The 72,089-nt window shown below is 29.8% G+C and overlaps 5 protein-coding genes across 13 annotated transcripts; 4 read left to right on the forward strand and 1 right to left on the reverse strand.

Moving 5' to 3' along the window:
• Nucleotides 1-11,174: 11,174 nt before the first annotated feature.
• LOC111675136 (hypoxia up-regulated protein 1) lies at nt 11,175-15,638 on the forward strand. Its single transcript, XM_023435871.2, has 3 exons — nt 11,175-11,340; nt 11,513-11,888; nt 12,797-15,638. Exons 2-3 carry the CDS (start codon nt 11,542-11,544, stop codon nt 15,291-15,293), a joined length of 2,844 nt encoding a protein of 947 aa, XP_023291639.2. The 5' UTR covers nt 11,175-11,340; nt 11,513-11,541; the 3' UTR covers nt 15,294-15,638.
• A 1,449-nt stretch (nt 15,639-17,087) lies between these two features.
• Nucleotides 17,088-38,099, forward strand: LOC111675159 (ubiquitin-conjugating enzyme E2 Q2). Of its 8 annotated transcripts, none has more exons than XM_046946042.1 (9): nt 17,088-17,160; nt 19,254-20,356; nt 35,388-35,504; nt 35,752-36,012; nt 36,076-36,150; nt 36,328-36,619; nt 36,681-36,829; nt 36,934-37,012; nt 37,080-38,099. In XM_046946042.1, exons 2-9 carry the CDS (start codon nt 20,195-20,197, stop codon nt 37,109-37,111), a joined length of 1,167 nt encoding a protein of 388 aa, XP_046801998.1. In that variant the 5' UTR covers nt 17,088-17,160; nt 19,254-20,194; the 3' UTR covers nt 37,112-38,099. The 8 variants fall into 8 exon arrangements, with proteins under 8 accessions (XP_046801998.1, XP_046802002.1, XP_046801997.1 ...); XM_046946046.1 differs by having other exon boundaries at nt 17,117-17,160; nt 20,140-20,356; XM_046946041.1 differs by lacking the exon at nt 17,088-17,160 and adding an exon at nt 18,641-18,914.
• Nucleotides 38,100-41,431: 3,332 nt separating this feature from the next.
• LOC111675150 (U3 small nucleolar RNA-associated protein 15 homolog) lies at nt 41,432-43,443 on the reverse strand. The gene is made up of 2 exons (XM_023435893.2): nt 43,115-43,443; nt 41,432-43,042 (listed from the first exon to the last, which is right to left on the reverse strand). Exons 1-2 carry the CDS (start codon nt 43,202-43,204, stop codon nt 41,552-41,554), a joined length of 1,581 nt encoding a protein of 526 aa, XP_023291661.2. The 5' UTR covers nt 43,205-43,443; the 3' UTR covers nt 41,432-41,551.
• A 203-nt stretch (nt 43,444-43,646) lies between these two features.
• LOC111675151 (protein kish) lies at nt 43,647-44,728 on the forward strand. Of its 2 annotated transcripts, XR_006940268.1 has the most exons (4): nt 43,647-43,797; nt 43,857-43,966; nt 44,028-44,224; nt 44,285-44,728. XR_006940268.1 is itself a non-coding variant. In XM_023435894.2 (3 exons), exons 1-3 carry the CDS (start codon nt 43,795-43,797, stop codon nt 44,131-44,133), a joined length of 219 nt encoding a protein of 72 aa, XP_023291662.1. In that variant the 5' UTR covers nt 43,648-43,794; the 3' UTR covers nt 44,134-44,268. The 2 variants fall into 2 exon arrangements, 1 of the variants encoding a protein (XP_023291662.1); XM_023435894.2 differs by lacking the exon at nt 44,285-44,728 and having other exon boundaries at nt 43,648-43,797; nt 44,028-44,268.
• A 4,429-nt stretch (nt 44,729-49,157) lies between these two features.
• Nucleotides 49,158-50,857, forward strand: LOC111675158 (Meckel syndrome type 1 protein homolog). The gene has a single exon (XM_023435902.2). It carries the CDS (start codon nt 49,192-49,194, stop codon nt 50,656-50,658), a length of 1,467 nt encoding a protein of 488 aa, XP_023291670.2. The 5' UTR covers nt 49,158-49,191; the 3' UTR covers nt 50,659-50,857.
• The last annotated feature ends 21,232 nt before the right edge of the window (nt 50,858-72,089 follow it).

Here is a 72,089-nt window from a genome sequence, read left to right on the forward strand (position 1 = left end):
TTTCTTTAAATTAAAATTCTTTAAGTTTTTGTTTTTAAATTTTTTTTATTAAAAAAAAATAATTTTTACAAAAAAATATAAAAAATAAAACAAAAAAAATTATTATAATTCTTAAAATTAGTAGCAAGTTTATATATAAACATAAAAAATACAAAAAAAATTACACACACTAATACCAACTTACCATTACAAACAAATGTACATACATACAAAAAAATATGTATAAATATTATATATAATTACTTATACATATTAATAATTGTAGTACTATTTTTGTTTTATTATTATTATTATTAATTTTTATAACAATTTAAATTTTTTTCATAATTATAATTATTATGTTTTATTTTTTTTACTTGTATATACATTTACATATGTATGTATATATAATACGCATTAAATAAATTTTAGTTTTTAGTGTAAAACAAAACAAACAAACTGCATAATGTTTAATTAATTTTTATCATAATTATTATACAAAATATAAAAAACAAACAAAAAAACAAAAATAAAATAATATTTACAATACAAGAAAAATTCTGCATAAAAATTAAAAAAAAAAAACAACAAAAAAATAAATAAAAGTATTAAAAATTATTGCAAAAAACGTTCGTCTTTTTCTTTATTTGATTGGATTTTGTTCTGATTTTATATAATGTAAAAAAAGGTTAGGTTAAGAAGGGTTATACACCGTAGAAACGATATATGTCCACTCGGAGAACATAAAGTCCACAGTGATTCCCTTTAATAAAGTGAAGATTCAGAAAACAGAAAATCAAATACAATATCACAACCAAAGAATGAAAATACAGATAATTACATATATATATTATATGTAATTATCTGTATTTATAAATAACTAGCATACCCTGGGTGCTTCGCTACCCTAACTATGTTCAATATCGTAAAAATATCAAAAAGTACCATCGGAAAAAACGAAAAAGTACATAGATCTCTTCCAATAAATTCTCATTTAATAAGGATAGAAAAGTACCAAATAGTTCCCACATCCAGAATATTATTCAGTCAAGAACATGTAGGTTAAAATTAATATTCCTAGGTTGAATATTTTAGAAAATTAAAAAAGTACAATTTATGAGATAAAAAGTACTAAAAAGTTGTCTCTTAAAGGATCTTATTCACTGAGGACCGTGTATGTTTAATAATCATGTGTTTTCAGTTCATATTAAAGAACATACATAGAGTATCATTTGAAGGAAGATAAAGTACCAAAAGTGGAATAAAGTTTACCTAAGTGGAAAGTACTAATAAAAATAGTACTATGTTTCCCCTTTTCGCTTAGAAGTATACTTTTTCGAGAATTAAGTTTACAAAATGTTCCGTATTTATCATAGATAAAACTCAAACGATTCAAATCTGCATTCATTTATTCCAGAAAAATTGTGCTTTAAAAAAGGTACCAAACAATTTACTCGAATTTGGTCCTATGTAGGCCTTAGTACTCTAATTCCAAAATAATATACCAAAAGCTTATTTTGTGTGAGTAAATAAACTACTTTTTGAAATTTTATAAAAGTTGGCTCAATGAGTTTGAATAAAATTAAATTTCCCGTTTTTCCCCTTTTTGGTACTTTTTTTCCCCAGTGAAATTTCAAAAATTATATTACAATAAATATTACAGAGTTAGTCCGTAATTTAATAGGAATAATTCAATAAACCGAAAAAGTGCTAAAAAAAACACCATATATAAAGTTTTGTCCCTTTTACACCCAAAAAGGACTAAACTTTAAAAAAGTACGAAACAGGTGTCTCATAATTTTGAGAAATGTATCCAAAATATTTAGAAAAATTTGTTAATTAGTTTAAAAGTTATATAGGGCTGAAAAAGGTACCAAAATCACCTTTGTTACACATTTTACCCCTTAAAAGTACGAATTTCAAAAAAGTACCAGACACCCATCTGCTCATTTTAAGAGTATATACAGGTGCATTTAAAATTTTTCTTGTATCAATAATATTATGTAAGATATTTAAGAAAACCTGTTTTACCCGTTTTTCCCCCTTTTTACCCGTAAATGTGCAAATTTCCAAAAATCCCTCCTTAGTGGATCTACATAACCAAAAACACATCTACTGTCAAAATTTCATGATTCTAGGTTCAGCCGTTTGAACTGTGCGATGATAAATCAGTCAGTCAGTAACGCTACTCTTTTATATATATAGAAGATAAAGGAAATCCATATTCCCCTATAAAACCCAGTAAAAGAAGTTACTAATATCCTTGACAAAACCTAGTAGACTGCGAGGGTTAATTCCCGCAATTTCCCCCAGTTTGCCATGGAATCTATCCCTAGCCATTTCAGAGTGAAGTTCTGTACCCTAGGACATTGGCAAATTAATGCTCGATCGTCTCTACTTCCTCCTCTTCTTCGCATAACATGCAATAGTCCGGTACACTACTGTCCCACTTACTGACAAAGGTTCTATATGAGCCCTTAGATTGCGTCTGTCCAGTCTTACAAGTATTTTGGTAGCACCCATATCAAGTTTTGGCCACAGGGCTTCTGATATTTTGCAATCCCATCTACTATTCCAAGGCTGGTTAATGATGTCGCGTATTCTTTCGAATATCAAGCTATTATTGTGGCAAATGGGTGGTTTTACCATCCTTTCCCTGTTATCTATATCAAGGTTCGAACGTTATCTAGCTAGTTCGTCCGCAATCTCATTACCAGTGCCCTGGCACCCAACACAATCTAATGACAAACAGTCTCATAATGTCCTTAAGGGCATTTCTACAATCTCCAATTAGGTGCGAGTTTAACGTGTGACAATCCAATGCTCTAAGAGCAGCTTGACTATCAACTTAAATTGTCACAACCGACCCCGGCTCGATATGATTCCTTATCAGTTTCGTCGCTTTCCAGAACGCCATGATCTCTGCTTGGAAGAGACTACATTCGTCAGGGAGTCTGTATGACTGTTTTTTAAGGATACATTGTTCGACAATCTATAATAGAATTAATTGCATGGCTGGCTTTCCTTAACAAATTATTACTTTCTCTATTGAATTGTGGCATGTGTCCAGGCGCCAATCCACACCTGCTGATTTTTTTTCCGAAAAAGGCTCTTATAAGGGATATTGGCTGAACCCCATAACTTTTGGTAGATGGATTTATTTATATTATTTTATACCCACCACCAATAAAGATGGCGGTTAATTGATGCCGTTTGTAACACATCGAAATATTCGTCATAGACCAACAAAAGTATATATAAGACGTTCTGGCCATGTTCGCTCTTCCCTTTGTCTGTATTTCAACATATATTTCCTATAGGTAAGGTTTGCTTGGTATTGAAAAAATGGCCTATATTGGTCCACGTTTTCGTAAAGCCCTTATACAAATGACCCCCGAAAATAACTTTAACAATCATTACTGTTTTATAAATACGAGTATAGCGATGAAATTCGACGCAAATAAGTTTTATATGAGCCAAATTCTCTCTACCACATTTTATGACGATCGGTCCATAATTGACTTTATCTCTCATATAAAGTCCCCTCCAAAAAATGGTTAGGAAATTTACCGAATCTTATTAGGATAGATCCATAATTTACCCTATAAGATCTTCTTCAGAAAATGACTTTAACGCTCATTACTGTTTTAGAAACAATATTGTAGTGATAAAATTCGACATAAGCAAGTTTCTTATAAGTTAAAATCTCTCTAAACAATTTTATGAGAACCATTGCACATTTGACTCTAATACCCCCTCAGAAAATAACTTGAAAATCTGAGTATAGCTCTGATATTCGCCACTGGCTTAAAAATACGAGTAGACTTATGAAATTCGACATAATTAAGTTTCTTATAAGCCGAAATCTATCGAACAAATTTTACAACAATAATTGTCCCTAAGCTATACCCCCGGGGGCATGTTACCTTGGCGAGACCTCTGCCTTGGTGTTGTTGCAATCCCGGGGGTATAAAGAGGTACTTGTGCATGGACCGGTCAAAACCAATGTAAAAAAATTGCCACCGGCGTTCTTTATTGAAGAACAAAGGGCGATGGTAGACCTCAAGTCGTTCTCAAGTCGTTCGGCGTTTGAAAAATGCAATTTTTTGTCAATTTAACTAACATAGGAAGCTTTAACTTCAGAACGGTAAATAATAGAAACAAACTGTCCCCTATTCTGCATTTCAATTTGAAGAGAAATTTACTCCGTTTGGCAACTTTGGTCGATTCGACTCCCCGCCACATAAACAACAACTTACAAAAACGTAATTACGATCGAAATGCAGAATACACAAAATCGTTAAGCATTGAAATAAAATGGAATTGCTTCTTTTTCTTACGATTCCGTTTTTTGTAGGAATGCCAATTTTCGATCGTTGCTTAACTGAATGTGGAAACGTAATCGAAATGCAGAAATCTGACCTATAACCTCCAAATTTTACGATGGGTGTATAAGATTCGGCATAGCCGAATATAACACTCTTACTTGTTTTAAATAAAATACATTTAAGGAGAGTTACATCGTGATATTAGTTTTTATGGGTGAATTGTGTATATTCAAGTCCTTTTCTAAAGTCTTGATAACGATATAATCAAATGAGTTATCAATACTCGTATGAAAACCAATATATGTGCAAACCAATGTTCGGTCAAGCGATCCAACGTTTAAAATCAATGACTTCCAATTTGAATGAAATTTGCATCAAGGTTAATACCATTGGATAGTAGGCCAGAAACAAATTTTCTGTTAAGCAATTACTCATAAAACTTTAATAAAATATGGTCTTATTGAATGTCTTGTACTAAATATGATATACTACCTTATGAATATTTGTATGTATGTACTAGAAAATCTACAGATAAAATTTTATTATTTCGGAATACGTACAATATTCGCCATGTGTTAATACACACTTTTTTTATAAATTAATTCAAGTGATATTTTAACATGAAGTTTGGTCATGACACAATTTTGCACTGTTTTAGGAATATTTTCTTTCTTACTTATTCATCTTATTTGTATGCAATGTAATTGAATTGTATAAGAATTTGACATAGAAATGTCAATAAACGAATGACAGAAAGGGTAAGTATGTAATATAGTAGTAAACATTATATTAACAAGTTTCCATGTCGAAATTACAAAATAGACACTAGGTATAATTATATATTTATTTTTGTCAAAATACATGTACATTCATACAGTATATGTATATGTATATAGGTAGTAAATATATATTTTTACTTTACTTTGTTACATTGTCAATTGTTTGTTTGTTTGTTTCAATTAAATAAATAAAATGTGTAAAATACAGTCATACTTTTTATTGTTTTTATACCCTACACCACTATAGTGGGGAGGGTATTATACGTTTGTGCTGATGTTTGTAACATACAAAAATATTGGTCCAATACCCACCTTAAAGTATACCGATCGACTCAGAATCATTTTCGGAGTCGATTAAGACATGTCCGTCTGTCCGGCTGGCTGGCTGTCCATGTAAACCTTGTGCGCAAGGTACAGGCCGCAATTTTCAAGATAATTTGATGAAATTTGGACCAAGCATGTTTTTTGGCACAGGGACGAACCCTATTGGTTGAAATCGGTCCATTATTTCACCTAGCCCCCATACAACCGTACCTCCCGATTTGAACTTTTTATGCCATAATTACGTCAAATATTCTATTATCTCTCTAAAAATTGGCATAAATAAGTTTTACATATGTATTTATGACACTGCAGATTTTCGTAAGGATCGGCCCTTATTTGACCCAAGCCCCCATACAAACCCCCCTTCAAAAAATGTCTTAAACGTCTAAAATTGACTTGTAACCATTTGTATCGTAATGAAACTCAACAAAACTAAATGATATTTAAAAATATATCCTTTTCCCAAATTTACCGAGGATCGGCCCAATTTGACCTATATAAAGCCTCATTTAGAAATTTTAGTTTTTTTATCAATAAATTGCTTAAATATTTTGGAAAAATATTCAACATAAAAATTTCTTTATAAAAAGTAAAAATTTTAAAAATATACTCATGGTGTAGGGTATTATATGGTCGGCCATGCCCGACTATACTTTCCTACTTGTTTTTTTATATTTGGTTTTTGTTATATTTACTACCATGAAACAGGTTAAAAACCTTTATTAACCCTTGAATTTTGTCTGCTACCATACGTTATTACTTCTCCCCAATTCTGAGTTGCATTAACATTTAGTCTTCCACAGTCTGACTGACTAACTAAGGGACATACATACATAATCATAAATAAAACACACTATTCTCTATAAACAAGTCTGTTTGTGCGAAAATTTTGTAATTATTTGGATTTGATAAGGTAAGTAGGAACTGTATCTCCAAAATGTGAATGTCCTGCAAAACACTCTCCAAACATATTAATACATACAAACGTACATACAATATGTTTATAAGTATCTACATGCGAGATCAATATGATAAGTCATTTGAAAACAAAACAAATTAATTTTATAGTTTTGACATTCCGTCAAAATACAATATGTTTATAAGAAATGGTTCACACTGGGAAACTTTTGTTGAGAAACTTTTGATTTTGTGAGAAAGAATTGGTTGATATTTCTTTCTCATTCTCTCACACACAAAAATCAAAAGTTTCCCAGTGTGAACCAGGTCTATGTAGTGTTCTATAGTTGAAACGAAAAGTCGACTTTTTGACTTTTGAATTTATGAAAAGTCGATTTTTCGACATTTTGCATTATATGAAAAGTCGATTTTTCGACTTTTTTTCGTTTAATTAAAAGTCGACTTTTAGAATTTTAGTATTTTATAAATTGTCGACCTTTCGGATTTTCCCGACTTTTCGACTTTTTTTCGAATTTTCGATTTTTTCCGAGTTTTTGACATTTTTTGACTATTTTCGACTTTTTCCGACTTTTCGACTATTTTCGACTTTTTCCGACTTTTCGACTATTTGCGACTTTTTCCGACTTTTTTGACTTTACGACTTTTTCCTATGTTTTTTGACTTTTTTCGGATTTTCGACTATTTTTTCACATTTTTTAACTATTTTCGATTTTTCCTACTATTTTAGAGCATTGACTTTTCTTCTCATGGGGTCAATATTTGGTGAGCTAAATCAAAGGATAAAAATGTCCTTTTTTGAGGTTTTTATGATTTTTTTCAATAACATAGAAGACTTTTTTTGACGTTTTTCGATTATTTTTGACTTTTTCCGACTTTCCGACTATTTTCGACTTTTTCCGACTTTTATCGATTTTTTTCGACTTTTCGACTTTTTCCGATTTTTTTCGACTTATCGACTTTTTCCGACTTTTATCTACAAAGTCGACTTTTCTACTTTTTTCATAGACGATAGTCGAGTTATCGACTTTTTTGGAACAAAATAGTCGACTTCGGTTGTTCGAAAGTCGATTTATTAAACCCTATTTATAAGTATCTACATGCGAGATCAATATAAGTCATTTGAAAACAAAAAAAAAAAATAAAATAAATTTAGTTTTGACATTCCGTCAAAACATAATTTTTCGAAGATGATTTATCCATGTCCATATGCATGTATGATGAAATCAGTTTTCGGAAGATTCCAGATCTGCGAGATCTGAATCTTCTAAAATCTTTGAAAAGATCGCTATTTAAGGGAAATATAAAAATTCTTGAAAAAAACTTAATAATACAAACATTTTTTCACAAGTTTTCTCTTTTGACAAGGTACATATTAACCTAATTGAAAATTATTACAATCGCTTCAAAATTACAATAGCTCCCATATACATTTACATATTCCATAAACTTCGGGTAACTGAGAAATTGTTATTTTCACTAATATAAAGTTTAAGGAAATATTTGAACATATTAGGCCGATTCTAAAAATCACAAATTTTAAAAGACTTTCCGATTGTCCTCGTACTGAAATTACTTTTAAACATGTGCGAATGTATGGGTGTACATTGGACATACATATTACGAACAAGTGTAACACAAGAGTATTTTACCTAACAACAGCTGTTGATTTTTAAATATGAATATTTTTTGCCTTTTTACAACAAACACACAAATATTGAGACATAAATTCATGTGCATTATCCACCCATTGTATTTAGTTTAAATTTTTGGTGTTTTATTATTTTTTTGTCTGGACCACAAAAAATAACACCAACAATTTAAACAATTACTTTATTCTAAAAAAAACGATATTATATAATTCTGAATTTAAAATTGATAATGAAAATTTTGAGAAATATGTCTAAAAAAGGAGAATCAGGTAATACCCCCATCGATACATCCAATTGTAATCCATGGAGCTAATAGATAGGTGACTGATCAAAGGAAGCGGCCACTTGTATGAAGACTATAAGAAAGCGTGGACCGATATTGCCCAGTTCAATACCAAACATTTCTGACTAATGTTGATTATTTTGGGAAAATATTATCTTCCTAGGTCCGTCATTCTCATCCATAGCGTCTTAGAATTTGACAAGAATCTGCAATATATGTATTAACTGTTAATGGGGTCTATGAGTGATATTTCAATTTGTTACAAACGGAATAACTAATTCAATATACTCCCCATCTGTTTTGATGTTATTACAAACATCATTTTCATTAATATTTAGCTTTGTTCCAGAACTTTTCTGGCTAAAGAGAATTAATAAATTTTCTCTTCGTACTTATAAAAAGTACGGGAACCAAAGAATAAATAAGAAGTGAAACGCTGTCAAAAAGTATTTAAGTCTACTGTCAGTCGGTACCTAACTCGAAGAATGTATTAGTAGAATTCTCAAGCCAACATAGTTGCAAAAAATCGGATTTAAAAATTTAAAAAAAAATTATTTCATTTGAATTTATATTTTAGAAGATTTCTTTAAATATTTTGCAACATAATTTATCTATAAACATATATGAACGTATCTTTGCTTTTTAATCTGCAATATTGAAATAATAATTAAGTTAGTTGAAATATTTTTTTCTTGTACCATACGAAAATTTACAACATTGTTCTTTTTTCGTTTTAATTTCAACAACAAAAATTAAATGTCAAAAATATAAAAAATATTTTTTTTCGTTTGTAAAAAATTAAATCTTGTCGGGCTATTAAATATATTTAAAGTGTGCAAAAAAATAATAAAATATAACGTTAAGTGATAAAAAATATTTTCAAGTTCTATAAGCCACGAATTTTCGCGACAAAGTTTTGAAGTTTGAAGAGAGAGTAAGTTTTTTACATATGTGTTGGAGTTACACAGAACTCGTCTGTGAGAAGAGCGTAACGTTGTTTTTGTGAAAAAATGACAGCGTTTCACTTCTTAGTGTTCATTGACGGGAACAAAAAAAACAAAACTTCTCTTTCAATAAATTTGTATTGATGTTTATTCATGTAAATTTCTATTGAAATTAAAATAAAATTGAAAAACTACAATCACACATACTTATTTATGAAAATAAATCAAAAATATCAAACATTTTTTGTTTTCAATGTATTTTTTTAAACAAATAATTTATTTGACAATTTTTTTCTATTTGTCAGGAAAAAAATTTCAGGCTAAAACCTGCAAGTTCTGGCAAAGAGAAAATAATTTTCATTGCTCAAATTTGTTCTCTTTTACAATTTCTGGTAAAAACCTGCAAACTTGACAAGTAAAGGAACAAAGCTTTTGTATAGCGCCTTAAAATATGCTTTAGTGTGTGAAAGATATAAGAAAATTCAGATATGTATGTAAATAATTTTACAAAATTATACAGCAACTAATTATCTCGGTTTAAATGAAAGGTCCCCGCATGGAAGCTCCGACCAATTCTAGACCTATGGTAAAACCATGGAAGCTCCGACCAATTCTAGACCTATGGTAAAACCATGGAAGCTCCGACCAATTCTAGACCTATGGTAAAACATTTTTACAGTTCTGTCTACAAAAGCTAGATGTATTTTTATTAAATTTTGAATCTATAGCATTTCTGTATAAATGCCTTAATTTAATAATGAGTTATATGCGTTTACCCATTTCGGTATATAGTATTCATATAGATACATGGGGTTTTTAATATGTATAGAGGGTTTTAGATCTTATCCTTTCTGATTGATAAAACTTAGTACACACATTCTTTGTAGAAATACAAAGTTAAAAGTTATCTTAAATTTTTAAATTCATTACGGTTAATTTTTATTTTTTGTTTTGAACAATCATTTTTGAGATATCTTTGACTAAAGGATATTGTTTAGTGTCATCATCCATAAGTTATTGTCAAACTACAAGACATAGGCATTATTTGGGGAAAATATACGACGTCATTTTTAATGCTTGTTGAAAAAAATCATAAAAATATGAACTTTAACCTCTATGAAATCTGAACCGTAACGAATTTAGAAGTTTTCAAGAACTTAAAATCGAAAGTCGGTATTAACCCATGTACGGTCGCTGTAACAATTTGGAAACACTTAGTTTTTAAGGCTATATTCAAAAACGGTTAACTCTGGTTTATTTATTTTAAGCATTATTGACTAGTGGAAAGTGCTCTGAATTAATATAACATCAAACAATTTTACAGTTCTAAAAAAACGGAAATCTCCTCTAATGTACAGACTATTAACATTTTTTTACGTTTCTGTTTTTTTGCATTGATGTTTCAAAATTTTTACTTGTACTTATTGGCTGTAAATGGGTTAAAAGAAGTTAAAAAGTTGGGGTTTTTATAAAACGCAAAATTTTGAAAAGTCGAACTTTCAAAGTCGATTTGAGTTCTTAATTATATTAAATGTACTTGTATCTCTACAAACAGCAGTTATACACAGTTGTCAGAAATGACAACGTTGGCAGTAAAATGTTCAGAAATTGTCTAACCATTTGAACGATTATCGCCATCAACTATATATTTTTTTTAAATATATTCCATCCCAAAGACTCTATTAAAGCCTCTTTAAAAAATTTCAACTTACGAAAGAGATAAGTTTTTAAGATACTTAGTCCGGAGCAACAAACAAATTTTGCTTACATTTCAAAACGTAATATCACATATTTTATAGCTATCAAATATATTAATGAACTGAAAAATACTTGTTAGAATGTACATTCCGTATGCTATCATTTTAATGTGAATAGTCAAACTAAATTAAAGAGAAAAAGAAGAAAACTGTAAACAAAAACGTAGTGATGTATTTTTGCACAGCTGTACGAATGTCACTAAATAACAGATAACAAAAAAAGGTACAAAGGAACACGTCAGTTGATTGAGTTGTTGGCACGGCACAATTTTCAGCTGCACAAAATTCTAGAAATATTAAACAAACACATATAAATATACAATTTTGCATTTATTTAATTAAAAACAGTTATAATTTTAATTGATCTAGTGAAATAAAGGTAAGTTTTATTGATATAACCAGTGAAATTAATTGAAAATTCCATAAAAACATATGAAAAGAGAAAGTTTTCCTGTCCGGCAAATTAACCTAAAATAGTAAAAGAAATTGATTGAAATTAATTTCCTAAATGTTAGTGACAATGTAATAAACTTATACTTTATTCTTTCCAGTCTTAAAGTTAATTAACTTTACTACGAAAATGGTGACACAAAAGACCACGTCATGGTGGTCTGTGGCCACAATAGCCTGCCTTTTCATAATGACTGCCTCTCAACTACGTGGCGTTCAGTCGGCAGCTGTTATGTCCGTAGACTTGGGCTCCGAATGGATGAAAGTTGGTATTGTTTCACCTGGGGTGCCCATGGAAATTGCCTTAAATCGCGAATCGAAACGCAAGACTCCAGTCACATTAGCATTCCGCGATGGTGCAAGAACCTTTGGTGAAGATGCTGTTACTGTGGGTATTAAAGAACCTAAAGCAGCTTACAGTTATTTATTGGATCTATTGGGTAAAACCATCGATAATCCCATTGTTGAGTTATATAGGTGAGTGTTTAATTCGTTTGTTCGTGGTGTTATTATTATAAAAGTGAATGTTTAATTGATTTTATCTATTTTGCGACGCTTACGTGTACAACAATTTGTGTTTGTATTCAGTGTGTATTGTTGTTATTCTTTTAGTTTAAGGAAAAACATGGTTAGATTTTAGTAAATTAATTTTTCAGGGATGAAAATTTTGTTTTCTCTGTTTGTGGTTTAATGTCTTTGATGTCATTTTCCAAAAGTTTGTTTCAAATTACATTGAAATATTCCTCACATTTGTACTTTTATTAATATGAGATAAGTGGGCGTTTTAGAATTTATTTGTCTATTATTTAATACGAATAATAAATATTTTTATAAAATTAATGTTTTTACATAAAAGAAATCAATATCATTGCTTTTGTTATTTTTAACTAAACTTGTGTGTTTAGTTTGGTTTTAAAACACTTGAAATTTAGAGCAATAATTGCACAATATAATATTAGATAAAATTAATTTTATATCATTTTGAAAAAAATCTTAAGAATTTGTAAAAACTTTTAAATTTTCAAATTTCTGTGAGAAAATTTTAGGCGGGAATCGTTTTAATTTGAATTTATTCCTGTAAAATAATGAAATAATTCTGTAATTCTTTTAGATAAATAAGAATAAATAAATGTCTTTTAAATATTAGCATCGAGATGAAATTTATTATTAAAAATAACTTTAAAAACTGTATTAATACATTAATGCATTTAAAATAAACATTTAATAGTGATAAGATCTAAAGTTAATAAAAATATTCATTCAGCAATGGCGGAGATAAATGAATTAAAAAGTATTTTTAATAACAAATAATACAGCAAAATATTGATAAGATTATAACCCACAAATGATTTACTAAATTTTCTATTTATTTCGATTATTTTCAGAAAACGTTTTCCCTACTATGACATCATTGGTGATCCCGAACGTAATACGGTTATTTTCAAAAAGAGTGATACCGAACAATTCACTGTCGAAGAATTGATTGCCCAAATTCTTGTCAAGGCTAAGGAATTCGCCCAAGACGCTACTAATCAAGTGATTACCGAAGCTGTCTTAACAGTTCCCGGTTACTTTGGCCAGGCGGAACGTGAAGCTATGCTAACTGCAGCACAATTGGCTAATTTAAAAGTTCTACAATTGATCAATGACTATGCTGCTGTGGCTCTCAATTATGGTGTTTTCCATCCTTCGGGTATTAATGAGACTAGCCAGTATTATATATTCTATGACATGGGTGCCAGTCACACTTCCAGTGCTTTGGTTAGCTATCAAATGGTCAAGGATAAACATACCAAAGAAACCCATCCAGTAGTGCAGGTATTAGGTGTCGGTTATGATCGTACTTTGGGCGGTTTGGAAATTCAATTAAGATTAAGAGATTATTTGGCGGCTGAATTTAATGCCATGAAAAAGACTACCACCGATGTGACCAAGTCACCAAAAGCTTTGGCTAAATTGTTTAAGGAAGCTGGTCGTTTGAAGAATGTTTTATCGGCCAACAATGATCATTTTGCACAAATTGAAAATCTTTTGGAGGATCATGATTTCAAATTGCAAGTGACACGTGAAAAGTTAGAAGAAATCTGTTCTGACTTATGGCCTAGAGTGATTAAACCTTTGGAACAGGCTTTGACTAATTCTGGTTTAACATTAGACGTTGTTTCTCAGGTGATTATGTTTGGTGGCGGCACTCGTGTTCCTAAAGTCCAAGAGACTATTAAGCAGTACATTAAACAAGATTTGGGTAAAAATATTAATGCTGATGAAGCTGCTGCTATTGGTGCTGTTTATAAGGCAGCTGATTTAGCCACAGGTTTTAAAGTCAAGAAATTCATCGTTAAAGATGCTGTGGTATTGCCCATTCAAGTCAGCTTCAACCGCGATCCTGGTGAGGGCGCCGAAGTCAGACAAGTCAAACGTGTGTTGTTTGGTTTAATGAATTCCTATCCCCAAAAGAAAGTAATAACCTTTAATAAACATACCGAAGATTTTGATTTTTATGTCCACTATGGTGACTTGAATCATTTGACACCCGAGGAACAGTCATACATTGGTGGCTTGAACATCTCCCGTGTAGAATTGCAAAACATTAAGGAGCTTTTGGAAACCACCAAAAATGAATCGGTTGATTCAAAGGGTATCAAAGCATTCTTTGCTTTAGACGATTCTGGTATATTCCGTTGCACTTCCGTGGAGTATGTATATGATAAACAAAAGATTGAAACTGAGGAAGAGGATGAGGGTACCTTAGCTAAATTGGGCAGCACAATAAGCAAACTTTTCTCCAAGGACACTGAAGAAAAGAAGGAAGAGAAACAAGAAGGCAGTGGTTCGGCCCAAGAAGGCGAAGAAGCAAAGGAAGCAGATAAAACTAAGGAATCTACAAACGATACTGAAAAGAAAGAAACTGACGGTGCCAAAGCTGAAGAACAGAAGGAAGCTGCCAAGAAGAATGAAACTATCAAAATTGTTGCTGTTAAAGAACCAGTAGATCATACTATTACTTTGCAATTCTCTCCTCCCATTTCGGGCAAATCATATGAAAACTCTATGAAAAAATTAGATGCCATCAATAAGGCCGAACATACCAGAAATCGTTTGGAATCCTCATTCAATGCCCTAGAAACCCACATCATTGATATGCAACAAAAATTGCAAGAAGATGAATACGCCAACTGCTTGACTGAAGCCGAAAAAGATAAAATATTGGCTCAGTGTTCAGAAATTTCTGAATGGCTTTACGAAGACATTGAAAATCCCACTCCTGATATTTACGAAAAGAAATTGGATGATTTGAAGAAATTAACTAATGTATTTATGTCTCGCCATTGGGAACACGAGGAGAGGCCTGAAGCTTTGAAGGCTTTAGATGGCATGATTGAAGGCGCCCAAAAATTCTTTGATACTGCCAAAAATCTAACTAAGGACACAAATCCCGAAAAGGATGTATTTACCCAAGTAGAAATTGATAGCCTTTCAAAAGTTATCTCGGACACGGTTGAATGGAAAAAAGCGGAAACGGAAGCACAAAATAAACTCAAGCGTTATGAAGAGGTAAGATTGACTGTCAAGCATATCACCGACAAAATGGGCGTACTCGATCGTGAGGTGAAATATTTGGTAAACAAGATTAAAATTTGGAAGCCAAAAACTAAGCCAGCTAAAAAAGACAAAAAGAAGAAGGAAAAGGTAGAGGAAGCCGGAGAAGAAGAAGTTAAAAACAAAGAAGAAGATGCATCAGAATCAGGTTCTGGCAGTGAAAATGTTCAAAAAGAAGAGGAACAAGTTGAAATGCCTGTAACAGAGAAAACAGTTGAAGAACAAGTGTCGGAAGAAACCCCCACACCCACAGAAGAGCACACACCACGTACAGATCTTTAAATAGAATTTACGACAAAAAAAAAAAAAAAACAAATTTAAAAAATTATAATTATTCAAAGACTGTGGTATTTAAAACTTAAACAAAACTGTGGATCATCATGTCAAATGAATAGAAGAGCGAACATACAAAACAACATAAACTACTCAAGAAAACATCGAACAGAGTGAATAAAAAGCGAAAAAAGTTTTATAAACCAACCAACCGACAAACAAACATTCTCACTAAATGGCCAACTTGTCGTATAAAAGCTTGTTTTGCTATACTAATTCTTGCTTTTCCCAGTAGTAAGAGTATCATTTTAAGCCTTTTATTAGTTGTAACCGAAAAAAAAAACACAATTTGCTGAAAATACTTACTACTGATTAAAACGTACATATAAGCAAAACTATTATAAATGTAATTTGTATGTATTTGTTTGATGTCTCTAATTTAATTGATTTAGATTTTTAATTATATTTAAATTATAATTTCTTCGTGTAACCAAAAAGACCCTAAAGAAGTCTTAAAAATAACGTTTGTGAAATAATTAACAACAACAAAACCATTCCGTCGTTTCCTTTAATTCATAATTTCAAAAACTTTTAAAGGCCTTTGCTTATCGTGTAATTAATTTATTTTAATTCTTTAAAAATCCACTAGACATTGTGGTTTTATTAAACTATTTCTCTAAAATTGTATTTTGAATTTAAATAGAAGGCCTTTAAAACAAGTTAATAAAAAATAAATATTTCATATTTTTTTCATAAAAAATGATTAATTTAAATTAGCAAGATTTCTTCTACTTATAATAAGCTTATAAAAAAATTAGTAAAACAAATAAATGAAAAACAAAACAACAAAAGATAAAACACAAATATCAATTTAACAAGAATAAAAATTCATTTAATAAAAATACATTTAAAATTAAACTGTTGTGTTTAATTTATGTTGTAGTAAAACCTTAATAAACAATTTTGTTTGGAAATAGGAAAGCTATATGATACCCTACACCAGTCAGTATGTTAAAAATGGGAATTATTAAAAAAAGCATTTGATTTGTTTTTTAACTTTATTTCGGAATATTTTTAATTACATTTTTTTTACTTACAAGAGGGCTCAAAGGGGAGTAGGGGAAAATATCTGCCTATCCTTATAAATGTTGGTAGAGGAATTCTCGTCTACTTCGAAGTTATTTACATATGTAGAATTTAAAAGTTTTATTAATGTTTATATGTGAATTTTGACCTTCAAGTTATTTTCTGAAGGGAGTTTGTATGGGGGATAGGGTCAAATTGCGACCTTACCTTGCGCACAAGGTTTACATGGACAGGATATAGCTTATTTGACTCAGAAAACAATTCTAAGCCGATTTATATACTTTAAGGTGGGTATAGGACGAATATTTTTTTATGTTGCAAACATCCCCGCTAAAGTGGTGTAGGGTTTAATTAATATTTTAACATTTAAGATATCAAATTGGATTTAACCATAATTATTCAATTGGGATTTGAATTTTATTCTAAGCATAAGATTTCCAATTCATTGAATTTATTATAATCTAAATATATAAATAATGTTTAAATAAGTTTTCCCATAATCTATTAAAAAAGTGCCAGTAAAATTTTAAAATAACGGTCATAGAATTCCTTTTGATTTTTCAATTTCAACAATACCAAACTTTGAAAGTATTCTCCAAACATTGGCAACCTTAAAGCGAACAACTCTGTTCTGAAATTAGTTCGTCTGGTGTTTTTGTTTTGCAAGTTTGTGTATTTCTAAAATAAAATTTATCTGCGCATCGGATAGAATTTCAAATCAAATTTCAACATGATTTTCTGATATTTAAAATAATTTCTAAACTTTTAAAAATATTCTCAAGTCAAAAAGGTGAATATATATAATTATGGATTAAATTTATAAAAAGAAATGTTTTCTAAGAAAAGGGTAAGAAAAATAAAACGAAGTTTGGGGCTGTCGTTTCTTGTTTTATTTATTTTCGTTGTTTTTTTTCACAATTTGAGTACTAATTAAAGGGGAAAATCGTGCTACCAGACTTTTTTGTTTAATTTTCGTATATGATTGCCAAGAAGATTTAAAAACATTATTTTAGGAAATTTTTATAAAAAGCTTAAATCTAGATAACTAAAACATCTGATTTTAATATTTTAGACTGTTTTATATTAATTATATAAAACATTATTTATATGATGTAAACTTATATGAAATAGTCTATCTTCTTAATAAATCTAGATGGAAGTAACGGGTTTCTTAAGTCACAATCGGTCATCGGATTCATCAATCGGATCATAACGAATAAATTGTCATTGAATTTTCTTTTTTTTTTTTGGTAATTTGTTTTGTACCGAACAGATTAAATGTGGACCTTATGTACAAAACTTTTATATAATAAATAAGTTACAATACTTAATTGTGGCAGTGAACGCTTTAATTAATTGCCTTATATTTGCGATTGTATTATTATTATTTTAAAGTTATTAAGAATTAAAGAGCCATCTTATAGAATGAAGATCAACTGTATAATTGTCATAAATTCTAAAGGTGACAATTTGGAACTTTTATTTTAACGCCAAACTGTGTTAAATTAATTTACTCAATTTCAATTTGTATTTTTTCAACATACCATTTTTTGAATAATTAACAACTTGTATCAGATCCGAAGAAATTAACTCGATATAAGAGCCTGTTCTGTTAAATTTCATAATTAAATATTGTAATTTCTCAATATTAATTTAGATACTTTCTAACATTTTTTGTATATATTTAACCTATTAAAATTTTTAATGATGTGGTAAAATAATCTAAAAAATACAAATAAATTTGTTTCATAAAATAGCAAAAACTTACTCCTAAAAATCTTATTAATTTTTACATTTTCATTTAATAAAAAACCTAATATCAGAGAAATGTTAAAAATATTTAAATAGGTAAACAAATGTTTAATATCAACAATTTTCCGTATAATCAATATACCGTGAAATTTAAAATATAAGAATAAATTACATTTGTATTAATTTTAATTATATTCATAACAATTTATCACACCGGAATTTTTCATACACAAAATTTGTTCAATAAACCTTTAATAAATTGTTATGAAAAAGGCTTGTTATGTTCAAATATGAATGAAATTGGACTGTTAATTTAATTTCGTTTAAAAATGAAAATTCATTAATATGTGCTATTTTCGAGATATTTCTTACTAAATACTATTTCCCAGGACTTCGAACTACACAAGTTTCAATTAATGTAATAGGCATCCCTGTGTAAATACGCCCTATTGAAAATACCAATAATATGGCATCACCATGAATTTATTTAGTACTTTTTGTATTTTTCTTTTTCACAGTATTCAACGTCTGGCGAAAGTGATTTTCTGTTTGATTTCACAGCATCGGATTTATTAAAATTATAATTATAAAAAAATAAATTGGTTACAATTAAATGGAAACCATTAAAAATATTATCTCGGGGATTCTTAAAACCGAATAAACTTAAAAAAAGTGTTAAAAGATAAAAAGAAGTAGAAAAAATAACTTAAAGTCTTGTAGGAAAAATAGATAATTTGTGCAAAACTCGTTCGACATCCAGACTGCAGATTTCTTTTTTCGGTTGGTCGATTGGTAGGTTTTTCTTCTTATTGTTGTTGTTTTTCTTGTTGGTGGAGTATCGTTGTGTCTAGTGTATTTGTGTAGTTGTTTGGTTGTTATTCGTTGAATCCATAAAGTAGTCATTCGTTGATATTTTTCTTTTGTGTTTTTACAAAGTACGTGTGTTTTTTATGTTTTTCTTTTTCCATAAAACTGTCTTAAATAGTGTTTTTTAATAATAAAATAAAAAACTTGAATAAATAATAAAAAGATAAAATTTGCATTAATAAAAATGTCCCAAAAAAAAACTTTAAACAATTTTAATAATAATAGAGAAACATATTTTTGTATTGTTCTTTAAATAAAATACAGGTAGAAAGAAGAAATAACGTGACGCAAGTAGTTTTTTAAGGAGAAAAGATCAATTGCAAAGTCAGTCAGTAGTGTCCGTCTGTTATTTGTGACAAGAACAAAAAGGAAGGCACCCATACTCCAAACCCCGCTGCTCCCCCTTCCTCATTGGAAAAGACCAAAGGTGTGTGTATGTGAGGTTTGGCCAAAGTTCTACTCACATTTTGTAGAGACCTTTTGAAAAAAAACACGAAATAACACAACGGAACTCGTTGGCAGAATGTGTGAGCGTGTATGACAAATATTGGAAACAATAATAACCAAAACAGCAACAACGACAACAAACAATAATTTTACGAAGAAGGAATCACGTCAACAACAGCAGCATCCATTACCACCGTGTGCACGTTCTCAATTTAACAGTAAATTTGTATAATTACAAGAAAAACCAACAACAAACAAATACAATAACTATTGCAAAACAACAACACAATAATAAAATAAAAGTGAAAAAATGTCAAACCAATAATAACAACAAAAACAAAGATCAAAAATAAATAGAAACGTTATCATTCGTTATTGCAGCCATCATCTCGTATTATCGACGACGACAACAACGTCAAATATTTAGCGTTGTCATTGTTTTTTGATCTTTGCCAATAATAATAATCAAATAAATACAACTACAAACCACAAAAAAGCAAAACATATTTGTTTTTGGTGCAAATTAATAAAAAAAAAAAACTCAAGAAATATAGGAACAGAAATAATTTCCAACCATTTAAAACATTTCTATAACATTAAAAACTTCCCAAATAAAGTTTAATTTAAAAAACAAAGTGTCATCATAATCCTATCTAGTGCCGAAGAATTTGAATTGATAACTATTTTTGCTTTGACCTCGCAGCATCCAAACGAATTCCTTGTAATTTGCTGGTCGTACACGATCGTTTTTGGGCACGATGGCGTGTCTCAATACTTTGAAATTGGAAATAAAAACATTGGAGAAGATATTCACTAAAAATCACGAACGTTTTCAAATTCTCAATTCAAGTGTGGACGAACTCACATGTCGTTTCATTGGAAAAAATGGCAAACGTTATGATATCCATGCTAATATCACGGTAAGTCTTTATCTTTATAAATAATCCTTTTTAAGAACTTATTTATGTAAATATGTATGTTTATATTAATACATCAACATATTAGATGTTGATAGACGATCTATCTATCCGTCCTAATACTTTTTATTTAGTTATTTTATTATTAAAACTCCCGGTCCGAACCGTTTTTATTCAAACTTTACAAATAGGTACATATTTTTAATGTTGTCATAATTGCCGCTTGATTAACATAATTATGAGAAATTTTTTATAGTAAAAAATACAATGAGTTGTATTAGCAATTTGCTAAAAAATTACATTCATCTTTCCTACTGCAAATTTTTTTTGCTAGGACTGTATAAAAAAATTCTAAAATTTTTGAGGATCGTCATTTTACAGTTTCCAAGTAATCGGGAGACTCTTTAACAAACTTTATAAATAATGAATCTTTTATTTAATAGTAAGTTTTTGGTGGACCTGAACCATTTCTAAACTAAAATCCACCATCTCAAGCAGTGAAAGAGGGTATATATGTATATGTTTGTCTTTCCGTGTGTAACACCAATATTCATATAAAATCCAACAAAGTAAATATTCTCATGAAATTCTAAGTCTGGTTAAAAAAACGCCCAACTTAAAAATAAGCTAAAGAAATATACCAAATTCACTGGAAATATTCATTGTTGTCTTAAGCAGTTTGGTATTAAAAATCAGAAAAATTGGTTTAAAAGTTATGAGTAAAAATTTCAGACTACCTTTTTACTTATATCTTGAGGAGATTTCTTAGAAACTACCAAAGATAATTCGATGAATTTTGTCACACACAATTATTTTTATTCAGGGATCAATTATGTTCAAACACATAACAATCTATCTAAAATTTCTTATAGCTATATATTTCCGGAAATGGATTTATCATTTATATCTTCCTCAAATATAGCCGTATCAACTCAAAATTTTGTGTCTTTAAAAAATATGGACAATAATTATAATACAACCGTAGATTTGTATCGTTCCACAATTGGCCATAGCTTCTATATAAGGACCACTTCCGAAAAATACTTAAACGAGTATATTTCCTTGATAAATCAAGCTATCGAGATAAAATTCAACAGAAAAATGTATTGTATATGTGTCAATAACTATACTAAAGTTTTTTAGAGTCTGTCCACAATTTGCCATAACTCCGATATAAGGCCAACTTCCGAAAATCTCTTGAACGTACATATTTCATTCGTATTTCATTGATGAATTAAGCTATTGTAATTAAAATAATCACAAAAAGGTTTTGCCTATATATGAATCACTCTACAAAACTTTGTTCGAATAGGACCGTAGTTGGTCATGGCTCCCATATAAGGACCACTTCCGAAAATCCATAAAATTATAAACTTATAGGGATACAATTCGACTTGAATATGTTTTGTGTCAATATAATTTTTAATTTTCCGTAGCGGTCGATTATTAGTCATAGTTTCCATAGGTGCACCTCCGACTTTCATTGTGAAATAAAGCTGTCTTGATAATTTTTTTTTTGTTATAAGAATCATTCTATAAATTTTTTCGGATAGGCCCGTAAGTGTTCATAGCTCCCATAAAAGTTCATGGATGTGAAGTTAAATTTCGAAATTTATTATCCGAGACAAAAACCATCAACATTAACAGAATTATGTTTAAATGCTAACAGAGCACTGTTAGGGTGTTTAGGATAAGGTGGGAGCATTCAAAATGGAATTTTGGACACATTCAAACACCAAATGGACCACTAACGACGACAGCGGTAGCCAACCTCCCACACTGTCCAAAAATTAAAGTCACATATTAAATTTCTTTAAAATTATCCAATTGTTTAATCTTAAAAATCTAAAAAAGTTTACGGATGCAAATTTTCAAATCCAGGGGACCTGGAGAAGATGGGCGTATGGAACTTCATGGAAATTTTTAACAACCAATCTATCTATGATATTTAGTGAATAAAATCATTCAAAGATGGAGATTTGATAGAAAATTTTCAAAATTTTGAAAATTTCAATTTCTTGGGAAGAAAAATCTGAAATCCAGGAGACCTGGAAAAGATGGGCGAATGGAACTTCATGGAAATTTTTAACAACCAATCTATCTATGATATTTAGTTAATAAAATCTTTCAAAGATGGAGATTTGATAGAAAATTTTCAAATTTTTGAAAATTTCAATTTCTTGGGAAGAAAAATCTGAAATCCAGGAGACCTGGAGAAGATGGGCGGATGAAACTTCATGGAAATTTTTAATAACCAATCTATCTATGATATTTGGTGGATAAAATCTTTCAAAGATGGAGATTTGATAGGAAATTTTAAAATTTTGAAAATTTTAATTTCTTGGGAAGAAAAATCTGAAATCCAGGAGACCTGGAGAAGATGGGCAGATGGAACTTCATGGAAATTATTAATAACCATTCTATCTATGATATTTGGTGGATAAAATCTTTCAAAGATGGAGATTTGATAGGAAATTTTAAAATTTTGAAAATTTTAATTTCTTGGGAAGAAAAATCTGAAATCCAGGAGACCTGGAGAAGATGGGCGGCTGGAACTTCATGGAAATTTTTAATAACCAATCTATCTATGATATTTGGTGGATAAAATCTTTCAAAGATGGAGATTTGATAGAAAATTTTCAAAATTTTGAAAATTTCAATTTCTTGGGAAGAAAAATCTGAAATCCAGGAGACCTGGAGAAGATGGGCGAATGGAACTTCATGGAAATTTTTAACAACCAATCTATCTATGATATTTAGTTAATAAAATCTTTCAAAGATGGAGATTTGATAGAAAATTTTCAAATTTTTGAAGATGGGCGGATGAAACTTCATGGAAATTTTTAATAACCAATCTATCTATGATATTTGGTGGATAAAATCTTTCAAAGATGGAGATTTGATAGGAAATTTTAAAATTTTGAAAATTTTAATTTCTTGGGAAGAAAAATCTGAAATCCAGGAGACCTGGAGAAGATGGGCGGATGGAACTTCATGGAAATTATTAATAACCAATCTATCTATGATATTTGGTGGATAAAATCATTCAAAGATGGAGATTTCATATCAAATTTTCAAAATTTTGAAAATTTTAATTTCTTGGGAAGAAAAATCTGAAATCCAGGAGACCTGGAAAAGATGGGCGGATGGAACTTCATGCAAATTTTTAATAACCAATCTATCTATGATATTTGGTGGATAAAATCTTTCAAAGATGGAGATTTGATAGGAAATTTTAAAATTTTGAAAAATTTAATTTCTTGGGAAGAAAAATCTGAAATCCAGGAGACCTGGAGAAGATGGGCGGATGGAACTTCATGGAAATTTTTAATAACCAATCTATCTATGATATTTGGTGGATAAAATCTTTCAAAGATAGAGATTTCATATCAAATTTTCAAAATTTTGAAAATTTTAATTTCTTGGGAAGAAAAATCTGAAATCCAGGAGACCTGGAGAAGATGGGCGGATGGAACTTCATGGAAATTTTTAATAACCAATCTATCTATGATATTTGGTGGATAAAATCTTTCAAAGATGAAGATTTGATAGGAAATTTTAAAATTTTGAAAATTTTAATTTCTTGGGAAGAAAAATCTGAAATCCAGGAGACCTGGAGAAGATGGGCGGATGGAACTTCATGGAAATTTTTAATAACCAATCTATCTATGATATTTGGTGGATAAAATCTTTCAAAGATGGAGATTTGATAGGAAATTTTTAAAATTTTGAAAATTTTAATTTCTTGGGAAGAAAAATCTGAAATCCAGGAGACCTGGAAAAGATGGGCGGATGGAACTTCATGGAAATTTTTAATAACCAATCTATCTATGATATTTGGTGGATAAAATCTTTCAAAGATGGAGATTTCATATCAAATTTCAAAATTTTGAAAATTTCAATTTCTTGGGAAGAAAAATCTGAAATCCAGGAGACCTGGAGAAGATGGGCGGATGGAACTTCATGGAAATTTTTAATAACCAATCTATCTATGATATTTGGTGGATAAAATCTTTCAAAGATGGAGATTTGATAGGAAATTTTAAAATTTTGAAAATTTTAATTTCTTGGGAAGAAAAATCTGAAATCCAGGAGACCTGGAGAAGATGGGCGGATGGAACTTCATGGAAATTATTAATAACCAATCTATCTATGATATTTGGTGGATAAAATCTTTCAAAGATGGAGATTTCATATCAAATTTTCAAAATTTTGAAAATTTAATTTCTTGGGAAGAAAAATCTGAAATCCAGGAGACCTGGAGAAGATGGGCGGATGGAACTTCATGGAAATTTTTAATAACCAATCTATCTATGATATTTGGTGGATAAAATCTTTCAAAGATGGAGATTTGATAGAAAATTTTCAAAATTTTGAAAATTTCAATTTCTTGGGAAGAAAAATCTGAAATCCAGGAGACCTGGAGAAGATGGGCGGATGGAACTTCATGGAAATTTTTAACAACCAATCTATCTATGATATTTAGTTAATAAAATCTTTCAAAGATGGAGATTTGATAGAAAATTTTCAAATTTTTGAAAATTTCAATTTGTTGGGAAGAAAAATCTGAAATCCAGGAGACCTGGAGAAGATGGGCGGATGGAACTTCATGGAAATTTTTAATAACCAATCTATCTATGATATTTAGTTAATAAAATCTTTCAAAGATGGAGATTTGATAGAAAATTTTCAAATTTTTGAAAATTTCAATTTCTTGGGAAGAAAAATCTGAAATCCAGGAGACCTGGAGAAGATGGGCGGATGGAACTTCATGGAAATTTTTAATAACCAATCTATCTATGATATTTGGTGGATAAAATCTTTCAAAGATGGAGATTTGATAGGAAATTTTAAAATTTTGAAAATTTTAATTTCTTGGGAAGAAAAATCTGAAATCCAGGAGACCTGGAGAAGATGGGCGGATGGAACTTCATGGAAATTATTAATAACCAATCTATCTATGATATTTGGTGGATAAAATCTTTCAAAGATGGAGATTTCATATCAAATTTTCAAAATTTTGAAAATTTAATTTCTGGGGAAGAAAATCTGAAATCCAGGAGACCTGGAGAAGATGGGCGGATGGAACTTCATGCAAATTCTTAATAACCAATCTATCTATGATATTTGGTGGATAAAATCTTTCAAAGATGGAGATTTGATAGGAAATTTTAAAATTTTGAAAATTTTAATTTCTTGGGAAGAAAAATCTGAAATCCAGGAGACCTGGAGAAGATGGGCGGATGGAACTTCATGGAAATTATTAATAACCAATCTATCTATGATATTTGGTGGATAAAATCTTTCAAAGATGGAGATTTCATATCAAATTTTCAAAATTTTGAAAATTTTAATTTCTTGGGAAGAAAAATCTGAAATCCAGGAGACCTGGAGAAGATGGGGGGATGGAACTTCATGGAAATTTTTAATAACCAATCTATCTATGATATTTGGTGGATAAAATCTTTCAAAGATGAAGATTTGATAGGAAATTTTAAAATTTTGAAAATTTTAATTTCTTGGGAAGAAAAATCTGAAATCCAGGAGACCTGGAGAAGATGGGCGGATGGAACTTCATGGAAATTTTTAATAACCAATCTATCTATGATATTTGGTGGATAAAATCTTTCAAAGATGGAGATTTGATAGGAAATTTTAAAATTTTGAAAATTTTAATTTCTTGGGAAGAAAAATCTGAAATCCAGGAGACCTGGAAAAGATGGGCGGATGGAACTTCATGGAAATTTTTAATAACCAATCTATCTATGATATTTGGTGGATAAAATCTTTCAAAGATGGAGATTTGATAGGAAATTTTAAAATTTTGAAAATTTTAATTTCTTGGGAAGAAAAATCTGAAATCCAGGAGACCTGGAGAAGATGGGCGGATGGAACTTCATGGAAATTATTAATAACCAATCTATCTATGATATTTTGGTGGATAAAATCTTTCAAAGATGGAGATTTCATATCAAATTTTCAAAATTTTGAAAATTTCAATTTCTTGGGAAGAAAAATCTGAAATCCAGGAGACCTGGAGAAGATAAGCGGATGGAACTTCATGGAAATTTTTAATAACCAATCTATCTATGATATTGGATAAAATCTTTCAAAGATGGAGATTTCATATCAAATTTTCAAAATTTTGAAAATTTCAATTTCTTGGGAAGAAAAATCTGAAATCCAGGAGACCTGGAGAAGATGGGCGGATGGAACTTCATGGAAATTTTTAATAACCAATCTATCTATGATATTTGGTGGATAAAATCTTTCAAAGATGGAGATTTCATATCAAATTTTCAAAATTTTGAAAATTTCAATTTCTTGGGAAGAAAAATCTGAAATCCAGGAGACCTGGAGAAGATGGGCGGATGGAACTTCATGGAAATTATTAACAACCAATCTATCTATGATATTTGGTGGATAAAATCTTTCAAAGATGGAGATTTGATAGGAAATTTTAAAATTTTGAAATTTTTAATATCTTGGGAAGAAAAATCTGAAATCCAGGAGACCTGGAGAAGAAGGGCGGATGGAACTTCATGGAAATTATTAATAACCAATCTATCTATGATATTTGGTGGATAAAATCTTTCAAAGATGGAGATTTCATATCAAATTTTCAAAATTTTGAAAATTTCAATTTCTTGGGAAGAAAAATCTGAAATCCAGGAGACCTGGAGAAGATGGGCGGATGGAACTTCATGGAAATTTTTAATAACCAATCTATCTATGATATTTGGTGGATAAATTCTTTCAAAGATGGAGATTTGATAGAAAATTTTTAAATTTTTGAAAATTTCAATTTCTTGGGAAGAAAAATCTGAAATCCAGGAGACCTGGAGAAGATGGGCGGAAATTGAAATTTTCAAAATTTTGAAAATTTGAAATGAAATCTCCATCTTTGAAAGATTTTATCCACCAAATATCATAGATAGATTGGTTATTAATAATTTCCATGAAGTTCCATCCGCCCATCTTCTCCAGGTCTTCTGGATTTCAGATTTTTCTTCCCAAGAAATTGAAATTTTCAAAATTTTGAAAATTTTCTATCAAATCTCCATCTTTGAATGATTTTATTCACTAAATATCATATATAGATTGGTTGTTAAAAATTTCCATGAAGTTCCATACGCCCATCTTCTCCAGGTCCCCTGGATTTGAAAATTTGCATCCCTTAACTTTTTTAGATTTTTAAGATTAAACAATTGGATAATTTTAAAGAAATTTAATATGTGACTTTAATTTTTGGACAGTGTGGGAGGTTGGCTACCGCTGTCGTCGTTAGTGGTCCATTTGGTGTTTGAATGTGTCCAAAATTCCATTTTGAATGCTCCCACCTTATCCTAAACACCCTAACAGTGCTCTGTTAGCATTTAAACATAATTCTGTTAATGTTGATGGTTTTTGTCTCGGATAATAAATTTCGAAATTTAACTTCACATCCATTAAAAGTTCTTCATCCGCAAATCAACCTAAGCGCATATATTTATTTGAATAATAAAGCTATCGGGATAAAGTCTGACTTAAATATATTATCTGTGCATATAAATCTCCGTTGATTTTTTTCCGGATCAGTCCATAATTAGTCTCTAATTCCATTTATAACGATTTCCGGTATAAGTAATATGCGCACATTGACAATCAAAGTTTTCGGTATAAAATATGTTCTGTGTATAGAACTAACTTGCCTATTATTTGTCATAGCTCCTATATACAGGCCTAACACAGAACTCCATTCCGATCGAAAGTTGAATTAGAACTTTTAATAAATCGATAAAAAAATAATTAATTTAACTACTGTTAATTTCACGTTGAAAATTTGAAGTTATTTTATTCTAAAAAAATTGTAATTTTTCTTTTTTGAAGAAGAAAATTAGGAAGGATTATTTATTTATATATCAGTAATACTAAAAGATTTTGCGGCCAACAACGTATTACATATGTATCTTAAAGTATTTAAGTATTTAATTCCACTTTCGATCGGATTGGAATTTTGTAAGAGGCCTCATAAAGTTATCAACATAGTTTTAAAAAATCACTTAACGAATTTCGTTCATTAAAAACATTCTTCTAAATATTATGAAATATGCAAAATCGGTCATAATAAGTCGTAGCATCCGTACGAGGACCACATCATAAACTCTATTATTATAAATTTTTCTGGACCTAATCAAAATTAGTTTCACACATGTATAAATGTTAGTTACCTTACTACGGAAACAAAACTTTGGTCGAGTTGTCTAAAAATTAGATAGTTAAATGTGTTTTAATAAAAAGAAAATTGCTAGTGCAGGGTACTTAAGATGCAGCAGCACAGTGGGATTTAGCAATTTAACTTGTTTTGAATCTGGCAATGCAACTGAAGTTCGATTGCTATACGTTATCGACTCATAAATAGTTGTTAATTTGTCCGATTTCCAAAAATTGTAAAAAATATCCGATTATATTAATTTTCAATAATATTTCAAAATACCTCATTGAAAATGTTTGTCAAATCAAATGACAATAAAAAAACTTTTTACAAATAGCCAGGTGAAACTAGCAGATTTTTAAATTTTTGTCAAAAATATAAATTCAATTTATATTTTTTCACATAACGTACATACATATGTACATACAGTATTGTTCGAAACCTAAGCAATTTTTTTTGGCATTGTATACAAAGTGCTATATTTTCTATTTGATTTGATTTATTAAAAATTATATTATTCATAATAATATTATCTGTCTACATAATAATAACAACAACAAAAGTTTAATTCCATTTGGCTGTGAATTATAAGAAAATAATAAATGAATAAACTCCATAAATAACTGTTCGAAACTTAAGCAATTTTCTGATCTTCTTATGAAATCTTCGGTCCTTTTGAGTTCCAAACACCTTTATGGAATAGATTAGTTACTAATGTAGTTCGTAATGAATCCCAAGCGGATTTTAAGCCATTCGCAAGCTGCAGTGTTTTCTAAAACTGCGAGTTTAGACCCAGCGCTTCAGAATGCCGAACAGCATCTCTAAGACTCGGAAGATTTTGATGGACAATCAAATAATTTGGGTCCCATTAATCGATAACTACTCTTAGATCAACTTTGCCAAAGGTTTTGATTCATTATTATGCTGAAAACCACAATGAAGTAAGTTGTTCTGTTCGTTGTTCTCAATCATATAATTCAATTTGTTGGCGAAAAACGTCCCAAGAAGAAAAACAATCCAACTCTGTTTGTGTTTCACCATCAGGACTAACCCTTCTCTTCAAAAAACATGGCCACAGCCTTAAATTTTTGCTCTCCATTCATTATTGGGCCCTCACTAAAAGGATATGTTATGGTATTTCCTTCAGCCTTTGGGCCTCACATAATCTGTCTGAATTTAAAAAGGAAAATGAGGACCCATTTATAAATAAAACTGTTTTTTATTAGCCTTGCGTATTCTATTTTAATATTCTACCCAAAATTGTACAAAATTTGTGGGAAAAAACGAATTTCTTAAAAAAAACATTGAGGTCAAACAATTAAGGTTGTGGGCAAGATTTTTGATGTGTAGTGTAAGTCCTGATGTTGAAATACAAATAAAATTGGATTGTTTTACTTTCTGGGACATTTTTGGCCAACAAAATGAACCATAGGATTAAGTACATTGAACAGAACAACCAACTTTATTGCGATTTTCAGCAATAACCAAATTATTTGATTGTCCATCAAAATGTCCCGACTCAAGTCCCTTAGAGATGCTGTTTGGCATTCTGAAGCGCTGGGTCGAAACTCGCAGTTTTAGAAACATTGCAGCTTGTGAATGGCTTAAATCCGCTTGGGATTCATTACAAACTACACTTGTAACTAATCTATTCCATAAAGGTGTTTGGAACTCAAAAGGACCAAAGATTTTCATACGAAGATCAAAAAGTTGCTTAAGTTTCGAACAGCTATTTATGGAGTCAATTCAGTTATTATTTTCTTGTAATTCACAGCCAAATGTAATTAATAAAATTTTGTAGTTGTTATTATAATGTAGACACATAATATTATTATTATCAATAATATAATTTTGAATAAATCAATTAAAATAAAAAATATAGCACATTGTATACATTGCCAAAAAAAGTTTCGAACAATACTGTACATATATCAATGAAATTATATTCTTTCAATTTCTTTTTTCGACCAATTAGAGAACTATTAAAGTCCTATATAAAAACAATAAATTTTAAAAAAATATATATACATATACATTTTCATAATTTTTCATCCCTTTGAAACGTTCGACACATTTTCATGTGAAAAATGTTCGATTAATGATGTTGACAAATAATTTTAATAATAATTTTTAAAATAATCACATATTGGAAGTCAAAGGTTACAAAAATCTGTTTTTAGCGAATATCTCGCTTATTATGCGTTATACACACTTTAATGTTATTATAGTTTCTATAGACAATAGAATTTCCTACTTTCCTGTTTTCAGAAAAAAAATTAGTCAACATAGTATACAAAGTCAGGACCGCCTTTATGTTCATTAATGTACACCATAGTGTTTTTACTCTTTCGAAAATTTCTCTTTCAAAAATTGTTGCAAAATATTTAAAGATGTTCTGAATATGTGGATTGTGACCATATTTTTTCTAATATGACCAGTTATGCTATCTGAAATCACGGATAGACAAACATTGCACTATGGGTCATTAAGCGAGTTTGAGATAAAACGTGTAACAGTGTATAAACATATATTAACTACTACGAATAACGTAGAAATTATGACAATTTTTTAGTATAATCTATATTAAGATTTGAAAATATTAGTGCAATGGAAAAATAATGCACAATAGCTTGAAAACAACTAATGATACGAAAAATATAATTCAAAATGTAGGAAATTCAATTCAATTCTCTATAGAAATTATAACATTAAAATGCCTGCCGCGAATATTAAGTAAGATATTCCTCAAAAACTGATTTTTGTAACCTTAGTCCTTAAATATCTCGCGTAGCACATAAAAAAATTTCCGGTGAATTTTAATCCCTTACTAATTATGCAAAGGAGTATCTATTTGCCAATTTTCATTTAGCTATCTCAAATTCCCCAGATTGCTATTTTTTGTCCAATTTTCATGGGGTTTTGGAAGATTCTTTATACATGTGTGAGCATACAAACGTTAAAAAGAAAAAAGAAAAAGTACAAGGGAGTTCAATGCGTTTCACAGATTTGGAATTTTTGATTTAAGTGGATATTGGATAATAATGAAATTTAGTTCTATTTTTCTATTATTTTAAAAATTTTTAATAATTTTTTATTAAGAAAAATTCAACATTATATTAATACTGTATTGTTTTATTGTTAAAATAATTATGAAGGATGTTAAAAATATTTGTTATTCTCCGATTTATAGTGATCTATGTTTATTTTACACGAACATATAGATGGACTTTTGTAACTATTTACAAAAAAGAAAAGAAAATATTGTGAGTCATTGGTTGGTTTTTAGTAATAATTAATGTCTTACATGTTATATTAAAATAAAATCGTTCTTCTGCTGTAAAATTACCAACATATGAAATATTGTTTACAAAGCAAAATTAAAACATGTAAACTAAACATTTTTTCAATTAATTAAAAGTAAAATTAAAAAAGTAAACAAATATTCATTAGGAATGAATAGAATGGTTTATAAATTTCCATTTAAATAAAATTAATTTTCATACTCGAAGAAGGGAAATTGTCTTTTTTTGGGAAACACATAATACAGCGAACTAAAAGAATTTCATAATGTTTGGGATAGTTTTATGATATTTACATTGTACTTTAATCTAATTTAATTAGATTTTAGAAAAAGAGTATATGTATATGCGCTTAAGTTAAGTTATTTAACATTGGTTTTTGATTATCCTCATTAACCATTGAGTTGTTTTTACTTATCACAAGTACATATTTATTGAATTGTTTTTAACCGTATTCATGTACTATCTAGTATAAATATTAAATAAAACAATTTCCCATGAATAATTTAAGTTTTGAAACACTTGTTGTTAAAAACTTTATATATGTTGTTGTATTCTTTCACTTGTTGTTTTGTATATGTATATTTTACTGGTGTAAATAAATAATGAATCATCAACACTTTTTCCATTAAGTACCTTTACTCAACTCAGTTCACCTTAAAAAGTTCATTTATTTTGTATATAGTTTTTGTATACAGTGGGCGACAAAACAATTGAAACTTTTTCTCAATTTTCACAAACCCCAAAACATTTTTTTTTAATTTCATTTTTATATATTTTTATTTATTGAAATTAATAACATTCTTTGAATATAACAAATTAAATATTGGAAAAATAAAACAAGATTAAAGTACATATTTGGTTTTCGTTTACTGACAAAACAATGTAAACTTTGGTATTATCTTAACAAAAATGGTCAGAACTTATTAGTAACTCAGAATATAGTTGGGTATGTTTTACTTTGTATTGCTGCTTGACATCGCAGATGCATTGAAACAATAATTGGGTTAAAAATTTCATTCGAAAAATTTAGCTATTCCCTTAAAACATCATCCTTAAAATCGTCCTTCCAATTAGACCCGAAAGACAATTTTGGAGTTAATATCTTCGAACTACTGTTTCGAAGAGAGGGGTTGAGATATGCTGAATAGGCAGGCCACTTCAATAAAGGTACAACTTTCGAGTCCAGCCCCTCGATTGCAACTCGAAAGTTGGCTTTAAGAGCCATTGTCGTTTTAAATAGGGACCTAATTTACACAGCGCCGGAATATTTTATGTTTTTTATACCCTACACCACTTTAGTGGGGAGGGTATATTGGATTTGTGCTGATGTTTGTAACGCACAATAATATTGGTCCTAAACCCACCTTAAATTATACCAATCGGCTTAGAAACCTTGTAACAAACTAAAGGTCACAATTTTCGCCCAGGGACGAAGCCTATTGAAAATTGTTAAGATCGGTCCATTATTTCACCTAGCCCCCATACAACTGAAACCCCGAATGGAGGTTGTAAACCTTGTAATCAAACTACAAGTCGCAATTTTGGAGATAAACCAACATCGATCCATTATTTCACCTAGGCCTCATACTGAACCCATCAAATAGGGCTTTAAAGCTCATAATTATGTTTAATGTACTCAAGCAAGCAAAACCAAGCTCTATACTAGCCTTGATGACCCTAATGAACTTTATAATTATAGGGCCTCATTTGACCCTAGTCTCTATAAACGCCTTTCAAACGTCCTTACTGAATTTGGACACTTCCAAAAAAGGACATTATTTTATATTAATTCGACTATTTTATGTTATCTATAGCAAAGAGTAGACGTGTAGAACGATTATTTCTAAAACTAAGATGTTTTTCTGCAGGACGACTACAACCAAGACCAGTCTCATTTTCGTTGTGATTAACCATAGAACTTTTTATTAATAACTACCCTAGAAAAGTAATTTTTTTGGAATTTTTCAAATTTTATTGTCATCAAAAAATTATTATTAAAATATCAATAACAACTTTAGAATTTCAACGATTTCTGAAATATTTGATAAAGTTTCCATTGTTTTGTCGACCACTGTATATACATACTTTTTTTGCAATATGTATGTCATTTTGTTCCGTCATTTCGTTCGTTTATTGTATGTAGTTAAAATAAAACAAATGTATCAGACATAATGTGCATATGGTGCGTTATTGGTTCATTGCTCTAATTAAAGGTTAAATTACAATTTTCACTTTTTCACTTGTATTGTTCTGGGTAAAAGTATCGGCCGATAATATATACATAGAAAACTACATACATGTATGTATGTATGTATGTATGTATGTATGTATGTATGTATGTATGTATGTATGTATGTGAACCATGCTCTCCTTTACTCTATTTAACCTTAAATATGAGTTCACTACGAATGCTATATGAATTATTTTTCTTGTTTCCAACGACACTTTTGTACAGATTTTTTTTACGTTTTTGCTGTCGTTTGTCGTCGTTCAAGTGTTTAATGAAATCTTAAACTTCTTATATGTTTGTTGAAAAGAAAGAGAAAGAAAATAAATTAAAATTAAAACCTTTAAACAAATTATATTTTTAACATTTAATGTAGTGGTAATATAACCACAATATGAGTGAAACAAAATTTTTTATTTTAAATTGTTTGAAACCATATGACGCTACTTTTTGAAGTTAATTTACGAAAAAAGGGTTCATTTGCATGAATGCAGATTTGTTGCCACATAGTGGATAATATTGGGTTTGAGAAAAAAGTTTTCTTTTTTTTAATGCAAAAGTTTATTACAAAAGTTTAAAGAAGAATTTCTTAAAGTTCTTCTAAGTTTTTCCTTACAAAGGCAGTTGGGATTACGATGTTTCCGCGACAATTGGATCTCTGTTCCGTAACGACCCGATTCTTAATCGGCCAAAGATTGTCAACTCAGCAACAGCTGTATCAATCGGAAGATTTTTCCCCAAGAAAGAATATCCAGTTACAGCCAACCTGTTACAACAACAACATGATGGTATCCAAATATACCTGGGGATGTAATATGGGATTTCAGCAGAAGCAACTGTTTCCCAAGATAATTGCACAGAACGATACAGTTTTTACTTGGCCAAATATTAACAAATCATCGACGTCTACATGAATCAAACCTCGATGAGTTACGGTTGAAACGTAACAATAACAGCACAGTTAGTCATCAAAGATCTTTAGTTTTCAAACAGTATATTTTTCCACTTCTTAATATTATATTTTTTCCCTTAACCAATAAACAGGAACAAAAAACTTTCTGAAATTTCAATCAACTTCGTTAAAGGTTTATTGCACTTTGTCGTTTGTGGAAATTGTTGCTTTGAAAAGTTATTTTATTTCAAAAACTGCCTGTTAATAAGAAAATGATTTAGCAGACTTGTTTATTTTTAAAAATCATGATTCATAAACATATTTAAATTAAATTTAACAAATTAACATTTTTATTACTAAACAAATTGGCAAAATATTTAATAACAAGTTTAATCGTCTCTAATTTGTGGTTATTTTAGGAAACTTACCCATCTTCACCCCCAGTATGGTTTGCAGAGAGCGAAGAGACAAGCGTAACAAATGCTGTTCAAATACTAAGCAATACAAATGGACGTGATAATCATGTTATAAATCAGGTCAGTTAGTTGTTTTACTGTGCCTTTTTTTTTTGTATCTTATAGAAACATTTTTGTTTTTGTTTTAACATTTTACTTTTATGTATATGTTTTTGTTGTTATTTGACCCAATTTAATGATGACATGATAACGTGTGTTTATTTGTTATTGTTTTATTTTCTATACATTTAATGTTTTTATTCTTACTGGTAATTTTATTTTCCTCTCTATTTCGTTATTTTTTTATTATGTTTTCATTATGATTTAGGTGGGCATATTATTACGTGAACTGTGCCGCCTACACAATGTTCCACTGCCGCCCGATATTGATAACCTGACAATACCGTTTCAATTGCCACCACCCAATAGTGCATCATCATTAAATCAACAGCCTGCAGCTCAGCATCAAATCGATGACATTGAATCAGATCAAGATGACATCGAAGATCCAATTGGTGATAGTGAACAAGAGAGTGAAGCCGATGAGGATCTGCCATTGGAAATGGATGATGGACGCAGTACGAATAAGGTGGATGGAAAATTATACTTATTTTTGATTTAAAGTAATACTTTTTATTTATTTCTTTTACAGAAGGACGAAATGGAAGTTGAACATTTAGCTACATTAGAAAGACTGCGACAAAGTCAAAGACAAGACTATCTAAAGGTAATTAATTACTTTTTATTATATTTATAATGTTTTTACTTTACGAGAAATCTATTAAGATTGGTAGTTTGAATAAAAGAGGTCTTGCAATAAAATTTTTTAATTTCTATTTCATTTAAAATAATCAAATATAGTTTTTCTTTTAATTTAACATATTTTTTCCCCTCCTCCCTATAGGGTTCAGTTTCCGGTTCCGTTCAAGCAACCGATCGTCTAATGAAAGAACTGCGTGATATCTATCGTTCTGATTCATTCAAGAGCAATATGTACTCCATAGAATTAGTAAATGACTCCATATACGAATGGAATATACGCCTTAAATCCGTTGATCCTGACAGTCCCCTACACAACGACTTGATAATGCTCAAGGAGAAAGAAGGCAAAGATAGTATTCTTCTAAATATAATCTTTAAAGAAACGTATCCCTTTGAACCACCATTTGTCCGTGTTGTCCATCCAATAATATCAGGTATTTAACGATATCATCTATGGAAATGGGATATAGTTGTATAAAATGTGATTTTCTTTAGGCGGCTATGTTTTAGTTGGTGGTGCAATATGTATGGAATTGTTAACCAAACAGGGTTGGAGTTCGGCCTATACAGTGGAGGCTGTCATTATGCAAATAGCAGCCACATTAGTTAAGGGCAAAGCCAGAATACAATTTAGCGCCACCAAGGTAAGTGCGAAATATATTTTAATAAAATTCTTTATTTTTATTTTATTATTATTATTATTATTTTGCTATCATATTTCTTTGAATATCTAAATCTCATAACTCAGGCCTTATCGCAGGCTCAATACAGTTTGGCGAGAGCGCAACAAAGTTTTAAATCCTTGGTGCAAATACACGAGAAGAATGGTTAGTTTATTGGTAAAATTTCCATATAAATAAAATTACGATTAATTTGTGTCTTTGTGCTTAACAGGTTGGTTCACCCCTCCCAAAGAAGATGGCTAAGATGACATGTGTAGAGGAGTTAAATCGATAACTACATTTTTGCTGCTTAGTTTTTACTTTATCATTTTTGTATGTGTGTGCTTTTTCCCCATATATATATATAAATACGTTTTCTTAAAACCCCACCATTCAACATCTTTGAATCACAGTTTATCTATGCCTATGACTAACTGACATTTTGTCTGTTGTCTGACTTGCTGGCTGGCATCATCATTATCTTCATCAACATTATTATAATTGTTGTGTAAAATTGTAAACATATAATTTATTTTCTTATTTTTGATTTTTTTGTATTTTTTCATTATTCATAAATATTACATTTTGAAATGAACAAATCTCTTCAACTACTCAAATACTAACACTACTAGTACGAATTCAATTAGTATTTAAATGTATGTCATTGTTGTATTTGTCGTCGTCATCTTTGTCTTCTAATCCGTTGGCAGCCGCAGCAGCCGTTATCATTTTTTGTAATCCAGTAGCCGCTCTCAGCAGCATAATTAATTAATTACTAAATAATTAACCAGAAAAGAAAACTCTATTTTATACATGCAAAATGAAAAAAAGGAAAAAAATTGATAATGAAAACAAAATCATGATCATTTAACACCACCACACACACAAACACTATATTATATTTGCAAAGTAGTTTTGTAGTCTGTAATTTTGTCGTAAATATTTTTATCATAAACACATACATACATACTTATATATAATATTCGTTTATAATTCCTAAATCCTAATTACTATATTATTATTATAATTATAATTTTATTTACTATTTTAATTTGCTTCAAAATTTCCTACACTCTATCTCTATCTGTGTCACCCTCCTCCTTCCCCCCACCCTCGCCAACCTCTCCAACTATATATGTCTTTAAATATGTAATATTTTCTGCTTAAATTCTTTTTATGTTTTAACTTGAACAAAAAAAAGCAAACAAAATAAGAAAAAAAAACTTATAAATATACATAAATGAAAAATATACTTAAATTATAGCGATTAATATTGAATATAAATACAAAACAATTTAAATTAAAAAAATATATTTAATAATAAAAACACATGGATTTATAATCTGTAATTAATTTTATAATAATTGTTTCATAATTACGTTTTATTTTCAAAAGCAACAAAACACAAAACAATATAATATAAAGAGTTTTATTTTATGTTTTAGTTATTTCTTTTGGGAAACCTAATACTTAAATAAAAAACATTGAAAATATCTATAATTTTTAAGTTTTACAACAAAACAACAAGAGAAAATTATAAATTTAAAACAATGCATAATTTTTAATTTAATATATAAATAAACATTGCAAAAATAAATAAATAAATAAAAGAGTAAATAAATAATTATATTACGAAAAACAAACAAAATGGAAATACATGTGAAATACTTATGATGACAAATAAGACAAAAATATCCACATAAGTTAATACACACATTCATACACAACATACTTTTGTCATACTTGTGTTTATATGTACATCTATCTATAAATTACAATAAAAAAATCTTCGAAATAGATTTGCATAATAACTCAAATGTTTTGTGTATAAATGTATAAACATTCGATTTTTAAATTTAAAGTTTCAATTACAGTTTGAAAAAAAATTCTCGATAAATTACAATAATTTCGAATTGCAATTCCTTCAAAGGAGAAAAAAACTATAAAATTCATAAAGCAAACAAAATTTATGCTTAAATTCATTATTCTATTCGAGTAATAATTCAAATTCATTTTTATGTACGTTTATATAAAACAAAATATTTCCAAAATAATCATTAAATTGTATGTATGTTTATGTAGAGTTTAAATATGCAACAAATCGATGTTTTTTTTTTTTTTTTTGTAAGATCAAATTATTTTCATCAGAAAACATCAAATTTATTATAAATAACTATAAAAAAATACATACTTAAAAGAAAAAGAAGTGAAAGAAATAAATAAAAAAAATAAAGTTAAATCAAATTAACTGGAGATTATTATTTATTCAATGGCGTGCAGAAAATATTTTAAAAATTGAAAATTTCAAAATTTAGAACTAGGTCTGGTGGGTGGGAAAAAGAACGAGTATCTTTAGGTTTTTATTTCATCCTAGACTTTCCTACTAATGACTTCTGCAGTAGCTGTCAAGACGAAGAGGAAGAAGAGAGTACTGTTCAATTCCTCTGTCAGTGTCTGCTAGGAGCCAATATCATGCACGACTTAACGGATCTTTCTGAGGCTGATATCCGAAGGATAGACTCCTTTATTCGTGCGACAAAATGGTTTGGATAGGAAACCAGAGTAGATGGGTCGAAGTGTAATAATACGCCGACCGTTTTCTTTCTCTTTTCAGGTATCACAAAGGGATCACAACATGGACCCAAGTGTGCCCCTAATGCAAACAGCAAGGGACAACCTGCTAACCTATACCGATCGACCGTCCGTGTGTCCATGAAAACGTTGTTATCAAAGTACAATTTTTAGGATAATTTTATTAAATTTGGAATATACATTTGTTTTGACCCAAGGACAAACCTATTGAAAGTTAAAATCGGTCCATTATTTCACCTAGCCCCCATACAACTGAACCCCCCGAAAAGGGCTTTTGAGCTTATAATTATGTAAAATATAAATATATCTCGAAGAAAGTTCGCACAACTAAGTTTTATACAAGCCTTGATGACATTGCCAAATTTCGAAATGATCGTATATCATTTGACCCTAGCCCCCACACAAAGCCCCCTTCAGAAAGTGACTTGAATATCCGCACTGTCATTGCAATTAAATTTAGCACAGTCAAATATATATTATATAAATATCATATAAAAACAAATCTATCCTGACCATTTTATCGGCATCGGTCCACATTTGCTCCTAACCCCTATATAAAGCCTCTTTTAGAAAATAAGGTCAATAAATTGCTTAAATAAATCGGAATCAAGGTAATTTTCAAGATAAATGCTTTATTTGTAACGATTCCGAATGGTTATGATTGATTGGGAACGGGACTACCTTTAACTTTGGCTGTGCTCGTCGTATGGGTGGGTGTGTTAAGTTCCCCAAATATAAAATAAGGTAAATATTGAAATCATAACAAAAGATTTTAACTTAGGTAACAAAAAAAATAAAAAAAATAATAATTTAATCGAATATATCGATTCCTCATCAACTACAGTATGAAAGAGAAGACAGAAGACAAAGGTGAACTCACTCAAACTTCCGGGAAATTTTCGACACAAGTCAAAATCTATGTCCGCTAGAAATTCGAGTGATAAAAACAGAAACATATTGGTTATCTGATGTTAGAAAGTAATCAAAACCATCAATACACTTTAAATCCAACACACCAGAAAATCAAAATGAAAGAAAAGTAATTTTGAAGAAGAAAAGAAAATCCAAATTATCATAAAAGAAAATAAAGAAGGAATTAACAGAAGAGTAAGAGTCGGACGACCATTGAACCAATATTAAACCAGATCAACTTCTCTAGCTCGAACCCAAACCCTGATAACTATTATCTCATAAAATGTCAATTTCGGAATTGAAAGTCGTATATATTATGAAAAATAAATCACATTTAATATTCATAACTGGTGTAGGGAATCATATTGTCGGCCAAGCCCTAGTATACTTTCTCACTTGTTTTTAAGACGTGTTTAAACCAATGTTGAGAGGAAACAAAACAATTTCTGTCGAAAGGAAAATCGTTATGAACATTGTATTTCGCATGTTTTTTAATCAAAAAACAAAGTAAACCCCCTCAACCCCTTAAAAAATTCAATACATTTACAAAAGAATGTAGTTTCCTTAAAGAAAAATTTGTTTTTCTATTACCAAAATTTAACACATTGACGTAAATGATGGCTATAGACGTCGCCCACGGTCGTTCGTATATGCAAATAACGTCTATAGTGTTGTTTTGTTCAACATATCTTTCACTTTAAATCGGTGTATAAAATATTTTCTTTTAAATTCTTCGACATTGCAAAAGTTAGTGTACATCTGGTAGATTAAATGAATATATTCATAGTTACCCCCTCGAATAGACGTCGTCCACGGTCGTTCGTATATGCAAATAACGTCTATAGTGTTGTTTTGTTCAACATATCTTTCACTTTAAATCGGTGTATAAAATATTTTCTTTTAAATCCTTCGACATTGCAAAAGTTAGTGTACATCTGGTAGATTAAATGAATATATTCATAGTTACCCCCTCGAATTTTAATTCGAATGTAAATTTTGCCGTTTCGTAACTTTTATAGTCTGCCTTCTAAAGACTGCAATAACATTTAAAATCAATTAGAAAATAAAAATTCTTGATAATTTCTTTAAAGTTTCTTATTTATTTTAACAAGACTTAAAACTAAAACATATAATTTGTTAAAATATAGTTTATAAAATTTAATTATCAAATGTCTGCACTACACTTCATACGCCTTAACACTACTTTACAGTAACTATGGATGATTCTTTCGCCATAACCGATTGTTTAAGCGTTGATGCGCTATTATCATCTTTTACGAAATGAACCATATCATCCTCTTTATTTGCAACATCTGAAGCTGCCATTAGCAGGTCTAAAGAACCCTCTAACTCTAGAAGATCATAAGTTAAGGCTACTTCTCGTCGCAAAACTAATGAAAGATTTAAAAATTTCTGAGCCACACTGCCAGAAAATTGGTGAATTTCATCTTCGTAGACATCTAAAAGGGCCATTCCGACATCGATTAAAACACGCATAAAACGATGCTCTCCAATGTGGCGACAAATAAAAGTAATGATGGCACCAAGTGATTGATCATCTCGTCCTGCCAATGCGCGATGCAGGCCTTTACGGTGTATAAGTTCCTGCATTACACTTACTGTGACTTCAGGAGTTTTAGACGACACTGAAGAATTTATTACCGAGTCCAAACATTTGCTGTATTCATAATGTCTCAAATGATTATCATAGTTTGTCAGCTTCTTTTTTGCTTCATGGATAATTTGATGATCTACCTCAATCTGTGCTTTATTGGAAACAGCGGGAGTCCTAGGTCGTCTAGTTCTTTCTGTGTTTCGTGGTGCTTCCATGTTTTGTATAGAAACTAAACCATCTACCATACCTGCCACTACGGTTTGATCATTGGGCGCTACACCCAAACTAAGGACGGCATTAGGAAAGTCAAGTGTATGTACAGTTTGATATGAGGCAACATCGTAGATTTTAACGTGTCGATCCAAACCTCCCGACAGAATACGTTTGCCATTTGAGCCCAGACGTAGACAAGTGACAGTTTTGTGATGCTGAGAAAGTTTTGTCAGCAAACGACAACCGGCAAAAGCATCCCACACACGTATTTCCGTGCCACCAGCACTAATAAAGATTCCACCGGTGGGCAAGAAGAGCAGAGACTCCACAGGGCTGCCATGATCCACCGTCGCGGTTACTTCATTTGTTCTGGTGTCGTACAAATTGATTTTACCATCGTAACCGCCTGAAACAATAACATCTGCTGAAACTGGATTTACTGTGCCGGCGCGTACATAGTCCTGGTGCTCTGCAAACGTATGAATGGCCTTTTCATTTGCAACATCCCATAACTTGACCGTTTTATCGTCGGAGAAACTAGCGATATGCAACAAGTCCGAGGTAAAGTTCACTCGATGCACGGGAGCTTTGTGACCTTTGAATAAACGCAAAACATTCTTGCTGGAGGTATCGAACAACTTTACCAAACCTTGTTCATCACCGGCCACCAATAAACGACCATCTTGACGAAATGTACCACCGTAGGCAGTCTCTTGGAAACGCGATAAATTCTTCACCACCAACTTTGTAATAGGATTGTAAATCTGTACTCTTACGGAACAAGTAACAGCAAAGTAATGGGGTTCAATGGGACTAAAGTCGACATAATCAATGGCACCAAACTCCTTTACCAGCGTGGGGACCTGTTGTTTTCATTAGAAGACAAAATGTTAGCAAAACCTTTGTTTTTGTAAATTCACTTGAGTCGCACTTACACTCAATCTTTTCCAATATTCTGTATCTGGTGTCACAACTTGACCAGTTTTGGGATATTTCTTTATATTTAAAGGTTTGAAATTAGACATTTTTAATATAGATTTTTAATTGTAAATTTTAAAATTATTATTTATTTTCTCGAAAGTAAAAAAAGGCAATTTGCTGGACGTTGTTTTGACTTTTCTTCTTGTTCTTTTTCGTCAATTTCTACACGTGCTGTCAAGATGTTAGTGTTGATATATATAATGATTACTTAATGTAAAGTAATCGAACTACTTTAATAAAAAAACAAAAAAATATTTCAGTTTCAATATTGTATGTTGCTGAAAGTATCCCTTGGGCCTAATTTTGTGGAGATCGGAATATAATTATAATATAAATATTAAAAATTAATAGCATTTATTAATAAACAAATTAGATTTAGAAAAGTTTTGGGTGCATGTAGTACATTTAATTTAGTTTTGTTTGTTAATATAGTTTTGAAATAATCGTCGATTTTTTTTCCTACAACAGCCGTTATAAGCAAAGTATGGCAGCACCATGCAGCTCATCTGCTCTCAAGAACAATTGTGAATGATTGAAAATTTTTTTGACAGCAAAACAAACAACTGTGCACGTCATCCTACAGAATTTTGTAAAATTTATTTTTAATCAATTTATAAATTAAATTAAAACAAAAATGGTAAATATTATGATTATTTCAATTATAAAATAATACTCACATTCATTTTCTTTTTACAGAGTGCTCTTTTCAATTTCCAAAGTTTGTTATCAGTGATCCTGTTAATGATTTGTACTTGTGCCTATTTGCGTTCGCTATTTCCCAGCATTATGGACCGAAATAAGACCGGGTTTGTGTTAAAATAAATTTGTTTTAAACGTTTAATAATATTATATTAATGTATCTTGCAGTTTTCTGGGAACTTTCTGGAAACTGGCTAGAATAGGTGAACGGAAATCTCCTTATGTGGCGGTGGCATGTATAATAATGGCAGTTTCCATTTTATTCTGGACGTGATTGATTTTGTTGATTGCAAAGTCAAGAAGCTTTAGTTTAAGAATCATCCACCATTCGTTGAGTTGGCTTAAAACAGATTATTATGAATTTTGTACGATTTTTGTGTATGTAAATACAATTTTATTTTAAGATAAACATTTCTGATTTTTAGTTTTGCTGACAGAGTTACCAGAGCCTGGTTTGTGTCTAATTTTGAGTTTCGGACGATGTTATAAATTAAGTCTGTATATCGTCACCATTAACGTAAACGGGTTGTTCACTAGCCAAAATAAGTTTCAAAAAACAAAATGTTTTCCGTTTTTGTGATATCACAACTTTTTAAAAGGTTTTTGTATCAGTGTTCTCTATGCTGTAATAATTTTTTCAAAGTTCCAACTCCTTCCTCTGCATATCTGAGACGGAAACCACTGGTTTTGAGCGACCAGAGCAGAAACTGCAGAATTTGTAAGAAATTATTCTTTAATAATTGATTTTATAGAAAAAATCAATAAAAATAAGCTAAATTACGCACTTTTATAATGCTCCAAAAGTGCATTTTAAGTTATCTAAAGATGCATTTTATTAAAAAAAATTTTCTTTACGCGCAATCAAAGTATTCTTTTTGCTGAAACAAGTGGTGCAAAAACTATTCTATCATTAAGATTTGATGAGACTTTAAATTTTTAGATTAAAAACTATGAAAGATATTAGCCCAAAAATTTGACATTATACAAATTATATATGGAACATTAATTGGGTGTAGTTTTATTAAATTCAGAGGTGACGATGAAAGCCACCATTGTTTGATGGGAAATTATGAACCGACAAGTTAACAATATAACCATCAGACCTGCTGAACGGATTACAATAAATTAAAAATTTTAACACTATTTTTTAAGGACATTAAATATAATATTTACGAATGATAAAATCAAGTTTTGAAAATCATTTTCGAAAAAAATGCAATTTTTTTTCTTCTTATGCATTTATAGTGCATTCAAATTCTGTCAAATTAAGTTAAGATACAGTGAATCAACTAAGTTTTTTGCCTACATTTTTTAAGAGAATATTTTTATTCATACATAATATTCGAAAAAACAGGTAAAAAGTAAATTTATGTTTTCCAATTAAAAATAGAAATTGTGTAAAATGGTAAAACCAAGAAAAAATATTAAAATACAAATTTTGGTGCATTTGTTGTTGCATTTTATTATCTTCCATCATAATTTGCACTTCAATAAAGTATTTTGCATATTGATAGTTCCGGTTAAATTCGTTGGGTTTTTCAAATTATTTTTTAATTACTTTTTGGAATTTATTCTTTTATTGTTAAAAGGACAAGAGTTAAGTATTTTTCAATTGTAATTTGCAAAATTCATATCCTCTTTGTGTGAAAATGTGATGTTATTTGCCTTAAAAATGTTTAAAGGATAATAATGAGACAATTTCGATATAAAAAATTAGTTTTGATTTCTAGAAAAATATAAAACAATGAAATATAATTATGAGATTTTTAATCAATAACATTAAAATATATAAAATAGAATAATTGATGAAATGATCCAAAGAACTGCCAAAGGGAGGCAACTTGTATCCAAGGAAAACCATTGGACCCTTGATTTAGCTTCTCCAAAATCCATATACGAACTAGGAGGAACACTATGTTTAAATTTAGACCTCTAAACAGACCTTAGAATGCTTGGAACCAATGTAAAGTAAAGTGTCGTGTAGTACATACCCCAAAGGTCAACAAAAGCAATATTTTTCAGCTAATACATACACTTATAAATATTTAGAACCCAAATCAAGAATAACTATCCAGATCCTAATATGCCTACTATATCTTATTCATAGAATAAAGCATTTAAAATATGAGGTTGAAAATCAGGATTTTAGCATGTAATAGTTCTATAGTGGTATATGGTGATGTCCCCAATCTTAGAGTGGCTAAGATGGTACTTAGTGTTAGATTTATTGAATAAGAATCAATATTCTACAATTCTAAATAAAATTTACACAGAATTCCCCAAATAGATGGTGTTTCCGTAATGTAGTTTTTGTTTATCAATACAAAATGACCAAAAACCTAGATTATTTTTGTTATAATATATATATTTATACCTGACTAAACATTTTTTCTAGGTCCAAATCCATTGATTATCTAATATATCATGTATCCAATTCAAAATTACTTATTATTTTCGAAATTTAATCAAAGAAACGATAGATTTCATGATAAGTCAAATATTGATAAATTCTGATAGGTATATAAGATAATAAATCGGTTATGAAATGTCCAAGAAATGTCGTTCTACTACTAAAATATCTAAAAATGTTATTCTAATATATAGGTGTAATAAAAATATTAAATTTTTTAAAATAATGCAGCAATATTAAAAAAAATAACAAAAAACATAAAAAAGCAAAATACTTTATTGACCTAGAAAATTAACAATACGTTCACATTTTATCAAAAATCTCTTTAATTAATATCACGATTTTACTTTTAATGGTAGAAAGTTAATATATAAAATATTCTTTAAAAAATACAACAAACAAATTGCTTTATTTTGCTATACATAACTGTTCAGATAAAGTTTTTTTCTTAAAATTTATAAAATTTTACATAGGCAAATTACTTAATTGATTCACTGTATCTTAAATTTTCCTATAGAATAGTAAACTAAAGTCGGATTTGAAATATGTTCAGCAGTTTTCGGTTTAAGATTAAGCCTTGTGCATGAAGGTTTCCAAATATGTTTCATGTGGAGAGACAAGAAATTGAATATAATGAAAACTATTGTTGCTATAAAAAAGTATTTTTTCAAGGTTTATATCCCACTATTATTAAATATGTACCTTCGAATATGATTTTACCGTGAGGCATTGTGTATTATGTTGTTTTTTTTTTGACTTGTTATAACTAATGCAATATATTTATGGAATTTATAAAATTAAATTTACAAAAATTTTACCAATTAATTTATAATTTTGGATTTTAACAGCAACTAAAACACAAAAACCTGTTAAAAATTGTAAAAGTTATTACAAATTCCTCAGATCATTTATAGCGGGTTTTTACTGTTTTTTATCAAAACAAATGTTTTATAAAAATTAAGAAAAATGTAATATGAAAATTAATGAAAACTTAAATTAAAAACGAAAAAATATATTGTAAAGTCCCTATAATTAAAACTAATCGATGGATCTATTATTATAATATTTGTTTTAGTAAAAATTGTATTATTTTTTTTTGCATCAGCTGTTTACACTTTTGCATTTCTTGCGCAAGTTTAAACTACCTACATTGGGAGCTTAAACTAGCAAACAAAATTACCTAATTGAGTACACAAAAACAACTATAGAGGATTAATTTTAATTTAATTCCTAAAGCCGGCTTTACACGATCACACAAGTAATATGATCTGTCAACATTTTGTGTAGAAGAGCACGGATGGGATCGTCTAAACGCAATATGTAATGAAACCATCACACATTGAGAGAGAATACAGATGGAAAATTTGACAGTCGTATGGCTCTCTTCATTTTTTGAAATGATTCAAAAAACAAGCAGGTCGCATTAGATCAGGGATGTATTTTTATGTAAACACATATAAAAAAGTGAAACAGCTGTTTCTATCTGACTTTTTTATTGTTTTAAACCAATCGTGTTAACACAAAATATATAAATTGTCGTACGTAAAGTGTAATCGTCTGAATGCCCTTTAATTTCACCTAAAGATTTGCCCTTAGGGTGGGTAGTTGGCAATCAAATGCCAATTATAATCAGGTTAGTTAATAATGTTTTTGAGTTCAAGATTAAACATAGCAGTGTTGCCATACAAAACAACAGACAGCGTCACTGTTTGTTATCAAAACAATGCATATTTGATAAAAAAGAAGAAGAAAATTGTACATTTACATTTATAAGAAAAGTATTGAAAACTCAAATTTAAAAGAAAAAAATATATAAATCAAACATTTTAATGTTTATTTTAATAAAATTTGTATTAATATTTTTGGCATCAGCTGTATACTCATTTGTATATCTTGCTCAAGTTTAAACCACCTCCATTGGGCGCTTAAACTAAGAAACAAAATTAGCTGATTGCGTATTCAAAAACAACTTTCGAGGATTAATTTTCATTTAATCCCTAATCTTTCACCTAAAGATTGGCCCTTAGTGTTACAAAACACTTAAAGGGGAAATAGTTCAAAAAAATTTAACACATTTTGAAAAATATTATAATAAAAATATGTATGTCATTACATTAAATACATTCGTATTAACAAAAATTATACTGCTATCAAACGGAATGACAATCTTATACATATCGTTTTCACGAAGGTGAAGGGTATAAAAATTTTAGTTTTTAACTTGTTATAACTATACAAGTTAAAAACTAAACCCCCTTTAGAAGGCAGTTTCAAACATATAGATACAAAGCAATTTTGTTAAACTCTGGGAAACTTTTTTTGGGAAATTTTTGATTTTTGTGTATTAGAGAAAGAGAAAGAAATATCAATCATCTCTTTTTCTCAAACACAAAATTAAAAGTTTCTCAACAAAAGTTTCCCAGTGTGAACTAGGTCTATGCAAATTTTAAAATTTTGAGAAAATCTCTAAATAAGATATGGACAACAGAACAAGGAAATAAATTAGTAAATAAACTTAATTTTAGAAACATTGATTTCGTTGACCTGTGTTATTATTGATATTTGATTCGGTTTCAGTAGTCTGTTGCAATGGTTTCAAAAACTTTTAGAAACATTGTTTTCGTTGACCTGTGTTATTATAAAATAAAAAGTTTGAAAACAATGGATTTTAGACAGGAAAATTAGGATTACAAGTTTCTGCTTTAGGACTTTTTATTTTATAGTATTTGAGTGCAGTATTAGTTTCAGATGAGTAACTAATGCGCATGTCACAGTTTGCTAATATAGGAGTTGTCATTGTCATACAATCGAAATAACCGTTACCAAGGCAACAGTTTTTTAAAGCAAATTAAATATCCTTAAAAATATCAAAAATAAATTAGTAAAACTATATATACATATTTATTAAAATTTAAAAAAAATATGATAAATTCATTGCCAAAACATTCTGGGATTTATTTTGTTAAAGACAATATTAACAATTTACAATTCAAAATACATTTTCGTTCCATAAATACTTTGCTCAAGCTACCAAAATACAATGTGCCCACAGAAAACAATAATGAATTGTTCGCCTCCAAAAGAACAATTGAAAATTCTTCAACAGATGACGATAAAATTGTGCTGCTCAAATGGCAACAGAAAGTGTTCAGTGCAACTGAATGTGAATTGTATAGTGATGTGAAGAACTGCACCAATGATCAACAGAAAAAGTATCATAATGAAATTTTAAAACAAAAGGATAAGGATAAAAAACAAACAAAAAAGAAACGCCAACGTAAGCAACCTAAAACGGAGGTGGTAGAGACAACAGCGATGGGTAATTTTATATTCACTTACGTGCATGAAGATAATTTTTCCCCTCATAATGAGCAAGTCCACAAATTTAGTGGACTTATGAAAGAAGTCGAGGAGCAACCTTTTGAACAGATGTTTGTTTATGCAGCTTTAAAACCGGATACTCAATTGGCTGTCTTAAGATGGTTTAAGCAGGATCGTTTGCTTTACATATATCCCGATTTTACAGCTTCACATGACGAGCCTTATTTCATAGAAATAAACAGTGATTATCGCCATTTGTATTCGTATTGCATAGAGGATATTTCGCCGAAAGCAATTGCACCACCAAACGAGCAAGAACAATTTCTATATCTACCAGAACTTTCTACACATTGGCGTATAGAAGATGAACTGGTTACAAAATTTGACATGCCTCCAAAAAGAACCCAAAGATGTGCCATAATCTTTACTATAAATGATGTGTCTGGTTTTGAGTATGATAATGTTCATGTGCATTATCGCATACAACTTCCCGAAAATACAATACTGGAAGAGGGTCTGTTGGATGCTACAACACACACTGCTTCAAATTGGAACTCTAACACAACTCAACACATTGGCTTAACCTGGCAAATCACTTTATTATGTGAAGAACAATTTGATCCCTCCCATAATTTACGCATATTTTTTGAAGTTATTTCAATTGATTCCTGGGAAAGAGAACGTATCGAAGGTTTTTCCCACTACAACCTAAATCTGTTGCAGCCCTTTAATAGTACCGTAAAACTAACTTGTATTCGCCCAGTTGAATCATTTTTAGAATCTATTAATCGTTACTTTATTGGTGGACGTCGAAAGTTTGATTATGAGCGTTTTGTGTGTGAATTGTCTGAGAACGAAGTTGCAGGTGGTACGTCTAATTTTCACTGTCGTTATGGTGGACACATGCAAAACTCAGGTCAACTAAGTTTAACCTGTCAAATGTTAACGCAGCGTAATTGTGAACTTCTAAATCCATGCTTGAGTCGGTCAAGTGGAATGACATTGGACGACATTATGATGGCATATAAAGAGGCTAGAAGGAGATTAGAGGCAGTTGCATTAAAATAATGAAACATATGTTCTTTTAAAAAGGATTTGATTTGATCGGTCTATGTGTTTCTTTTACATTCTAATTTTGGTACTTTGAAAATATTAAACAAAGAATGTGACATATTTAAGATAAATCCGTTACTAATATTTTGAGCTAAATGTAATTTAATAAATAATAATTATAAATAATAACAAGTATGAATGTATAGTCGGGCGTAGCCGACCATATTATACCCTACACCTGTCAGTATGTATGTTAAAAATGGGGATTATTTAAAAAAATAAAACATTTGGTTTGTTTTTTAACTTTATTTCGGAGTATTTTTACTCTTATTTTGGCAAAAAAAGAATTTTTTACAAGAGGGCTCAAAGGGGAGTAGTGTCATTTAAAGTTCTATAAAACTAAGTTTTGTCGACTTTTGTTAACATAATAGATCATTTAAATTAATTATAAGCCAAAAGGCCCTATTTGGGAAGTACGGTTGTATGGGGGCTAGTCAAAATAATGGACCGATTTTAACCATTTTCAATAGGCTTCGTCCTTGGGCCAAAAAAGCGTGTGTGTCAAATTTCATCTAATTATCTTCAAAATTGCGCACCTTGCGCACAAGGTTTACATGGACAGCCAGCCAGACGGACGGACGGACATAGCTTAATCGACTCGGAAAATGATTCTAAGCCGATTGGTATACTTTAAGGTGGGTATAGGACGAATATTTTTCTATGTTACAAACATCAGCACAAACCCAATATACCCTCCCCACTAAAGTGGTGTAGGGTATAAAAAAGGAGCTCAGTTACCTATCGGCGGTTAAAAAACTAGATCTCAGTAAAATATGTTATGTTAAGTTTCAGTAATCTTTTCAAACAGACCTCAAAAGTTCCGTAAATTAATTTAAATTGGAATTATTTTCTGCGATTAGAAACTTTAATCACTGGTGCGTAACTGAGGTTCAATAAAAAAAAGTATTTATTTTATTATTCTCGTGTTTGATACAGGGTAATTCCACAGACATTTCGACCACTTCAAATTTTCATTCCTTTCAATTTAGTTATAACTCGAAACATTCACTCTTAATTGCGGTTTTTATTGGATCCTTAAGTCATTCGGTTCATATTTTATGGGCCTCTTAGGTAGGGCACCTCGGGAATTTTTGTTCAAAATTAGAAATGTTGATGACTGAAAAACTGTGGAATTAGTTATTCGATTTTAACAAATGATGTTTCATTCGACAGGTGTTCGATTACTCGTTTTTGACATTTCATTAAAATTACATGAAGTCCTGGCGCAAGGACCATATAGTGGAAAATGTCCTTTATTCATGAATTTTTTTAAAAAGGATATTTTGTTTTTCTTATTTTTTATGACAAATTGACAAAATTATTGTTATTGCTGTGTAAATTTAAGAATGGGATCTCAACATGGTCGGAAGTTATAGGAGTTTTTATTTATCTACATTTCCCAACAGAAAATTTATAGCTTACTACATTGATATTGTGTTGCTTATTTTTTATTCGAAAGTGCTTACAAACTTACACACACTCTGGCTTACTTTACACAGGGTATGGCCGCTTGAAAATGACGCACTAACTGATATACTTGGTTTGCGATATTGTGTGTAGATTATACTTTTTTATAACTTACTTGTGTGCGAAAAAGTAGCTATTCCTACATTCTTACCGATAAACCTAGTAAGTAAAATTGTTTCTACAGCACCTTCCAAGCTGGAACACAAGTGTATCAAAAAGTATCTGCAACAACTTTCTATTTAAAATACATGTTTATTAAAAAGTATCTAAATATGTATGTTTTTTTTAATGCTACCCAAATACATGTATCTACAAATTCATCATAAGTATAAGGCCATTCCAATCATCACTAGATCATGATCGTAATTTTAAGCAATAAAATTTTGCTTAAAATTTATCTAAACATTGAAAAAATTCAAAGAATATTTTTCGATAAATGAAAATTTTTGGTTGATTAAATTACAGCAGTCTTGATTTTTTTTTATATTTTAATTTTCTGTTCTCATATACAATGTTAATCACATGTATATTAAGATGTAATGCAAAAAAAATTATTAAAAACTTAAACTTCATATCCAGATTTTATATACAAGCAAATCAAATTATAAATAACACAAAGTAAAGCTCACAACATTGGTTACTTGTTTTAATATTGAAATGGACAAAAAATCGCTTTTCTGGATCGGTCTATAATTGGTCAAGCTCCCATACAAGGTCCCCTCCTGAAAATCACTTAAAACACATAAGTCATTACTAAATTAAGATATCCATACAAAGTTTGGCACAAGTATTGATCATATATAGAGAAAAAATATTGTGAAATTTATTACCTTTCGGTTCATAAGCGATCATAGCTCCCATTACCAAATAGTGGTACCCATAAAATATTTGACATAAATACTATTTTTGTACACATAAATGTTATTTCAACATTTTTTCACGATCGGTCCATCCTTGGTCATAGATCCCATACAAATATTAGTTTTGTTTGGGACAAATATTAGTATTGTATACAAAAATTTCAAGATTTTTCACGATCGGTACAAAATTTGACTGAAATATAGCTTTTATGCACAGAAATTTAGCTTAAATAATTTTTAACGATCGGTCTATAATTGGTCATATCTCTCATACTAAAAGCGCTTTAACCGTATTTAAAGAGCGTTATCAATTTATGTTGAACAAAATTTGTTTAGAACTAAATTATATATGTATTTGTATTTTGAAAATCCTTAAATCTTTCACACACATGCAAATTACTAAATATTGCTAAGCGCTATAAAAATATAAAGAAAATGGCGTTTGTAATGTTCAATAATTCTTGGAATTGAAATAGATTTAACTTTTGGGATTTTTCTATTTAAGACATGAGAAAACTTATTTCTACAAATATTTGATCAATTAGACAAGTAATAACATAAAAGTAGCTGGTGGTGGGTATTTAAGATTCCGCTTAGCCAAATATAGCACTCTAACTTGCATTACTGTTATCATGAAAAAGAACCGCAGAACTACTCTGCATAAGTTCAAATTCCAACATCTTGTCTACTTTAATTAGACGCAATTGGAAATTTTATTGAAGTGCATACAAATATTTTACCTACTTTGAATATTTGTTTGGAATATATGTATATTCCAAAACAATACGACTTATTTAAGCGATTCACTAACTGTAAACGTATGTAGATATATTTTTATAGATCTTAGGAAGGCAGGATAACGCGAAATTTGACATGATATATTAATTCGATTTAATAAATATTTGAAAACATTTTCCTTGTGTATTATATTACCAATGCAATGGTCAAGTTTCTCAGGATCTATATTTAACTTTTTCGTTAAACGACAAAATCTCTTAATATAATAGTTAATACAAGGTTATGTAAGTAAGAGTATTTAGTAGTTAAGGAAAATTAAGAGAATATGTTCGAAAAGTCCTGACATCTACGAATAACACCGAAGTTGGCGTCAAACTGTCTAGTAACATAAAATACGAAGCATTGAGAAAGTGTGATTGTGTGATAAAACAAGAGTGATGAAAACATCTTATACAAATTATTTACTCTTTCGTTTAAAAGAGAATTTTCGAAAACCAAGGGAGGAAACTTCGAATGTGTGTCAGTAAAGACTAAATTAGCATATTTTTTATGAGTGTGATTCTAACGCTTCAGTATGCTTTTCTATTTTGCACAGGTATAAGGGAGAGTAACGCAATTCGAATTCATCAATGATACAGACTATTTTATTATGAACGATTATAAAATGCTTTACAAACATAACAATTTATGTATGTATTTTGCTGTAGGGAATAGGGAAGATAAAAGAAATTTTCTTTCTTTTATCAATTTATATTATTTTTTATGTTTTTTTTCAGACTTAAAAACTGTAAAATTAATAAGATTGACTTTAACGGCTTATTTAAGAAAATTAATTGCAGTTCATTAGTTTTGAAAAAAGTAAATGTGGTCTACGTAAATATTTCTCAGTAGGTCCTTTCAATTTAAGTTATGGTCATACAATCTATCTTTGACATTTTCTTCACATTCCAGTGCATGTTTGTTTTGGTTTGTTTCAACAGGACATTATTAAAAAATACATGTTGAATTGTTCATATAGGCAGGCGGCTGCTGGATTAAGAAAATTTATGTGACTCCGCTGTGAAACCTAAAGCTAACACGCCACCACTCACTTAGTTATGCAGTAAGTGAGTGAGTCAGTCAGTCCGTCAGGTGGTCAGTGTGTTTCTGTCAATGAAACAAGCATTATGCCAAACGAACTTCAAGCAAGTCTTGGTTCAACGTGACCATAAATTTTAATAAATACATCTTGTTCATACATGCTTCGTCCTGCTTCGTATGAGAAGAATAACAGACTTGTTTGTTGTTTACGGGTTTTACTTGGTTGTTTATTTTATTTTATTCCTTAATTTTTTTTTTTTGCTTTAAATGTCGCAGACCATTTTGGAATGACCACTGTATAAATTGTTCATTATTATCTTGTGGCAAGTAGACAGACAATGTATTACAATAAATAATTCAACTACAAAATATTTCTCCATCTATGAAGTATTTATGTATATGTGGATGGTAGTAGAAATACTAAATATTTAAGTATAACTGCAGTGAAAGGATACCATATTTCGGGGTATCATAAACCTATAGCATATTAGTATTCCTAGATACTAATTTTCACTTACATCCTCTATAAAGGATAAAACATCTACTTTGAGTTACAAAACTGAAGAAAGCATTTAAAGAGATTTTTTCTACAATTAATAGTGACTCTATAGTAACGATTAACTTTTTGATAAATTATTTACTTTAAATAGCGGTTCGAGAAGAAGAGAAACTGTTACCTTGTAAAACTGCTGGGTAATCTTAATCTAAGTGTGTGTGTGTTTGTATTGTACAGATATAAATATGTATCTTAGTTTATATATCAAAGTTACTTAACTTTATCTTTAATCCATAAATTGTTCACAAACACAAGAAGTTCTATGACCACAGTTAAGTCAAGGTAAGTTTGTGTTTAAGAAGATTGATAAATGGCCACAATAATAGTGATGACCTTTGTTGCATTGTTGGAACTCTATCTTACCTTTTCTCAAATAACGACATAAATTTAGACGTTTTTATGCAAATGAGAAAATGCTTAGCATTTTTGATAATAGACAATAGAGTAGGATATTAACTAGGTTTTGATTTAAAGTAAAGACCATTTGAAAAATGTAATTAATACGAATGGATTTAGTATGATATACATATATATGCACCTTCGATTATCGTTGACAATCTTTAGAACTTCATATTTCGAAGTCCTGAGGAATGTTGTTTGATCTTGTCAAAAGGGTAAGCTAATGAAATGAAAAAGAGCAAAATCGTTGTTTATGGAATGTCAACGTATGGATCTGCGATTAAACTTGGTGGGCAATGGCACCAAGATAAATGAATTACATGTGCAAATACGTTATTATGAGCTTGGTGGAGAAGGGAAATGTAGTATTTGCTGAGGCAAAAGATGTTGGTTAGACTAAGTGATGCGACAGTTTAACTTGCCACAACAGAAGAACAACAGGTTTAGGTGTGGGAGGATTACTATAGCAACATATTTTCGGGTATTATATATTCACTACAGATTAACTACGTAAGTAAGTAAGACATACATACTTATATCGACTCCTCATGTTCCACCATAGTTCCATATTGTCATAAGCTTTTGAAGTCCGATTCATATAATAGTGTCGGAATAATATTATCAGTCATTCTGGTAAAACGAGAATCCAAACAATGAGCTGACTGAGGGTGCAACTATGAACATTTCGAAAATGTTAGATCTTACATGCACTGTACGTCTCCCAAAGCATTTGGGCCAATGTTAAAAAAGAAACAGGCTTTAATTAGACTTCGCAAATCGTCCATCGACTATATAAACAGACTGCTTGTTATTGTAGTCCGGAACAGACGAGATAGAAGATGTTAGGCAGTTCTGCTATTAAGGGAGTATTATATCAACAACAGATGTTCTAGCTGGGACAACGATAATTAATAGCAAAAGGTGGATTGGACACACCCCTAGAAGGGAGAATAACGAAATCACCAGAATTACCATAGATGGAAACCCCCAAGGCAGTACGTCAGCTCGTACATTTCTTCGCCACCTATTACAATGTAATAAATGTGTTCATTTTATTTTTTCATTAAACGCTTTTATTTGAATAACACCTAACAATCGATAAAGTGAACAATTCTAATTTAAAATGTAATCTCTGTTATCTATAACAAATACAATTAATTTATTTATACAATAAATAAACACTGAATAGAAGTGTTGATATTACTTAATTGTTAAATTACCTTTTCATCAAAACAGTCTCATTTGTCATTAATTTCATTAGGTATATTTATTTAATAAAACAATAAATACCTGTTGAAAAGACCACTTGTACAGTTAACTCCTTCCAAGCTTCTTTTCCTATGCTCGTTTATACTTAAATGTTAAACAACTATGTGAAAATGTTGAAAATGCATAAAAGAAGAAAAAAAGAAAAATAATAATCAACCTCCTTGAAACAAAGTTTCTGAAGAACGACATTTATTTAACACTTATATCACTATGAAAACCATCAGCACTTTTCACTTTCTCAGCAAAAGTGTTTTACACACCTCCTTTCGTCACCACCTCCTCATACTCTATGATTCATGTTCACCCTTTCGTCCTAATGGATTTTCATGTTCATGTCATAGTTCAACTTACTATGGCCACTTAATATGCTTCTTGTGATTGTATATGTACAGCAGTGGTTAAAAGCAATAAACGCCTAAAACGACTTATGAATATCGTCATATTCTATTAAGAAAAATATAAGTTTAATTCAAGTTCCCATCCGTAACTATATCGGTATAAACATATTGTCTAGTTTATATATCCTATATGCTGAAATCAGCTTTTGCCTTAAGGCCACTTCACACGATCACACTTTAGGTACGTAAAGTCTAATGAAAAAGTAATATGAAAATCCACGATTGGTATAAAACAATAACAAAGTAAAATGGAAACAGCCGTTTTACTTTTTTGTATGTGTTTACAAAGAAATACATCCCTGATTTAACGCGACCTGCTTTTTTTTTGAATGTGATGGATTAGACGATCCCATCCGTACTCTTCTACACAAAATTACGACAGATCATATTACTTGTGTGATCGTGTGATGTCGGCTTTTGCAAGATGACTTTTCTCGATAATATGATTTCCTAGTTAGGCTATTATTACTTGTTGCCACCGATATAAATATACATATATGTATGTGTGCGAGTATATACAATGTATAATATCATGCGATGATTTAAAGTTCTTGTCATTACATTGATTTAATAAGTTTATACTCGTACGAAATTTGTTTGAATATGTGTGTATTAATATCCCAGTAGTTTAAGTGTTAATGTATACCTTTCAAACAAAATCTTTATCTAGTCTCTTTGATTATTACCAATTTTTAATGAACCAACTTTGTCTGCGTAAACAATTCTCACTTTAAAACTCCTAACCAGAAGCATTCTATGGAAGAACCAATTTTCCATTTGCAATCTTGAATTGCAGAGTGATAATATTCAGTAAGGGTTCAATCAAACTTGCAGGGATATTTGTGCTCTAGAAAAAAAAGGAAAATCAATCTATCTATCAGTTGCATAAAGTAAACGAAACGTAGAAAATGAAAAAGATGAACAACTTCTCATCAACACCGAACACAAGTAAAACGAAATGAATCTTTCACCCAGAGTGCGACTAGAGCCCCAGCACAGCTCGTTCTTTGCAAAGGGATACACTTTATAGTGTAAATTTATTATGACATACGAACACACGAATACATAAATATATACACTTTGATATTATACTCTTTTACATTGTATATACGAATTTAATTTAACCAATTTCAAAGAAAAGTAGATCCATTGCAAATAAGTCATCGAATGGTGGACATGTTTTGGGTCCTCATAAAGTTCGAATTTCGAGAAGTTTGACCAGCATACGTACTGATATTCCTAAACTAATAATGACAGATCGGAATGTTTACATCAAGTAGCAATCCCTATTTTGCTTCAATTCCACTAAAAATATTTCTTTAATAACTAAGTTGACCTAAGTCCAATATGCTTTCACACTAACTTATATTACAACCCACGCGCATAAAAAATATGTACAATATTGAAAAAAAAAAACATTCAAAAATAATGGAAGAACCAAATTTAATAAATGACTTTTAAAGCTCGTATGTAGGTGAATGATGTGAGATAATTTTCATAAGGAAATCAAAAATAGATGAAAGTAGAAAAAGTATACAAACATACATACATACATACATGCAAGAAAAACAAAACAAAATTTTATTAAAAAATTTTACAATATTTTAGCATACATTCAAACAACATTCACTTACTCAACCACTCACACTCATACACTGAATTGTAAATATTTAATTTAACTAAATTGAAAAATAGCAAACGAGAAAGACAGACAGAAAAACATATAAAATTTGTAACCAAAAAATACAATAAAATTTTTAAAAAATATAAATAGAAATAAAAACAAAATGATTTTAATTAATAACAAAGTTTTACCATCATCTTCAATATCATGCAGTTTCTAACTAAAAAAAAGGATTTTTTCATACTCAAACTAAAATCAAAACGCACAGACCAGGACAGGATAGAATAGGATTGGATATGTGTGTTCAAATGTTGAACAATTTTATGATTATGTTTTCTGAAATACACTTCAAAATATTGCAAGGATATTGTAGAGGGGGAAGGGGTTTAGTATTAAATATAAATATATGTTATTTAAAGTGTGTATATGTGTAAATTAAAAACCAATTTTTATTTTTTGGTCTTTTAAGAATTTATGTAAATATGGATTTTATACACACTCCGGAATACACATACATATTTCTGTGTAAATGTGTTGACGAGTATTCCAGCAGTTTTCGATGGAACATGTTTTTCCAACATTTTAAATGCTTCGTTAATAATTTTTGTTTCGTTGGACACGTATGCAATCAATTGCCAACAAATCGTCAATAAAATGTCCTTAAGTAATGCAAAGAACATGCACTTCTCGTCTTGTCATTTCTAATAAATCGAATTTACCTTTATTGTCTAAAGAGTATATATATAATTTTCTCTAACACCCACCAGGTAATAGATCATCAAAAATAATCGATTTTCTTTGCTCCCCGCTTTGTGCAACATATTTATTAATTACGTGTTGAACTACTTTGTTGACTGATTTTGTTACTCTGTCATATTAGGGCCAATATTATTATTGAACATCTTCTCCTCTTAAGGGTACAGAATCATTATCGTTTTATTTGTATGTACTTTTTTGTAGAATGTATGATTTAGATTTCCAAGGTAGTTCAATTAGAAAACTTAGCAGAAATATCATCTATATCTGACGTCTTACCATTTAATAGTTCTCTAGTTAATGTGGGTGGAGTGAGCTCGAGGCAGTTAACCTGACAAACGCAAAACCATTCGATGCAACAAAAGCTGAACTAAAAATATGAGTGAGAGAATCCCATATGACCTCTTGGAATAATGGAACAGTGGGTAGAACCACGAAAATCCTATGGGGTGACCCTGATGAGAGCAGGACGAAAAATCTCCTCAAAAGGAGTACGTCTGAAGATAGTACGTATTCTGAGTGGACACACAGGATTACGAGCACATTTATGCAAAATTGGACGTCCGGATTCAGCCGTATGTAGAGCATGTGGAGAGAACAGTGAAACTTTGGAGCACTTTCTTTGCCACTGCCAGGCATTCGTCGAAGTTAGATCCAAGTATCTTGGAAGTGATGTAATTTCGGAAATAACATTCCTGACTAACACTGATTAGAAGATTCTTTGGAATTACGTTCAGGAAACTGAGTTTCCTTTGTATACATCGAAACATCAGGAATTTTTATAGATTTTCCTGATCAATGCTAACTATATATAATCCAGATAAGGTTAATAGGAGGTCGTTGGAGTTAAGTAGTGAGGGTTGTGTTACATTTATCATCTTTATCTGACGCCTAACCATTCGCTAGTTCTCTAATAACGGCTGTAACTCTTGACTGACCTTGGGAGAAGATCAAATTCAAGATTTAGAAGCGAAAAGTGAAAAAAACTTCCGATTTTATTTTCTACAAAGTAAGTTTTTTTGTCCTTACCCCGGAGCATGTTATCTTCGTGAGTCATTCTAATAGTGCCAACAGACTAGAGCTCCAGTAGCTCCAGTAACTGAAAAAATCATTGGATTCGTGATGTGACCAGAGAAAGTAGAGTTTCATCAGGGATTATTTCGGTATATTTTCAGGCCTGTTGCCGTAAAAACACAAATACCACACAAAGAAGCGACTTTGCCTTTTAATTTTGCAAATGACTGATTTCAAATGAATGAGATACTGGATGGATCAGAGAGTGCTGACTTCCCCACATGTTGAATGTATGACTTTTCATTTGATTGTTGTAAAAACTAGTTTACGGATTCGTACTTCTGTCTACTGATTTTTGTTTATTGCAGAATAAAAGAAAAATATTTAATTTTAATGGAAGGAATGCTTCTGAAGCATCACGAATAGCTCAAGTACTTGGACAAAGTGTTGTCTGATGTCAGGAATCGCAAGGAGCGACGGTGGGTGTACTCTAGTTTAAACTGTCTTCGAAAAAGAACACTTCCTACAAAGCAGATGTTTCCGTTGCACACTTAGGGTTCATGTCCCCAAACTACACGCTGCACCGTTTTATAAAGTTTCCGATATTTGTCTATAATTATATGTTTCTCCTCCAACATAAGTACATTTATCCTTAACATATGTATGTACTTATGTATTTGCATTACTTAATAATTCAAAAACATGGTTTGAACGGCACATGATCTTATTGTGTCTATAATATTATTCCACATAAAGTCGAAAGAAAGTAGTGCATCGTCATCCTTACAAATAGACCCAAAGATTCCCTAGTTCCACTAGCAATTCAAAATAGATACTCTCGAACTACAGGGATGTTTATAACGATGTGTATGTTTATGTATATATGTATTTATACTTTTGAGGATTTTTTATTCCCTTTAAGCATTTATAGATATTTATTTTATTATTTTACAACAACAATAATAGTCAACAGTAAAAACAAGAAAAAAAATCAAAAATGAAGAAAAAAAGGTCCTTCCTTGTTATGCTTTAAGTAACATTATTGTAGGAGTATTTTACATAAATACTTATATTTTTTTGTGAATCCAAAACACGTTTTGTTTGTTATAAAACCATCAGAAAAAACATGTTACAAACGAACTAAATATATTCACATTCATGCAGTAGAATTTCGTGTATCTTGCTTAATTTCATATATAGAAATTTTTAAGTGGATTTAAATTTGCATCATTTTTAGGAAATTCGAAATTGCTGAGGTTATAGCATTTTTAAAAATAATGACACATCTCAGAGATTTGTTTTAAAAAATGGAAGAAGAAAAATCTATATTATTATATATATTATTATATTTAACATCGATTTCTAGAAGACAATTTGTATTCTTACCCTAATCAAAATTTAGTTGTTTTTGTATTATGACATTTCATAAAATTATAAGTTTTAATAGTAGCTGCTTTAGTATGTACAAACATACATTGTACATAAATATATATATTATAAATTTTGATATTTTCTATTAAAACAATATATACGTACTCTATTGACATTTAGGAATTCTGCACAGTGGATAAGAATCGAAATCTTTTGAAACAAAATATGATATTTAAACAGTTGGTCTGATAAAAGTTAACATGGTAGAAGCCAAAGAACATCCGAGTTTATGTTTTAAATAGACTTTACAGTTGTTCCAGATTTGCTGGAGATACTCAAGCTAACAGCAGTTTGAGTTATTTGTAGCCAGTCTCCATTAAATACATCTGTTCTTCACTGCGTGTAACCTGCAATTATCACCAGCGAATTCGTCAACAACAATTTTTACCACCTGGACGAAGGAAGTAAACTTAACCCTAGATCGATGGAGTCCAAATTCCGACCGTGTACCATCCAAAAATCTTGAGGACACATTTGATAGCCTCATTACTTCCATAGCTTACGCCATTGCAATAACGCATAAATTGCAGCCGACAGCACTTGGGGTATCGATAAAGAAATCTGTTAGCTATATATAAAACGATTGGTCGGCTGCCCTACGAACTGTAACGGTCTACTTATAAATTTCCTCAGCACATTATTTGCACAAGAAAACGAAGGTCCTCCCAGTTAGGGAACACAATATCATGTTGACTAAACAGTTCCTTCTGGGATGTCATCGGAGGAGTCATCCCAACTTTAACATCACACAGTTAGATGTTCCTCCCAGGCATGTCAGAAAGGATCTTAGTATATACGAAGAAAACATATGCAGATATCTGCAGGATCCATTAGATCAGTCCTCGTATACGGCAGCATTGAACGACATTTAGAGAGACCCTATAAGTCCCGAGGTCGCAAGATACCGATAAATGTTGTACTTGGAGTTCGCCCACTACCCATAGAAAGAAAACCTGCCGCGAAAAACAAGAGTAGTTCTGACACAACTACGATCGGGTTGGATCAACAGGCTCAATGCTTACTGGTCACGTATAGACCGTTTCGTCCCCAAAGAATGTCCTGCATGTGGTCAGGGTCTCCATGACACCAGCCACATATTCAACTGCCTAGCCAACCCTAGTTCGCTCTGTCCAATAGATTTATGGACACATCTAGTTAAAGAAGCCCAATTTTAAAGCCTGGATATTAATGTAGAACCACGAACTAGATTATTGAATAGTTTTAGCTGTTACAACAACAAAAACAACTGGTAGTGAGTAAAGGAGAGAGAAAAGGCCTAACTGTAACATAGACCGAAGTCAGCTTAAGCAACTGTGCGAACACATATAACTATATCGTACTTAAGAGAGTTTTATTAAGTTTCGTCAAATTTTATTTGTGTTAACTGCAATAATACTTGATTGAGTGGTATTCCTACATGAGATTATTAAAAAGCCAGTTCATTCTAGCGTACACATATCAAGTATTATGCCATGGAAATGCTCATATGTATATATGAATAACATGTATATAATTGTAAAAACTTATATAATTTTAAACAAAAAAAATCCTCACCACAAATTTCCCACATACAAAATGTAATATTACTTATACGCATACGTGATAATCTAAATATGAAATTAAATATCATCCTAAAACTATACTATGATATTTGTATCTACAATACAGAGTTTACAAATTTCTATGACCACCAGACGTATACTTATTATTACTATGTGGGATGTAATATTAAGTATCAACTAGAAGTACTATAGTAGGGATATTGTTACACGTTTGTGATTTTGTCCAACCAAAAATGCCAAATACATATTAATAACCTGTTTTAAGATTTAATTTTCTCCAGCATATCAATATTCTACTGTACAAATGTAAGTGTTGTGGACATGAAGAAGTATACAATGCTAGAAAGTATTTGGAGAATCTTTATAAAAATTGCTAGGGGCCTAAATAAGCACCTGATCTAGCAAAGCTTTTGTAATAATTCAAAAAATTTAAAGCAACAACAAAATATTTAAATAAAACAATCTATTTGAATATTTGAAGGGCATTTCATGCTATAACTAAACAACAACTGGTTATTTATATTAATCATACTGCTTAATTATAGTTTTCAAATTATTTCAAAATATAAACATTTGTAGTTTGGTACATACATTCTATAAAAATTCTAAATGTATATTAAAGAAATTTCAAATAGACTAAAAATCTTACATTTAATCTTATCACCATGGCGAAGTGTATAATAAAAGAACAAGAAATTCAAATGAAATCTTTTTATGCTTGTGTAACTGGTCAATTTAACACAAAAATTCGGCTGCCACCAATACCATGTTTCATTTTCTGTTTCATTTTTTTTCTTCATTATCTAAAATAATCTAAAAATCACTTGAAATCTCACATGATGTAAACATTGTTGAGAAAACCATTTCGTAAACGATTATGCAGAACACATCTGCAGAAGGAAAGGTTTCTATTTTTATTTCTCGAATTATACACATTTTTTCTTTTTCCGTTTTAAGGGGATTTTTCTTGGGTTTTGTGTTATCACAAATGAATGATCAATTGTCTGTATAGATAATGACTTCAAATGGAAAAATAATATAGAGTACAAAAAAGCTTTTTATATTTTGTATCTGAACGTGGCTAACAACGGAAACAAATGTGTAAAGTCATTTAAACATTATGTACTAACTCGTATTATGAACTTCAACTTTTGGCCTGGTCAGACAAAGATTTACGTAAGAGTTCAAATTTACAGACACTTGTATCCGTTCAATGAACAAGCGAGATGGGGCAAAACATTGTCATAAATATGTTTCCTCAATTATATTTTTGGGTTTGGTTTTTTTTTATTTTATACATTTAGCAAAAAACTTATTTAAATTAAGGACTTTTTATATATTTTCGAAAAGGATTGTTTATTTACAGAAAAAAACAAATAATAATAATTGAAAAACTTTAAATATGTATATTTATTTTTCCTTTTTTCTAAACTTGCACATCTACTTCCTGATAATATTAGTTAATTTGCAACACATGATGTTAATGATTTTAAACTTTTCAAAAACTAAAAACATGACAATTTAATTTTAACTTTTTTATAACAAAAAAAATCCCTAAGAGGAGTATCTTATTTAAATCTAAAATATCTAATTTCATGTAAATTTTCTATTTGAAAGTTGATGTTTTCGTTCTTCTGGTAGTCGTAATTAAACATCAACATCCAACCATAAAAAAGATGAAAAACATTGAAAAACTTTTTTCAACATCCATTAGGTGAGAATAAACATCACACTTTGTTGGGGGAATTGTTTTAAAACATTTACATATGCATATTTTCATATACATACGCATACATATGTATGTAAAAGAGTACATTAGTTATATCCTTAAAAATATATATATATATATCTATGTTCTATCTGTATCAAGTAAGAATCTATAGTCGGTCATGGCTGGTAAAATGATACAAAGGCAACGGTAAAAATTATCACATTCTCGTAAATTTGGGGGGATGAAGTTGCGTTTATATTAAAGTCAAGTCAATATTTTAGTTAGTTAGTTACTTAGTTAGTTGGTTGGTTGGTTAGTTACTTAGTTAGTTAAGAAGCTGTATTTTAGAATGAACTAATGTTTTACATTCGGAAACATCAATATCATATTTTCTCGTAGATATTGGGCAACCCTAATGAACATACATTTATATGTTTTTTACGTACTCAGTAAAGTACAATCTGTTTTTTTGTAATAAATTTAATAAAATATTTATTAACTTTAAGAACTGTATTTAAAGTGTTGAACAAAAAGAATTATACAAAAAACAGTTTGAATATTTAATACATTTCATGTGTTGTATGTATAAGTGTCATTACATACATATGGCTTTCATATGTAAAAATACATCACATATAATTCACTAAATATTAATAAACTGTAAATAGTTTAGTTTAATTTATGTTGGTGAAATATAATTTTGGTTCTTAGCAGATATAGACAGGCCGATGCAAATTTGGGCAGATAATGTCTGTTGATCACAAATTTATCATATTAAATTGTCTAGTTATGTAAGTGTAAGAAGTTTTTATTCACCAGTATTTTTAAAGCGATATTGTTTTAATGATGAGCAAACAAATATTCCAATAATATATTTCCTAGAAATGTATAAATTATGAAGAAAATAGGTTAAACCAAATTCATAATATTTTGTTTTGCGTGACTAATAAAAAGTAGTTTTAATAAATTTTTAAATAAAATTAAATTTTTTAAAAAAAAAAAACCTTTCTTCACTAAATATATTTTTTATTTTAAATTTCCGTTGCTATTAAAAAACGGAAGTGATTTAGTAATACTAATCAGAAAACCATGTTTTATTTTAAATTTAATTGAAATTTGACCGCTTAAATTTAAAATAAACATTTATACATATACATATGTATGAATATGTGTGTATGTACGGATATGTATACAAATTCCTTTTAATATTTATGTGAATAAGTGTGTAAAAGGTTAAAAATGCTACAAAAATGTTGTTCGTATTAACAAAGAAAATTCTTTTAATTGCTCTGTCATAAAGTCATGCATATATGTATGTATGTATGTTTGTGCAATACGTTTGTATGCGTGTATTAATGTGTGAATAATATAAATATGTAAAAACTAACATGTGAGTGTGTGTATGTAGATTTTGTAAAATATGCTTTGTATATATATATACGTATGTATGTATGTATCTATGTATATTAGAAATATAAAAGATACATATAAATATTTGAGTTGTTATTTTATTTACACATATACATATACATATACATATACATATACATATACATATACATATACATATACATATACATATACATATACATATACATATACATATACATATACATATACATATACATATACATATACATATACATATACATATACATATACATATACATATACATATACATATACATATACATATACATATACATATACATATACATATACATATACATATACATATACATATACATATACATATACATATACATATACAGGGCTCCTATAACGTTGGATGTGGGGGCATTTGTAGGGTTCACTTTCTAACCATAAACTCCAAGACTTTTTTAATACCTTTTTGTGAAATATTATCACAATTAGTGTAGCAGTTTTGAAATGCTAGATTTATTTGGAAAAATTTTGATTGTACATACGAGTGCCTCAGAAAATCTAATCTGGATAATATTAAAAATTTTTTTAGACAAAATTTTTAGTTTAAACTTAACATTTAAAGAAATAAATTATAAATTTATCTATGTTGAGATAAGAAGAGCTATTAATGATATCGGCATTGGAAAGAATTTTGATAGTTTCAAAAGTTATGTGGAATAATGTGTCAAATTTACTATATCCGGAAAGGTTCTTCCATGTTAATTTTACGGTCCAATAGAGCCACAAGCCAAAAAATCGCAATTTTGTCTATTTTTTTGCTGAATTATTTATATGTATAAGCTCGGCTTAAGATTTTAATCAATATTTTGATATTATCAAACATCCTATATGGATGTGGCATTATATCCATACGTTTGTATCTAACTATATATATGAGTGTTCTGGATATTATAGTTGCAAAAAGCAATTTTATAATCATTTTGTGGATTAAGATGTCTACTTTTATATCCCCATAACATTAAACATATATACAGACACATGACCATGTACCCAGCAGTTCGGTCAGACGGTCCCAAACTACCTAAATAACCTACCACTTAGTTGTAGGTTGTCCCTAGCTACCGATTTTCCTCATGACTAGCAATTTTAACATGTGCTTGTCAATCACATGATTACGAAGCGGAAGTCCAAAAAGCATAAGTTTGTTTTTTTAAGTATCCACTTTCTCGCTTACAAAAGAGTTTATCTTCACCCTCATTTTCAAAAGTCGGTGACGAAAAACGAATTAGAACTAAAACTAGATGGTTAGACTTTAGTAGAATGCACTGTATTCTACAGATGTATTGCCTCCTTGTCGAACTGCTGGTTATGGTTTCTAAATGTCTGTCTGTGTGAATGTTTCTTTTTTATTTTTCTATGTGAGTGTTTATATGTGAATACAATGTAAATATATATAAATTTTTTATTTAGCTATTAAAAACTATTAAACTTTCATAGTTTGGTCGACTGTTTACAATCCTTTGGAGGATTAAAATATTGTATATATGTATGTGTTTCGGTATTTGAGTAACAATAGCAGCAACAATATCTTGAGCAAACATGTAGAAATAATTGACCTTGTATTTCTTGGCGAAATTAAAACAATCCTTTTTTAGGATTTGTTCTCTTATTTTTTCGTTAAATTGAATATGTATTTTTTTGCATAAAAGAGCAAATGATGTTCATATATTACGGATTGAATTTTAAAATTTATGGTTATTATTCGTGCATATGAAAGTATATACAAAAAACCTCCGGCATTAAATACCTTGAAATTTGTGTTTTCTTATAAAAATTAAAGAACACACACAATTTTACAGTAGTTTTTTATTGCATAAATAATGAGTGTTAAGTATAAGCCTGCTTACACAACATCAAATACATTAAATATTGATTATAATTATTATAGAATTTAAAGAAATAAGAGGCGTTAAGTTTAATACCTCAAAAATAGATTATTTTAAATGTATAAAAGAGTTACGTTACTGACTGATTGATCATCGCACAGCCTAAACGGCTGAACCTAGAAACATGATATTTTGACACTAAATGTATTTTTGGTCATGTAGATCCACTAAGAAGGGATTTTTAGATATTCAAATTTTTAGGGGGTAAAAAAGGTTAAAAACGGTTAAATTCGGTAACCTCCTAACATATATGAGATACTACTAAAAAGGTGTCTGGTACTTTTTCCAAATTTGGTTAATTTTAGGAGTAAATCAGTAAAAAGTCTATCTAGGTATTTTTTGAACCTTATGTACCTTTTTAACCAGTGAACATAGAAATAAAATTAAGATCACATTCGTACCTTATTGAAAAATTACGAATATAAGTTTGATACTTTTGGGAAATTCGGACGTTTAAGAGATAAAAATCTTACTTATTTTTGGTACTTTTTTGTAAAACATTGTTTTCTATTTATTGGTTTGTCTATATGAATATTTATTTATAGGCTTCCACTATGATGTTGCATTTTTTGGAATAAATATTTTTTTTAAATCACCTGAAAATAAAAATATTTTAAATCGGCTATGTACTTAATAGAGTAAAAAAAGCATTAAAAAATCATGAATCTAATACTATGTCAAGTAGACTAAAATATCTTTCCCCAACAAAAGACACTAATTACTCCCTATGGAAGGCCACAAAACATTTACAGAACGTACCAATAACAACACCACCACTAAAAAGTAAAAATGGAACATGGGTAAAAAGCCCAGAAGAAAAGGCAAAATTATTTGCCCAATACCTAGAAAACACTTTTCAACCCCTACCACAACTTTCATCAGAAGAAAACGCAACGTTAATACCCAGAAACGATCATAAAACTATAAAGAATGTTACAATTAGAGAGCTTAAATCAGTTATAAACATGTTGAAACCACGAAAATCACCAGGATATGAACTTATAACGGGAAAAATTTTGCAGGAACTACCAGATAAATGTCTACGTGTTCTTTTGTACATAATAAATTTTTCATTTCGATTGAAATTTGTACCTAACCAATGGAAAGTCGCAGAAGTTCTAATGATACCTAAACCTTTAAAAAACCCGAACATTGTTAGCTCATACAGGCCAATTTCCTTATTAACATCAATGGCAAAAGTTTTTGAAAAGCTTCTACTTAAAAGGTTGCTACCAATTCTAGAGGAGCGTACATTGATACCACATCACCAGTTTGGTTTTCGAAGCAGTCATTCAACAATTGAACAAGTACATAGAGTTACTAACACAATAGAAAATGCATTCAACACAAACCAAATTTGTGCTGGATTCTTCATAGATGTTGCTCAGGCCTTCGACAAGGTTTGGCACAAAGGCTTAATTTATAAACTACAACGCGATCTGCCAGATGAATATAGTTCTATTCTAAACTCCTATATTACTTGAAGATGCTTTAGAATTAAACATGAAGGTGAATATTCAATGCTAAAAAATATTAAAGCAGGAATGCCTCAGGGTAGTGTACTGGGTCCAATCTTATATATTCTCTACACCAGAGACCTGCCAATACCACCACAAACAAAAATCGCAACATTTGCGGATGCTACGGCAATCCTAGTTACCCATAAACAAATAACGGAAGCTACAAGAAAACTACAGTTTGCAACTAACGAAATTATAAGATGAACCAAGAAATGGAGAATAAATTGTCGGAGTGTCAATATGATTATTTATAACAAAAAGCGGGCAGAAGAATTAAATACAAAAATTCGTTAATCTTGGAAACTATTACAGTCAGAATCTTCAAATTTTTAACAAATAACTTTAACATCCATGTAAACATTTTGGGTAATAAATTGGCGGACTACCCATGGAAGAGCGGCACCTCCCATATTAATTAAATACAAAAATTCGTTTATCTGGGAAACTTATAAAATTTTTCACGAAGAAATTTAATATTCATCTGAACATTTTTATGGAAAAATAGCGGACTTCCATCTGGGGTGGCTTGAAACCCCCATTTGAATAAAAATAGAAAAAATCGTATATCTCAGAAACTATTAGAGCTAGCATCTTTAAATTTTATTTGAAGAACTTTGACAGTCATCTCAACATTTTTTAGAATATAGCGGACGGACTTTTAATGGGGTACTTGGTACCTTCCATATGGGTTAAATAGAAACTACTAGAACTGGATTCTTCACATATTGCATAAATTACTTTAATATTCATCTGAACATTTAGGAGAAAAAAGATCGGACCTTCATCCAGGGAGCTTGAAGCCCCCACATGTATTAAATAGAAGAATTCGTTTATCTAAGAATCTGTTAAAGCTAGAGTCTTCAAATTTTACATGTAGAACTTTGACATTCAAGTGAACATTTAGAGAATAACGGCCGGACTTTAAGCGGGGGCTTGACACCACATTTATAAATTAAAAACAAAATTTTGTATATCTTAAATACTGTTAGATAATTAAAATTTTTCATAGATAGATAGAAATTGGCGATGGATATAAATTGGCAAACGTGCAATAATTTGCTTGGCAACTCTCATGTGTAACACATTGTTATTCTGGCAAACTAATGTAGTTAGAATAGAAATTATTTTTTAAGAATAAGGGTCTTGTTCATAAACTTTTATCCAAGGTTTACAAATCAAAATTTCATACAAAATTTGTTCTATAAACCTTTGATAAATGTTTATGAATAAGGTAGTAAAAGTATATATTAAATTTTAGTAATAAGAAATAATTAGATTATTAATGTATTATTTCAGAATTTAAATAAAATATATTGTCATCAAATGTAATTATAATAAACCTTTAAGAAAAATTGCATAATTTAATAACTAAATAATTTAATAACTAAGTAGCGAAGCACACCAGGTATTAGCTAGTATGTAATATATTTAACATCACATTCCTTGTGGTCAAGTGCAATTATCTTTTTTTGATTTTATTAAAATTGAATATGTATACATTTGCCTTCCTCTCAATTAATTTGACCTATTTAACGCTCGGAATTTCTCTTTCATACTAGTGTTATGATCCTCTCATTGATCTAATCCTGATGTACATAGTTTTGTTGATCCTATCCTCTTTTAATTTCCAGTTAAGAGTTACACTTTAATACTTAACTCTGACGTTCAT

Source organism: Lucilia cuprina, chromosome 3, assembly GCF_022045245.1.
Source record: "Lucilia cuprina isolate Lc7/37 chromosome 3, ASM2204524v1, whole genome shotgun sequence".
NCBI classification, from domain to species: Eukaryota; Metazoa; Arthropoda; class Insecta; order Diptera; family Calliphoridae; genus Lucilia; species Lucilia cuprina.

Excerpts from the sequence above, each read along its gene's own strand:
- LOC111675136 (XM_023435871.2), top strand. The coding sequence starts at position 11,542 with ATGGTGACACAAAAGACCACGTCATGGTGGTCTGTGGCCACAATAGCC. Across the intron at positions 11,889-12,796 it reads CCCATTGTTGAGTTATATAG|AAAACGTTTTCCCTACTATG; the intron begins GTGAGTGTTTAA and ends GATTATTTTCAG.
- LOC111675159 (XM_046946042.1), top strand. The coding sequence starts at position 20,195 with ATGGCGTGTCTCAATACTTTGAAATTGGAAATAAAAACATTGGAGAAG. Across the intron at positions 20,357-35,387 it reads ATATCCATGCTAATATCACG|GAAACTTACCCATCTTCACC; the intron begins GTAAGTCTTTAT and ends TGGTTATTTTAG. Across the intron at positions 35,505-35,751 it reads ATAATCATGTTATAAATCAG|GTGGGCATATTATTACGTGA; the intron begins GTCAGTTAGTTG and ends ATTATGATTTAG.
- LOC111675150 (XM_023435893.2), bottom strand. The coding sequence starts at position 43,204 with ATGTCTAATTTCAAACCTTTAAATATAAAGAAATATCCCAAAACTGGT. Across the intron at positions 43,043-43,114 it reads AATATTGGAAAAGATTGAGT|GTCCCCACGCTGGTAAAGGA; the intron begins GTAAGTGCGACT and ends TGAAAACAACAG.
- LOC111675151 (XM_023435894.2), top strand. Across the intron at positions 43,967-44,027 it reads ATGGACCGAAATAAGACCGG|TTTTCTGGGAACTTTCTGGA; the intron begins GTTTGTGTTAAA and ends TGTATCTTGCAG.
- LOC111675158 (XM_023435902.2), top strand. The coding sequence starts at position 49,192 with ATGATAAATTCATTGCCAAAACATTCTGGGATTTATTTTGTTAAAGAC.